The following is a 72,089-nucleotide window of genomic DNA, read 5'->3' on the forward strand; positions in this document are numbered from 1 at the left end:
AATAGCTTATAATTAAAGGACCCCATTCCAGGACATAATTTATTTTTACTATAAATGTTTCTTTGTTTATATATAGTTAATTCTTTTGTATGTCACTTTTTTGCAAACAGAGAGTTATACAACTGTGTTATTAACTCTTTTGTTAAGTGTGAAGAAAGTGTTCCATTCTCAACTAAACTGGAGCTAGAAAAAATTGTTTCATTTTTGAAGACTTCACAGCCTGTGTGTCACTATCCACTACACAACCCAAGAGATGCTAAGGTATACAATGGTAGCAGCAACCTTCCTTCCTTTTTAGTGTTCTACTGTGGAATGCTTATTAATATTGGACGCTGAATTTATACTTAAGCAGACTGTATTGACTTCTATTTCTAATTCATTTTTATAGTAGCTTCCTAACCAAGTTTTAAATGCAATTGAATTTTCTTCTTTTTATTTAAATTATAAACTTTATGTTCATAAAAATTCAAACCAGGGGCTTCCCTGGTGGCGCAGTGGTTGAGAGTCCACCTGCCGATGCAGGGGACACAGGTTCGTGCCCCGGTCGGGAAGGATCCCACATGCCGTGGAGCGGCTGGGCCCTTGAGCCATGGCCGCTGAGCCTGCACGTCCGGAGCCTGTGCTCCGCAACGGGAGAGGCCACAACAGTGAGAGGCCCGCGTACCGCAAAAAAAAAAAAAAATTCAAACCATATATAGGTATGGTGTATAAAAAGCAAACATCTTCACCCTCTCCCAAATCACACTGTCCTATCCCAGAAGTAACCATTGTTAACAGTTTAGGGAGTCCCATTTTGTCATTTTTACATGAAATAATTGAATTCTTACCTCAGATGGAGGAAAATGTCAAATATCTTCAAAATTGGGTTGGAGGGAAAAAAAGTCTTTTTAAAAAATCTTCAAATAATATATTTCCCCCTGATAATTCCATGGCTTACATTATGAGTAGCATCAGATTTGGTTTTAAGAGAAACTCCTGACTTTTCATTAACATAAATAATTAGTTACCAAGGAAGTGGGTTCAAGAATAATACAGTTTCTGTAAACTTTTCCCCAAATTGTGCTAGATAAATTACATCTTTAACTTTGATCTTTCTTTAAATCTTTCACTAATTTAGGTCAAACTATCAGAATGAGAATAAATCAAACCACACCTTTACTCACCAAACTGAGACAAGACCTCAACGCCCTCTAGTGGAGTGACCTCTCCATGCTCCATCATATGGGACCAACCCTCTGATTCCAGTGGGTAAGATGAATTGATACAAGCTTTTCATATTAGAATTGTACTTCCTTCTTTCATTCATTTAATTAATATTTAAACTTGTATTTAAAATTTTCTGGTTAAAATGAACCATCACCAAGAACACAAGGGAAAATATTGGGGGGGGGTCATGCCCATATATAAAATATCAATTAATAACTTTTATCACTATAATTATCTCAGATCTTCCAAGTTATCTGCTTGTCTCGACTGCCTACTCTTGGCCATATCATGACTCTCTACCATTAAATCTACAAAGACTTGAATCTATTCCTTTGTTTAAAAAAAATATCTTTTTCTTTAAGTTCATTTCTCCAGATGTATCACTTCCCTTAAGTATTTCTTCATTAATTTTTCCAAACAACTGCAAAATAACCACTGAATTCATTTTTCTGCTTTTCTCCCTCTGAGAATACAGATTATCAGCCTCTCCCATTTATAATACCTGTTCCAAGGAATGATGAGAGCAGCAGAGCATAGTAGTTAAGAGCAGAAGGTGGAGCTAGAGGCCCTGACTCAAAGTCCAGAGGAGCCATTTACTGTCCATGTGATGCTGGGCTAGTCATTTAAACCCTCAGTGTCTCAGTTTCCTCATCTGTAAAATTCAGAATGATGATAATAGTATCCAAAAAGCATAGGACTTAATAAGAAAATCCATGTAAAAGAGATAGAACAGTGCCTAACACATAATAAGCACTCAATGACTATTACTTAATATTGCTATCTCATCAGAGTCTTATGAATAAATAATAAGGTAGCCTAAATGAAAGATTTGAATCCAGTCCTAAATGCAGCTATTCACTAGTCAGGCTCTCACCATCCCTTGTTTACATGATTGCAGTAGCCTCCTAACAGACCTTTAGGCCAGCAGTCTCTCCCAATTATAGTCCACCGTCATTGGTCTGGTTACGGAACTGACCTAGCGTCTGCTTGCCTACTGCACAGCAGAGCCAAATTATTGACACTGGGTTGTGGTGAAAGAAAGTACAGTGTTTATTTGCAGGGATCCAAGGCAGCTCATACTCAAAAGATCCAAACTCCCCGGTGGCTTTCAGGGAAAGGTTTTTAAAGGCAACATTTCAGGTGAGGACTGCAGGGTGCATGGCTTTCTTCTGATTGGTTGGTGGTGAGGTAACATGGTGATGTTTCAGGAATCTTAATCATCAACCTTCTGGTTCCAACCAGTCTGGAGTCTAGTGCTTGTGCCCAGCAAGAAGCCACCATCCTCCATCTGGTGGGGGTGGGGTCCTTAGCTCCTGCAGAACAGCTCAAAGATATGTATAAGATTGTTATGGGGCTTCCCTGGTGGCGCAGTGGTTGAGAGTCCGCCTGCCGATGCAGGGGACGCGGGTTCGTGCCCCGGTCCGGGAGGGTCCCACATGCCGCGGAGTGGCTGGGCCCGTGAGCCATGGCCGCTGAGCCTGTGCGTCCGGAGCCTGTGCTCCGCAACAGGAGAGGCCACAGCAGTGAGAGGCCCCCGTACCGCAAAAAAAAAAAAAAAAAAAAAAAAGATTGTTATGTATATCCCTAATTAGTAACTGTTTAGGTCCGCTCTTTGGAACTCAGCAGTGGCCCAGGAGACTAAAGCCTTTTTCTACAAACAAGAAATGGGCAGAAGGGCTTTTGTACCTGGGAGGGCCCCTTAGGGTCCTGCTCGGTTTCAATCCCCCCTTTCCTCTGATACTCCTCAATCCTGAGGGGAACAGGTATGGGACAAGAAGGGAATAAAGTTTTGGATAGAAAGGTTAATTGTCAACTCAGCAGGGGAACTCGGTTTTAGGGCGACTCAGTTTCAGATTTATTTTCCTAAAAATAATGTTGACATTTCTGGTTCAGGATATGATGAACTAATCTTCCTGCTGAAAACAACTGTAAAAGCTAATATGTGAAACAACTGCGTGAAGGAACTGAAAAGCACCCAGTTCGGGTAGGATTGGAAAGGAAAGACTACAATCCTTGAGAGAAGAGAAGTACTGGAGTGCAAGTCCGCACTCACCATGACTTTCCCCTGAGGGCATTTTCTAATTCACAAAATAGGGGAAATAGGCCCCAAGCAGAAAGGTAGGAATCTTAATTGGGCTCAGGGGAAGTAGGTTGGAATCTGGGGCTGCCTAAGTGTCTAGGACTTGAGAGGAAAAATTATAGATAACAGGGATTCAATCAAGGTGGAGTGAAATGAGAAAATTGTCCAAATCCCCCAAGTTTACCCCCTCATTGGCTAACTCCTTAGTTACACATGCCCAGGGTGAGACCCCAAAAACCTCAGCAGAAAATAGCATCTGAGAGAACAAAAGAGCTGAGCAAAAGTTTAATTAAATAGCTGTGCAATGTTGCAAAGATTGAAATTTGAGTTCAAGCCCAGGCAAGATGAAGGAAGGCAGGGGGTGTCGATAAATACCCAGGGCTTTCAGTCAAAACATGGAAGTACTGTATCCTGTGAGTAAGGACAAACCTAAAATATAAAAACCTTGATAATAACTAAAACCATCTCTCACAAGAATTAAAATAATCCTTCTGTATTTTACATACCTACTGGAAGAAAAAATCTTCTGTGGAGGAATATGATAGCATTTATAGCCTCTCCAATTTTTCATCCATAATACCTGGCTAAAAAAAAAACCAAATAACTAAAAGCCATAATTTAAAATAATAATAAAAATAGAGCTAGGGATAATTAAGATATTGAAGCAATCAGACAGGGACTTTAAAATAAAAATAATAAATGGGTTCAATAAAACAGAGGAAAATACGGAGAATTTCTAGAGACCTGGAATCTATTAGATACGGTAGAACAGAGACCTTCTGGTAAACTGGAAAACAAGTAAGTAAACTATACTTAGTTTGAAGCAGAAAGAGAAAAAGGGATAGAAAATACAAAAAAGAATGTAAGAGATATATGAAGAATAGTGATACAGTCCAACATGCATGTAATTAGAGTCCTAGAAATGGAGAGGAAATGATAGTTCAGAAAAAACATTTGAAGAAATACTGGCTAAAAATGTTTCAAAGTTGATAAAAGACATTAAACCACAGAATCCAGACACTCTGTGAACCTCATGTAGAATAAAAGTATAAAGAAAACCACACCTGGCTACATCAGAGTTAAGCTGCTAATAACCAAGAAAAACAGAAAAATCTTGAAGCACTCAGAGGGGAAAAAAACCACACATTACCTTCAAAGAAGCAACAATAAAGCTGTAAGCTTACTTTTCAACAAAAATGATGGAAATCAGAACATGATGGAATGGCATTAAAATGCTAAAAGAACAAAAAAACCTTTCTACCTTCTCACCTAGAATTCTGTACACAGTAAAAATATTATTAAAAAAAAGAAGGCAAAAATTAAAGCCTTTTCAGTCAAGCCAAAGCTGAGCTTATCACCAGTAGATCTTTACCCCAACAAATACTAAAGAGTTATAAAGGCTGAAGAAAATGATCCTAGATGGAACCACTGGCTTGCATAAAGGAATGAAGAGCACCAGAAACATTATGTGGGTAATCTAAATGAATACAGACTGGTTTATAAAAGACAAATAATTATAATATCTTGTAGGGATTTGAATATATAGAGAAGTAAAATATATGACAATAGCCCATAAAAGAGAGAGATAAATGGAGTTAAACTTCTTTTGATTATCATTATAATGTAAAATTCTATTTGGGGGATTTGGTAAAAGTACTAATTAAAGGAAAACTGTAATAAGTCTAGGATGCAAGTTGTATTCTATCATTACTTAATAAACCACCCCAAAATTTACTGGTTCAGCAAAATCACAGCATTTATTTTGCTTACAAATCTGCAGTTTAGGCAGAGTTCAGTGGGGACATCTTGTCTTTACTCGGAATCAGCTAGGATGGCTCAAAGTCTGGATGCTGGAAGCATCTGAAGGCTCCCTAACTTGCCTGCCTGGTTAGTTGATGCTAGCTATTGGCTGGAACCTCCATGGGGCTATGCCCAGAACACCTACATGTGGTTGTGCCATGTGGCTGCCTAACATAGCATGGTGGCTGGGTTGGATGCTTAGAAAGAGAGCGAGGCAGAAGCTATATCACCTTTTCTAATCTATCTTCAGAAGTCTTGTGTCACTTCCATTACATTCTATTGGTTAGAAGCAAGTAACTAGGTACAACCCATATTCAGAGGAAGGGAAGTGAAGAATCTTCCTGTTGATGGGAGAAATGTCAAAGAATTTGTAGACATATTTTTTGTTCTTTTTGTTGCTTTTTGTTTTGTTATACTGGAAGAATCACAATTCTCATTCGTTTTTTTAAATTGAATTATAGTTGATTAACAATGTTGTGTTTATTTCTGCTGTACAGCCAAGTGATTCAGTTATACATATATATATATACATTTTTAAATATTCTTTTCTATTACAGTTCATCATAGGATACTGAATATAGTTCTCTATGCTATACAGTAGGACCTTGTTGTATAGCCATTCCATATATAAAAGCTTACATCTGCTAACCCCAACCTCCCAACCCCCTCCCCCTTGGCAACCACAAGTCTGTTCTCTACGTCTGTGAATCTGTTTCTGTTTCATAGATAGGTTCATTTGTGTCATTTTTTTTTTTTCTTTTTTGCGGTACGTGGGCCTCTCACCGCTGTGGTCTCTCCCACCACAGAGCACAGGCTCTGGACGCGCAGACCCAGCAGCCAAGGCTCACAGGCGCAGCCGCTCCACGGCACGTGGGATCCTCCCAGACCGGGGCACGAACCGGTGCCCCCTGCATCGACAGGTGGACTCTCAACCACTGCGCCACCAGGGAAGCCCCATTTGTGTCATATTTTAGATTCCACATATAAGTGATTTCATATGGTATTTGTCTTTCTTTTTCTAACTTACTTCACTTAGTATGATAATCTCTAGTTGCATGTATGTTGCTGCAAATGGCATTATTTCATTCTTTTTTATGTCCAAGTAGTATTCCATTGTGTATATGTACCATATCTTCTTTTTTTTTTTTTTTTTTTTTTTTTTATATCTCCTTTATCTACTCATCTGTCAGTGGATGTTTAGGTTGTTTCCATGTCTTGACTGTTGTGAATAGTGCTGCTATGAACATAGGGGTGCATGTATTTTTTTGGATTAGAGTTTTGTCTCGATATATGCCCAGAAGTGGGATTGCCTGATCATATAGTAATTCTATTTTTCACCTTCTGAGGAACCTCCATAATGTTTTCAATGGTGGCTGTACCAACTTACATCCCCACCAACAGTGTAGGAGGGTTCCCTTTTCTCCACACCCTCTCCAGCATTTGTTACTTGTAGAGTTTTTAATGGTGGCCATTTTGACTGGTGTGAGGTGGCACAATAAAACTAAAATCAATGAAATAGAAAACAAAGACACAATAGGATAAACAAATTCAAAAGTTTGTTCTTTGAAAATTCTAATAAAACCGAGAAACCTCTAGCAAGATCGATTAAGGAGAAAAAATAAGATATAAATAAACAATATTAGTATTGAAAAAAAGGGACATAACTAATATGCAACAGAGATATATTTAGTTGAAAAGATTTTCATATTCATTACAAACATAGTTTCTTTCCAGTATTGGCTCCAACGATTAATAGGAGTACACAAGAGATGAAGGTTCACTAGATCCTCCTGTAACTGAATGCTTGGCATCCCTCTCTAGTCTATCAGTGTGTTGGCTGATAACTTCCCTCACCCCAGGACTCTCTCCACATTACTGATGTAAATGACACAAATTATGATGCCTAACAATATGACATGAATTTTTTTTCAACTTTTTTTTGTTGAAGTACAACACTCACACAAATGTACAAGCCAAATAAACAGCTCAACGGATTAAGACAATGTAAACACTTAAGTAATTACTACACAAGCCAAGATATATAAAGTTACCAACACTTCAGAAATCCCCTGCAAGCCCCCTCCTAACTACTACTTCCTCCCTCTTCCCCAAGGTAATCATTATTTTGTCTTTTAGATATGCCTGGGTTTTGAACTTTATAGAAATGTCATTTATGCAGAACATATACTTTTGTTCCTGGCTTCTTTCCGTCGATGCTATGCTTGCAATTCATCTGTGTTGCTGCATGTGAGTGAATTTGGTTTTTCATTAGCATATGCATTCCACTATATAAATATATAACTATTTATTTATATATTCTACTCTTGATGGACATTTAGAGTATCTTCAGTTTGGGGCTATTATGTATACTGCTGCCATGAACGAGTTTTATGTCTCATGGCCCATATGTGCACACATTTCTGTTGGATATGTTCCTAGGAATACCTGCTGATCATAACATATACATATGCTACTTTTTATCGAATAATGCCAACAGTTTTCAAAGCAGTTGAAGTGATTTACACTCCTAGAAGCAGTAGTTGAGAATTCTCATTGTTTCACATTCTTACCAACACTTTGAATTATTGGTTATTTTAGTTTTAGCCATTCTGGTGGATTTATAATTCTCTCATGGCGACATTAATTTGCATTGCCCTTGTGTTTGTTTCATGTGGCTATTGAAACAAATTATCAGAGACTTGGTAGCTTAAAATGACAGAAATTTATTCTCTCATAGCTCTGGAGTCCAAAATTCGAAATCAGTTTCACTGGGCCAAGATTAAGGAGCCAGCAGGGATACACTGCCAATAGGTGAGAATCCATTCCTTAAGTCTTCCAGCTTCTGGTGGCTGCCAGCATTCCTTAGCCATATCACTCCAATCTCTGCCTCTATGCTTACATTGCCTTTTCTTCTTCTATGTGTCAAATGTCCTTCCGCCTCTCTTTCATATGGACACTGTGATTACATTTAGGGCCCACCAGATAATCCAGGAAATCTATCTCATAATCCTTAATCATATCTGCAAAGTCCTTTTTTTGTCATATAAGATAACATTCACATTTTCTAGGGCCTAGGACAAGGATATCTCCTGGGAGGCCATTACTCAGCCTACTACGTTCCTTATTTTGATTAATTTTCACGTTTTTGATTACTTGAATATCTTCTTCTATGACATGTCTGCTTAAGTCTTTTGCTCATTGTTTTAAACTGGGCTTTTTCTTATGGATTTTTAAACAGTTATTTATATATTCTACATACAAGTATTTAGTCTACATACAAGTATTTATTTTTTTATACAGCAGGTTCTTATTAGTTATCCATTTTATACATATTAGTGTATGTATGTCAATCCCAATCTCCCAGTTCACCCCACCACCACCACCACCACCCCCCACCACCACTTTCCTCCCTTGGTGTCCATACATTTGTTCTCTGCATCTGTGTCTCAATTTCTGCCCTGCAAACCAGTTCATCTGTACCATTTTTCTAAGTTCCATATATATGCATTAATATACGATATTTGTTTTTCTCTTTCTGGTCAGGTATATTTATTGAAAATATCTTTTTCCACTTAGTAACTTATGTCTTCATACTCTCTGTTTATGAAGAGAGGTTCTTATTTATAATATAGTCCAATTTATAAGTGTTTTCCTTTAAAGTTAGTGCTTTTTGTATCCTAATTAGGAATCGGATTCCAAGATCATGATGATATTTTCCTAGGTTATCTCCTGGAAGCTTTATATTCTTATTCTTCAGGTATGGATCAACAATCATTTAGAATTAATTTTAATGTATGGTGTGAGTTTGGGGTCATGTTTTCCTTTATTCCTTATGGATATCCTATTGACTCAGAACCATTTGTTATAATGAAAACGTCCCACTGATCTGCATAGTTACTTTTGGTTTAATGCAAGGGCCATATATGTATGAGTCTGTTTCAGGACTTTCCGCTCTATTCCATAGGTCCATTAGTCTCTCCTAGTCAGCACCACACTATTTTAATTACTATGGTTCTATAATAAATCCTGATATTCAGGCAAGCTAGTCCTCTCACCTTGTTCTTCAAATGTGTACTGGCCCCTTGGATTTCTGTAAATTTTAGAATCAGCTTGTCAAGTTCCACACAGGCTAGGATTTTGGTTGCACTATATCTATGGCTCAATAAAGGGAGAACTGACATCTTTATAGTATTGAGTCTTCCAATCCATGATCATAATAATATTCCTCTATTTATTTAGGTCTTATTTAACTTCTCTCGATATTCTTTTATAGTTTTTGATGTAGAAGATTTGTATAGCTTCATCAGATTTAGTCATAGGATTTTTATATTTTTAATACTATTATAATTAGTCTCTTAATTTTTTTCATTTTCCAGTTATTTGTACCTGGTATGTAAAAATACAATTGTATTTATATTTGCATTTGCATAACAGCCTTGCATCAGCAATATATGAGTTCTTTTCACTATTCTGTGTATGCGGCATGCCATCTGCAAATAAAAAGAATTTTATTTCTTCCTCTACTGGCTAGCTCATCAGGACAGTATTGAATAGAAGTTAGTGATAAAGGACATTCTGTTGTTATTCCTCATTTCAGAGAGAAAGATTTGAATGTTTTGCAATTAAGATGATGTTTGTAGGTTTTGAAGATACCTTCACACAGTTAACAGAAATTCTCTCCTATTCCTGGTTTGCCACAAATTTTTATAATGAATGGAGATTACGTTTGATCAAGTGTGAGATTTTTTTACCTACTGAAATGATTACATCATTTTTGGTTTTTATTCTAAAATGTGATATATTAATTACATTGATCAAATTTCAAATGCTAAACAAATCTTGTTTTTCTGAAACAAAACTAACTTGGTTAAAATGCATTATGCTTGTAGCTTCTGGTAACAAAGTTTTGCCGACCTCACAAACCAAGTTTGGAAGAGTTACCTCTTTTTCTATTTTCTGGAAGAATTAAATATCCTCTTCATTAACTGGCAGAAATCACCAACGAGCTATTTGGACCTAGAGTTTTCTTTGAAGTAACATTTTAATTTTCAGGGTCAATTTCTTTAATAATTAAAGAATTGTTTAGATTTTGCTACATATTCTTGTATCCTTGGCTTGCTGCTGATTCCTAGGCCAGATGGTGATCCATCCAATATGTATTTTCATCCATTTAAAGGTGTTTGTCGGTCTGCTTTTGTAGTTGCCAAGATTCTATCAGCACCAACCTTGAAATCACCCAGCTTTTAGTGCTGCCTGAAGCCCAGTCGTTAGTTACTTTCACTGCCAACACCTGCTTGTTAGCAACTAAAACATCAGTCAGAACTCTAGGACATCTATACCAGCCAATGGCTCTAAGGAAAGGGTCCTTTGAGTGACAGCTTCAGGTTGCAGGAACTGCAAAATGGAACTTTATAATAAAGTTCTTAGGGGTCCTCTCATTGGTGGGCTGAATTCCTCATGATATCCAAGTGCTATGATCTGAATGTGTATGCTTCCCCCACCCCCAAATTCATACGTTGAAATCCTAACCCCCAAAGGTGTTGGTACTAGTAGGTGGAGCCTTTGGGAAGTGATCAGGTCATGAGGGTACAGCCCTCATGAATGGCATTAGTGTTCTTATAAAAGAGAGCCCACAGAGCTCCCTAGCCCCTTCCAATGAGAATACAACAAAAAGCCTGCAATCCAGAAGAAAGCCCTTACTTGACCATGCTGTCACCCTGATCTCAGACTTCCAGACTTCAGAGCCGTGAGACGTAAATTTCTATTGTTTATTCTGTGGTATTTTGTTATAGCTGCCCAAACAGACTAAGACACCAATCTACAAATATTAGGTAGAAAACTTGCTGAATTTCAGGTATGTGGCTGAAAGTGAGTAGTCAGAGAACAGTAGCACCCTAATGAATGGTATTGCTGTTTAACTATATTCTCATGTGATAAGTCTAATCAGTCTCCTCTATATTTAGTATGGATAATTGTAATTGTTACTTGGTTACTTGTATATCTAGCAACCCAATTGGTAAGAAGTCAACACAAAAGTTTCAAGATGGGGGACTGTATTAGTTATCCCTTGTGTAACTAATTACTCCCAAGACTTAGTAGCTTAAAATAATCTTTATTATCTTAGTTTCTGAAGTTCAGGAATCAAGATGTGGCTTAACTGAGTCCTCCTGTGCTTCAGGGTCTCTCACTGGTTGTAATCAAGGTGCCAGCAGGGGCTGCAGCCCACCTCAAAGATGAACTAGAAAAGGATCCATTTTCAAGCTCCTTCAAATGGTTGCTGGCAGGATTTGGTTCCTTGTTGACAGACTGAAAGCTTTGGTCCCTCACTTGCTGTTGGCCAGAGGCTGCTCTCAGCTCCTTGCCATGTGGTTCTCTTCATAGGGCAGATCAAAACACAGCAGCTTGCTTCACCAGAGCAAGCAAACAAAAAGGCAAGAGAGTACCAGTAGAGGGAAGTAAACATCTTTTAAGACCCAATATTGTAAGAGACCTCCCATGATTTTTGCCATATTCTATTAATTAGTAGCCAATCATTGGATCTACTCCACACTCAACAAAGGGATTACACAAGGGCAAGGATACCAGGAAACTGGGATCACTGAGAGCCACTTCAGAAGATGCCTACCACATGAACTACCAGCCAACTTAGAGACAATAAGATCCACATCTCATTCATTGTATCCTTCACAGCCCCCCTACCTAGCAGACAATCTAAAAACTTTGATGTTGATTAGTGATTGAAATGATTTTTCTTTTAGTAAGCATTATTTTAATTTCGACCACCTTTATGCCTTTATGAAAGCTTCTTAAGTTGTCCACGTACTGGTGGATTTGATCTTGCTCCTGGGAGAGGAAGGAAAATGTAGAAAACTAGGTAAGTTTGAATTTGTTCTGGGATAAAAGTAAGTGAATTCTAAGATCTTTGGCTAAAATGATTCAAGCCTTTTAAGTCTTATCATCTTACGTTATCTGCCTTTATTTGACTATGAAACCATAAAATAGTCATAATTTTCAATTTTTTCTTTTTTTTACAAAATTTATAAATCTCAAAAAGTATTTTTTAAATAAATTTATTTTATTTATTTATTTTTGGCTGCACTGGGTCTTTGTTGCTGTGCACGGGCTTTCTCTAGTTGCGGTGAGCGGGGACTACTCTTCGTTGCGGTGTGCGGGCTTCTCATTGCGGTGGCTTCTCTTGTTGCAGAGCGCAGGCTCTAGCTGTGCAGGCTTCAGTAGTTGTGGCACACAACCTCAGTAGTTGTGGCGCACGGGCTTAGTTGCTCCGCGGCATGTGGGATCTTCCCAGACCAGGGCTCGAACCCATGTCCCCTGCATTGGCAGGCAGATTCTTAACCACTGTGCCACCAGGGAAGCCCTTAAAAAGTATTTTTTTTTTTTTTTTTTTTTTGCGGTATGCGGGCCTCTCACTGTTGGGGCCTCTCGCGTTGCGGGGCACAGGCTCCGGACGCGCAGGTTCAGCGGCCATAGCTCGTGGGCCTAGCTGCTCCGCGGCATGTGGGATCTTCCCGGACCGGGGCACGAACCCATGTCCCCTGCATCGGCAGGCGGGCTCTCAACCACTGCGCCACCAGGGAAGCCCCTAAAAAGTATTTTTAATAGGGAAACATTTTGAGATGTAAATACCCCAACAAATTTCACCTCATCTTAAGGAGTTAATTTCTGCCACAGCAGTCACAGAAGCCTGAATATGTTCCAAAATAGCTCAAGAGTTCTGGCCTGGTCCTGGATTTTCCTCTTCTAGCAATATTCCCAGGGCCATTTTTAGAGTTTGAGGCATTTTAGTTGGGTTCAGTCAAACATAAAGCAAACTCAAACAGATCTAATGCTTATAAAACTCTCCCTTACTCCAGCATTGGATTAAATCCAGATCATCTCATCTAAAAAGTAAAGATAATTATTTTTCAAATGGAAAATTCAATGTCATGATAAATAACCACCTTGTCCCCCTCTTTTTGTACAATTTTTTTTTTTTTTGCGGTACGTGGGCGCCTCACTGTCGTGGCCTCTCCCGTTGCAGAGCACAGGCTCTGGACACGCAGGCTCAGCGGCCATGGTTCACGGGCCCAGCCGCTCCACGGCATGTGGGATCCTCCCAGACCGGGGCACGAACCTGTGTCCCCTGCATCGGCAGGCAGACTCCCAACCACTTCGCCACCAGGGAAGCCGGTCTCCCACTTTTTAACTCTCAGAATTAGACTACAATCTCATAGGACAAATACAGTTATTGTGAGAATAAATACTGATAAAAGACACATCATTGCCATCTTACTGTTACAATAGTTTGAACGTCTATAGAAATAATCTCATGAAGTAAACTTTTTAAAATTTAAAAACTTCTCCATAATTAAAATCAAAAGACAAACAACAAACAGGAAAATACATGTAACACATATGACAAGATTAATTTCCTTTGTATAGAAAGAGCTCCTAGAAATCAATAAATTTTTAAAAATCCACCAGAAAAATAGGCAAAGGACACAGACAATACACAGAAAGGAAAAAAATAGATCCTAAATATGAAAAGATACTCAATGTCTCTCATAATAGAATTTAACATTTAAACCTACAATGAGATATGACTTGCAACTTGTTACATTGGCAGAAATCAAAAAGTTTGGTAATACTTTATCAAAAAATGGGCATTTTCATATACTATTAAGAATGTAACTTGGCAAACATATTTTTAGAAGACAATATCTATCAAAATAAAAAATGTTTAAATTAAAATACATATAGCTTTTGACCCAACTATCTCACTTGTAAGAATTAATTCTACAGATATACTCACATCTATACAGAGACGTATGTATAAGGATATTAAGGAAAAGATTAGAAATAAAGAAAATGTCCACCAATAGAAGACTCTTAAATAAAATATAATCTTTACAATGGGATATTATATAGCCATTAGAATGAGTCATTTTATTTGCATTGCTCTGGAACTCTCTCTAAAATATATTAAGTGAAAAAATTAATATATACAATGTATGTAGTATGCTATCATTTGTGGGAAAAAAATCTATTCTTTATTCATGTGCATAGGTATATGCACCCTCTGCAATGATCCATAAGAAACTGGTAAAAATAATTATCTCTGAGGAGACCTGGGGCTGAATGGTAAGAAGACTTATTTAGAACTCTTTGAACTTGTTCATGTGTATTTTTAAGTGTATTACCCACTTAAAAATATAAATCTTTTAACAACTTAAAGGCCATAATTTTCACATATGAAGCATGTTTAGTAGGTATATTGTTCTTTAGTCTAGAGGAAATGCTACATAATTAGGAATTTAAAATACTGTGAAGCACTTAAGAACATTCATTAGCATATGCCAACCTAGCTTAAATCAAATAAAAACCTCTCTTGTGTTGACAAAACAAAAAACTTTAGTCTTCATTTCAGCTGAGCTGAAAATAAATTAGGTGGGGCAATTAAAGGAACATTTTCTACCAGCCTTTCTTGCTCCAAAGACCATTACCATGTACTTGATTTTACAGATGCAAGTGGCATCTGTTACCTATTATCAGGAGCAGGAGCCTGAAGCACTTCTGCCCACTGCATCTTGGTATCAGAGTTGCTAAGGAAAACACAGTGCAGTTAAGTACTGGCTGGAACAGTGCTTTAATAGAACAGAGAAAAGACAGAAAGATCAGCTTCAGTAGTGAGTGTCAGTTTCCTATAGCCAGCAGGTCCCTCCCAGAAGCCGACACTGGGCAATTGGCCAACACACACCCTTCTTGTACAACAGAAGAACCCCATCCTCTCCCCAAAGGGGACAGATAGGCACTGGGGTTGGCCAGGTGCCATATGACACATGTACTTAAGCAGAACAAAGTAGTACACATTGAGTCTGAAATAGGGAAAGATAATTACAGACAAGGTGACAAGTCCAGTGTAAGCTGTAAGGATTCCATCTCTTGGTAAGGAAGTGTTCCAGGCCCAAGGCCCATTCTTGTGCAGGGTCAAAAGACTCCCCATAGTTTGGCTCTTTCATAAAAAACAAATAAAATTAAATTACAAGACGGTCATAGAATTATATGTTAGAAAATACACACAATTATCCTGAGAGTTTTTATCCACAGGGAAGCAACATAATGAAGAGTGAGGTTATAAGATTTAGAATCCATATTTTATCATCTATGGGCAAATTAGCAAACTTAAAATTTAAATTCTCTGAACTTTAGTTTTCTCATATGTAGTAAGATGGAGCTAATACTACTGCTTCTAAATAGTAACTGAGATAATATATGTAAAACCCCTAGCACCTGTCCTAGGACACAGGTATTAAATAAATGCTAACTTATAGGGTCAAACGTATGGGGAAATCTGGATGATATTAAGTGCTGCTTTGAATTTCTTTATAAGAAGAAAATTAGCAAATAATGAAGTTGCCAGATAGTTTTATTTAAGGCTTTATGTATCTGAATAATTGGTTAAAAAGCAAATGTTCATCATTTTTAGAGTTGCACAAAAGGAAAGTAACAGGGAAAGTAATGGCTTGCTTGTCAAATTCATTTGATGTGGGGCTGATTTCCTTAAATTAAAAAAAAAAAAATCTAAGTCTTTGGACCCTGGGGCTCTAAAAATAGCACTTGGAATTAATACTGTTCTCAGATTCATGGTTCAAGGAAGTCACTACATTTCCTTTGTTTCTTGATGCTACAGATTTAACAACATATTGGTAGAAACATGTAACTTCTCACATGGACTAGATATCAAAAGACCAGTTTGTGTACATAAACTAAACACTGAAAATGAATACATACAGATATTATGGAACTTAAATACAAACTTGTTAACAACTTGCCAGAAGGAACAAAAAACAGTATTAATAAAGAGTGGTCTTTTGCATCATTCTCAAAAATTCTTCCTCATTTATTTCTCCATCCCCATCATGATCAGCTTCATCAAGCACTTCCTGTAAAATGAAATGTAAATAGGATATGTGAAATCTATTAAAAAGGAATAATGATGTAAATGAACATTCAAATACATACTCAAAGCCAAATTTTATTTTAAATGTATTTACTAATACAACTAAAGAATATAACTATGAATTATAATAAATTATAATTGTATATGTTATATGTGAAATTATAATTATACAAATAAGTAAAATTTACCTGAAGTTCATCATCTGTCAAATTTTCCCCTAGTTCCTTAGCAACCCCCTTGATATTGTTTAGTGATATACTTCCTGTATTATCATCATCAAATAATTTGAAAGCCTTCAATATTTCTTCTTTTTCATCTTTTTCACTCTTAAAAACAGAAACAACTAAATGTCATTAGCCTTTCATTTATTTATTTGATTAGTCTGGATGTATAGGTCTTTGAGGTCTAGAACAGCAACACAGCAGGTAGCTGAGCTCTATTTACTGCTCTGACTTTTAACAATTATTCCAATGCATTCACATCTGCCCTCAAGGTATTGAAACTCAGGGTTTATTTAAGTGGAAGAGCCACAGGGTGATAAAGAAAATCTATCTTGTATTAACCTCACTAACTGAGATCCATTTCAAAAATATAAGCTCCAAGAGAACAGGGAGGTTGTCTCATTCAATGCTACCTAGGATACTGCCTGACAAAAACAGGCACTCAATAAATTGTTTGCTGATTCCAAGGCTTAAAAATGCTGGCCCTGTTCTCTCTATCCAGCCATATATCCTTATTATTTCCTAACAAAAAACCTCTTCTCCACACTGGACAGTCTTCATTACTACCCTGAAAACATCTTTAATCTTGTTATTCCTATCTATCTAAATCCTACCCATCTTTAAAGACCTAGTTCCAATTCTTCCTCTGATTCCTTCAGCCAAAAATTGTAGAAGGCTACTGCTTGTATTTCATTGAAAAACAAAATCACTACTATACCATTTTTACACTCATTATGGCCAAAAAATCTTCAAAACTAATGGTGCCGATTCCTTCTTTGTCAATTTCAGCTATCATTTTTTAAAATTTCTTCTTTCTTTGGTTCAAATCCTAAGGCCCACATTGCAATCTGAAATAGAAAGCAAATAAATTATAATAGGCCACAATCTCATTCCTAGCTCTTAAACTACCTATTAATTACTAGGTTCTCTCTTTTTCACTATGGACTAGGCTTAAACCTAGAAAGTCAGGTCAGCAGCCTTAGGTTCCAATCCTACCATGCCATAGGATGTCACTGTCACACGATGGGCTTTGGCCTACTGATTCATAAAACAATAATAAAATGCCTAACAAGATACTGTTTTGTTGATGCAGGCCAGGCATGCACATACACTGCAGGGGTAGGTGTCTGCACTGAAGAGATTTTATATCAAGCTTTCAGAAGGCTACTGTTAAAGAAAGATTTAAAGATTGCAACAAAGCAATGATAGTTTTTCAAGATGTTTTGGAATTATAAGTAATTTCAGAACGTTCAATTCTTTCACATCTCTGGTTCCAGACCCAACAACATCGAATAAATCAAAGTCCTCTTTAATTTCTTGCTTTTTAGTTTCATTCAATTTCTGCTGCTCTTTTCTTCCGTTGGCCTGAACTTGTGCAGCAGTTGGATGCCTGTAATAAATACACACGTGGGTAAAAGATAAACTGTGTAACTGGAAAAAGTACCAGAAGCAGAAGAGTTAATGATGAACTAATTAAATATAATAAACATATTCAAGTATCCTATTCCCTATCATATAATGAACTTCAAGAATTTCCCCCTTTCCCTTTGCTAACATTTGTGATTTTAGTTATTCATATCTTGCTGGAAAGCCTGGTTCTTTTTTACATCTTTGGTTTTTCCATCAAATTAGTGACTTTTGATACAGAGAAGAGGCAAAGAAGACATGCTAGAATAGTAGATGTTATGTCAGAAAACAATTGGCCTTACTTGGTATATCTTTTTTTTATTTTATTTTATTTTTGGTTGCATTGGATCTTTGTTGCTGTGCGCAAGCTTTCTCTAGTCGTAGTGAGCGGGGGCTACTCTTCATTGTGGTGCGCAGGCTTCTCATTGCAGTGGCTTCTCTTGCTGTGGAGCACGGGCTGTAGGCACGGGGGCTTCAGTAGTTGTGGCACGTGGGCTCAGTAGTTGTGGCTCACGGGCTCTAGAGCACAGGCTCAGTAGTTGTGGCACACGGGCTTAGTTGCTCCACGGCATGTGGGGTCTTCCCCGAGCAGGGCTCGAACACGTGTCCCCTGAATTGGCAGGCAGATTCTTAACCACTGTGCCACCAGGGAAGTCCCTTACTTGGTATATCTGAGCAGCAGTGTTTAAGGCATATTTACTCTCATCTCTGCCTGTATGTCTCATAATAAAATTTATTTTGTGAGACATGGTTGATTGGAACATCATTTCTTTTCCCACCTTCTCACATACTTTTCTATGTTGCAGAGACTGAGAAATGAAAAAATACATTTTCCAGGTTAAAAATTACTCCAGGGACCTGGAGAAGAATAAATTTTGGACCAGTTATCCGTATCTGGGGAAGATGGAGGTCATCTTCCTGCTACTTGCCATGTTCTGCTGGCAAGCAAGGTCCCAGAGTTACTCCTGGGATTCTTCTGCAGCCTCATTTCAGTATCTTGTCTCCAGCTCTGGGTTAAGAAGCAGTAGTGGCAGAGACTCCACGACCCGTGTATCTAGACGCCAGCTTCACATATCTTAAGACTGGTTGTGGCAGCATCAGATTCTTGATCCCTGGACTGCAGATACACTCATCTTCAACAGTTCCAGTGGCAGAGTTCGTAGCTCTCCCGGCCAGTTTTTTCAGAGTTCTGGATGTCTTTCCTAGAGGCCCAGGCCCTCCAACGGTTTTAAAGCATCTTATTCTCTGTATTCAACTCATTTCTGGCTAGAGAGCGGTTTCTGTCTCCAACACCGTTGGTGGTAGCAGTTACTGGGGTTGAGGAGGGGAAAAAATGAACTGGAGAACTGCTCTTCTGTCTCTAGAGTTATGGACAGTGCGCTTCCTTTCGGCGATGAAGGGAGGGGTTACTAATGACAGTCGAGGATCATGAAAGGAGGAGAATAATACATTTCATAAACTAAATTCCTTCCTTGTTCCGGGGAGAAACTTCAGCCCCAGCCCAGCCCCAGTAAGTGGTTGCAGCTTCGCACTCGCCATGTCCCCGACCGGCGCCCTCAACCGGGATCTCCTGGCTTCACCCGCCCGCCGCACAGCCCGACTGTAGTCTTCACAGCCTGCTAGCCGTTGCTAAGGCCGCTCTCGCCGACCTCTCTGCGGCCCCGCCCACACAGGCTTGTCCCCACTGATTGACAGTCATGCCACCCAATGGTCAGAAAAGAAGGTCCTTGAGGCCATCCCCCACTCTCTATTCTCTACCAATAGCGTAACGCTATGCCTTTCCCAGGCTACCATTAAGCAGAACTTTCCGTAGGGTTTCTTAGCTATCAGAACTCTCCGTTAGCCCAGCTGCGCCCGCGGCGCACTTGCGCAAAATGCGAACCGGAAGGGAAGATTCTTTCCCCGGGCGTTTTGGCGTCACAGTGCCAGGCAGAACTTCGGGGAACTGAAGCCTCCTGTAGGGATGGAGAAAAGAGCGAGGTTCGTAGCGAGGTGCTTCTACCAACTGCTAAGTCTTTGACGGAGATGTGGGGATATATTGTTTGCTTTTCTAAGCTCGTGGGGCCGGGGGAAGGGATGAGCCTGGTGGGACTGGTGAATTGGTCCAGCTTCGGTTTACCGGCCGGATTACCAGAGGCGGAGGGGACTGCCCTTACCTTGCGCCGCTAGGCATCCCTCAGCCTCCACAGTGCCTGGGGCTTGGCCTTTAACGACTTCCCTCCTCCTTGGTTCACAGCGATTCTGGCCTGGTAGGCAGAATTTCTTTTTTTTTTTTTTGCGGTACGCGGGCCTCTCACTGTTGTGGCCTCTCCCGTTGCGGAGCACAGGCTCCCGACGCGCAGGCTCAGCGGCCATGGCTCACGGGCCCAGCCGCTCCGCGGCATGTGGGATCTTCCCGGACCGGGGCACGAACCCGTGTCCCCTGCATCGGCAGGCGGATTCTCAACCACTGCGCCACCAGCGAAGCCCTAGGCAGCATTTCTTTACAGGAGGGGTGTGGTGTGGGCACGGGGGCAGTGCGGGTCTTAGGGTGCACATGAAGACTCCCTGCATAGGAAAGAGTTTTTACCAGTGTTGTAGAGTTTATTTGCGGGGTTGGACTTTGGACCCACCCATAATCACCATCAGACTTTCCCACGCCCCCGACATTCTCACCCACAGCCGTTCAGTTGGTTGAATCCCAAGATTTGGCCGGTTTTCCAAATATGTCCAGCATAGATCCGCACTGAGTCCGACGTAGGTAGCCTGAAAATCCACTTGACTGAGTAACTGTCGAGATTCAGATGCCATATAACTGCTGTAAATCAAAGCAATTTCTTGGCCAAAGGGCCAGACTTGCTGGTTCCGCCCAGTTCTGAATCTGGTCTGGGACCAGCTAAAGGGTGAAGGGGAAGGACTGAGGTGGTAGGAATGAAGAGGTGATAGTCTCTTAAATCTTCTAACGCTTAATCGCTTACACATCAGGGCTCTTTTTTATGCCTCCTGCAGTGCCTTTATTTTCTAAAAATCATACAGAATTCCCCAACAGTGGATTCAAGAAGAACATTAAGTTTTGCCTAGGTTTTTCCCTTTATCCCACTTAACTCCTTGAAGGTAAGGAAAGAAAAGTGTGCAAAGAACGTTCTTGAAGTAGTCTCCCAAGTCACTTTTCCTACTTCAGTTAGTTGAAACATGGCACATTTTCCAAAACCATCATCGTTTCTTGCTCACATTATATACCAGGCAGACACCCAAGCATTGTAATAATTGATCTAAAATAAGCCCAAAAAACAAAACCTCATTAGGATTCTGGAAAATAGGTAAAGTTATTCTAATATTAGAAGTAATTTTTCTGTGTAAAGTTACCCTAGTGGAAATTTAAATGATGCAAATTCAAGATGGTTCATGAATTAGGTAAAATATTCAGTCACTTAATTATAGTATATTGATTTTTCAGGCCATTAATCTCACTGAGAAAGTTGCTCTTGATTAGTTTCAAGGACATATACCTCTTCTTTACTACTAATATTAAAGGGATTTCTGAGACCAGAAATGAATAATGACCAAATATGTAGAAACAATTCTAATTTTTAGGCTCTCCTGGATCAAGTTTGATCTTTTTTTTTTTTTAAAGCTTTTTTTTTTTTTAATTAATTAATTTTATTTTTTGTCTGTGTTGGGTCTTCATTTCTGTGCAAGGGCAAGCAGGGGCCACTCTGCATCGCGGTGCGCGAGCCTCTCACTGTTGCAGCCTCTCTTGTTGCGGAGCACAGGCTCCAGACGCACAGGCTCAGTAGTTGTGGCTCACGGGCCTAGTTGCTCCGTGGCATGTGGGATCTTCCCAGACCAGGGCTCGAACCCGTGTCCCCTGCATCGGCAGGCAGATTCTCAGCCGCTGCGCCACCAGGGAAGCCCTCAAGTTTGATCTTATGGCAACTAAAAGGCTGCGTAGTATGTTCACCTGCTTTTACATCATTCTGTGATTTAGGCTTTTCTATTTGGGACATTAACTTCTAGTGAAAATGATTTTTCAATTACAGGCTCAGATTGCAGTTTCTAGGTCTTAGGTAGGAAGTACTCAGTCTTGAAAAATAGCTGTTACTAATCTAATTTTACTATAGAACATTAATAATATTAATCTGGAAAAATGTTAAACCTATTATCACTCTTAAATCTACTAAATTTATTTAATGCTTTCTACATATCATGTACTCTGCCATGTATTGGGTGAGTTTGAAAGGAGCTGAGTGTAGAGTATAAAGATGAATGAAAGCAAGGAACCCACAGAGTAGTGGGGGAGATAGGCACAGACATAAAAACAGTATTTTTAATTCAGGGTGCTAAGTGCTTTAGTAGATGTGTGTAGACAGGACTTTGGCAGCCCAGGAAGGAGGTGCTACTTCTCCTTGAGGCATTGGAGGAGGCTGTATCAAAACTGTGGCATTTGCCTTGGGTCATGAAAGATACGCCAAGGTGAAGAAAGTGTAGGATATTCAAATCAGAGTATAGTATGTGCGGAAATGAAAGTAAATGTATGTTGTAGTGTGACTAGATCATTGGGTTTATAAGGAAAGGTGGAAGATGAGCCTTATAAATTAGATTGAAGTCAGATTATGGGACACCTTTACCTAGGTAAAGACTTTATTTTCTAAGATGAATAGTTGTTTTAGGCAGTGGAGTGATCCGATTAGGTTTGTGCTTTTCAAAGATAATTCTGACCACCATGTGAAGGAGGAACCGTTTTGTGGGCAATTAAAGGGCCTCAACCAAGGCAGTGCCAAATAGCAATCATGTCGACTCCAGAGGTGGTAGAACCTTAAATTTATGGTGGAGGAATACTGACAATGGCATCTGTTTAGTCTTATTTCAGTTCTGTACTTGAATGTAAGATAATAAATGTGGTGAAAACCACATTGTCAAATATTTATTGAGTACTTGCATTGTGTCAGACAGTGTTATCAGTATATGGGATACGTCAGTGACTAAAACTGCCCTTCTGGGAATTATATTCCAACAGAGGGACGTAGTCAATAAATAGTAAATAAATAAGTAGAGTATGTACTATTTTATAAGGTGATAATGTTGTGGGAAAAGAGAAATTAGAGCGAATAAAGGGAATCCAGAATGTAAAGGGAAAAGAGGAGTTTGCAGTGTTAAATAGGATGCTCAGGATAGGCCTCGTTGAAAGGGGGAGATTTGCATAATTGTATAAAGCTGTTAGAGCTTCCCTGGTGGCGCAGTGGTTGAGAGTCCGCCTGCCGATGCAGGGGACATGGGTTCGTGCCCCGGTCCGGGAAGATCCCACATGCCGCGGAGCGGCTAGGCCCGTGAGCCATGGCCGCTGAGCCTGCGTGTCCGGAGCCTGTGCTCCGCAACGGGAGAGGCCACAACAGTGAGAGGCCCGCGTACCGCAAAAAAAAAAAAAAAATAGTAGCTCCCAATCTCCGCAACTAGAGAAAGCCCGCGCACAGCAACAAAGACCCAACACAGCCATAAATTAATTAATTAATTAATTAAAAATAACAAAAGTAGAAGCAATCCAAATGTCCATAAACAAAATGATAGCTACCTACATACATACATACATAAAAAGGAATAAAATACACATACTACAATGTGGATGAACCTCAAAAACATTATGCTAACTGAGGGGGTTGGAATGAATTGGGAGATTGGGATTGACATATATACACTATTGATACTATGTATAAAATAGACAACTAATGAGAACCTACTGTACAGCACAGGGAACTCTACTCAGTGCTCAGTAGTGACCTAAATGGGAAGGCAATCCAAAAAAGGGGATTTATGTACACATATAGCTGATTCACTTTGCTGTACAGCAGAAACTAACACAACATTGTAAAGCAGCTATACTCCAATAAAAAATTTTTTTAAAACATTATGCTAAGTGAAAGAAACCAGACACAAAGGGTCCCATATTACATGATTCTATGAAATATCCAGAATAGGTAAATCCACAGAGACAAGAAAGCAGCTTGGTGGTTTTCAGGGGCTGGGGGGGAGACATACAGGGAGGGACTGCTTAATGGCTACAGAGTTTTCTTTCGGGGTGATGGAAATATTTGGAACTAGATAAAGGTAGTGGTTGTACAACACTGTGAATGTTCGAAGTGCCACTGAATTGTATCCTCTAAAATGGTTATGTTATATGAACTTTACCTCAATTTTTAGACTAAAACCATAAAGCTTTTAGAAGAAATATGGAATGTCCTTTGTACTCAGGGGTAGATGAAACTTTTAAAAATAGAACCTAATAACCATTAAAAAAAAGACAAAAGGACTAACAAAATAGATTGCCAGGCAGTATTAAGGGCCACTTGCAGTGTGGAGTCATGAACTTAAAATGACACCAGTCAGTGTGGTTGTGTGTGTTTTTCTGTTTATTTTCAGCTGCCCCAGGGTAAACATGGAGTAGACAGAGTTGGATTTCATCAAGATTAGTGGCTTTGCAAGGTAAGATGAACCAAAAGAGAGACAAGGAATTTGAGAGTCTATGTACAAGAGAGTGATTATAATCCGCAAATGGGAACTTAAACTGGGTAAGCAGAGAATTGATAACATGGGATGGAGGACAGCAAAAATATGGTAAGATAAGAGAGCTGTAAGACAGGATGGGTCTCAGAATTGTTGGAGTCTAGAGTATAATTTGATGCTGTCCAGGGATATACCTGAGTATATCAAGAGTTTTATTTTTATTTTACAGAACTGAAAGTTTCACAAAAGAGGTTTTGAAGCTGAGTTCAAACAATTTGTTATATGTTTTCTTAGGCTGTACTGGGTTTTCTCCTTAGTCCTTGAAAGGCTCTAGGAAGCTACTCTTGAGCAACAGGTGCTGTGGCTTCCTGCTGATCCTAAGGTGTATCTGGAACTGTGGAGCTCTTCAGAATCAAAGATGACTCTAGGCATTATAGGAACAAATTTACCAGTGCTGTGGCCAGCATTAGAAGAAAAGCAAAAACTCCGAGAGTTGTTTGCTTTTTGATATTTTGGATTTAAAAGGTTGTGGTAAAAAGTATGCTTGCGGGACTTCCCTGGTATCCAGTGGCTAAGACTCCGCGCTTCCAATGCAGGGAGGGCCGGGTTCGATGCCTGGTCAGGGAACTAGATCCCGCCTGCTGCAACGAAGATCCCGCATGCCACAACTAAGACCTAACGCAGCCAAATAAATATATATATTTTTTAAAAATATTAAAATATGTATATATATGTACTTGGAGAATTATAAAGTCTTAGAGTTGGAAAAGAAGTGTATGTTATCTACAGTTTTAGCTGTAGTGCTTTAAGAGCCCATACCTCACAAGACAGGTTATTTTATTACAGACAGCTTTTCAATTAGAGGGTACTTCGTTAAAAAGTTCTTTCTATTGGGCTGAAGTTTTTGTCTTATAACTTCTTCCTATTAGTTTTAGATGTGAATTCTGAAATATTACCTGGAAAAAGTCTAATTGCTCTCAAACTTCCTTTTTTTTAATTTAAATTTATTTATTTACTTATTTATTTATTTTTGGCTGCGTTGCATCTTCATTGCTGCGTGCGGGCTTTCTCTAATTGCAGCGAGCGGGGGCTACTCTTCGTTGCAGTGCGTGGGCTTCGCATTGCGGTGGCATCTCTTGTTGTGGAGCACGGGCTGTAGGCGCGTGGGCTTCAGTATTTGTGGTGCACAGGCTTAGTTGCTCCGTGGCATGTGGGATCTTCCTGGACCAGGGCTCGAACCCGCGTCCCCTGCGTTGGCAGGCGGGTTCTTAACCACTGTGCCACCAGGAAAGCCCTCGAACTTCCTTTTAAACAGTACTTTTCCTCCCTTTATATTCTAATCAATAGCTAAATCCATCCTTTACCTCCATCCCTCTTCCACATTTCTCATCTAGATAACCATGGCCTCTCTGCCTTCTGTCTGGCACTCATCCAATCAGTTCTCTACACTGTTATCAGAGTGGTAATATATCCAAAACACTAATAATAAATAATAATTTTAATATTACTTAATTTTAATATTATTCAGTTTTATATTATAAATTTATTATTGTTATTGCAAGTACTCATAAAGCACTATGTGCCAGACACTGTTCTAAGCAGTGGACTCATTTACTCCTGGTAACAACCCTATGAAGTAGATTCTGTTATTCTCCTCATTTTTCAGACGTGAAAACAGGGTAAAGAAGTTAAGAAACTTGCTGAAGGCTACACAGTTAGTAAGCAGTGGAGACAAGTTCAGGCCCAGATTCAGAGTACATGCTTTCAGACACTACATCAAGCTGTTTCTTCTTCTCCCCCGCTTAAAGCACTTTCATGTTTCCCGTTATAAGTAGGGTCAGGTTTGACGTGGCGCATACTGCCCTTCACGATCCAGCCCCTTTCCTCTTCTAACGCTTCATGTCCTACTATTCCCCACTACTTGCTTTATATTCCCGTGAAACTAAATTACTTGTATTACCCAAGTACACTGCGTTTTTGTCACATATATGTGTATTTACTACTACCTCCTTCAACTTCCTAATTATTTTTTCAAATTTTAATGCTGTATCATTGCACTGACCATACTTAATGGAAACTACATATATCAGAAACTCCTCGAAGGCAGGGACTGTATCTTACTTTTCTTTTATAACCATGAATTGCACTGAATAAAGTTCCAAGTTTTAATTTTATTTGCAGATGATGATTCATGGTGATGGCTTGCAGGGTCATAAACAAAAGAAGGCACGTGGGACTTCAACAGCTTTCATCGTTTGCAGAAACAGGAAGAACTTTCCTAGGCCCAGTAAAATCATCCAAATTTATTATAGATGAAGAGTGTCATGAAAGTGTGTTAATCAGTTCAACAGTAAGGCTTCTTGAAAGTTTGGATTTAACCAGTGCAGTGGGACAACTTCTCAGAGAAGCAGTTCAAGCACAAAATAACACTTACAGAACTGGAACCAGTACTCTTTTGTTTCTTGTTGGTGCATGGAGCAGTGCTGCTGAAGAATGTCTTCATTTGGGTGTCCCCATTTCATTAATAGTGTCTGTAATGTCAGAAGGCTTGAATTCATGCATTGAAGAGGTAGTTTCCCTTCAAGTACCTATCCACAATGTATTTGACCGTATGGTTAACACAAAGACATTTTCTGGACCTGAAACATTTAGTGTCGGCATATACCCTTTTCTCCAAATCCCTTCGGGTACTGGTTTGATACAGAATGAGCATGATCTCAAAGATGTTGCCTCTCAGTCATTGGCCATTTACAGTCTTTCTGGGAGACCTGTTAAATCACCTCAACTCTTTAGGTCTCAGGATAAGGTTGAAGCAGATGAAAACACATCACAAACTCCTCAAACTCTGAAAAACAGTCTGCTTGCAGACACCCGCTGCAGAAAGTCAGTACTAACCCACAGTAGACATTTTAGTAGGACAGGTAATAATCAGTGGATAAGCAAACCAGATAGAGTTCTAGAACAACTTAGTGCAGCTACTCCCAGGACTTACAGATGTGATGATTTGGTGGAGTTGGAGGTGGGTTTGAGTCACGGAGGTCTCAGCAGTATGAAGTTAGTAGACGAAGCAGTACGGCTACAATATCAGAACGCAGGTGTGCAACAAGGCAGCTGTACGGTGCCATTTCTTTTTGACATTTCAAGAATCTTCACTTGCTGCTTACCGGGCTTCCCTGAAACTTTTTCTTGTGTCTGTCCAGGATATATCACTGTTGTATCAATATCTAGTACTGCTCTGATCAAGGAATTGCAGAATCAGCCTATTCGGGTTGTTCTTGTTGAAGGCGATCTCACAGAGAATTATCGCCACCTGGGATTTAATAAGTCTGCAAGTATTAAAACAGTATCAGAAAGCTTGAAGGTTCAACGAGACGGCTCAGAAGAACTGTGGACAGATCATGTGTTACAGGTATTAACCAAGTTCAATGTGAACCTTGTCCTGGCACAAGGAAATGTGTCTGAACGCTTAATTGAAAAATGCACAGACAGCAAGAGGTTGGTAATTGGATCAGTGAATGGCCATGTAATGCAGGCTTTTGCAGAGGCTTCAGGAGCAGTGCAGGTGACCTACATTACACAAGTGAACGAGAACTGCGTGGGCAGTGGGGTCCGTGTGACCATCTGGAGAAGCATTCCCTTTGATGCTGCAGATGAGATTAACAGAATGGCAATCATGTTAAAAACAGAAGGAATTAATTTGGTTACAGTAGTGCTGACTAGTCCAGTCACTGCCCAGGTGCAAACCAAAGAAGATACCTTCTGGACGTGTGCCTATCGTCTGTATCAGGCTCTAAAAGAGCAAAAGGTCTTCCTTGGGGGTGGCGCAGTTGAATTTTTGTGTCTTAGCCATCTTCAGATTCTTGCGGAGCAGTCTGTGAATAAAGGAAACCAAGGCTGTTCAGGATGGCTTCATAATACTTCCTCTTGGCTGGCCTCATCTGTGACACAGTACAGACCGACTGTGCTTAAACTCCTGGCAAATGGATGGCGCAGATACCTTTCAACTCTCCTGTATAACACCGCCAGTTACTCATCAGAATTTGAAGCCGGCACATTCATTCAACATCATCTACAAAATGCTACAGACTCTGGCTCTCCTTCATCTTACGTCTTGAATGAATATAGTAAACTAAATAGTGGGATTTTAAATTCAGACATTTCAGATAAACTGGAACAGATTCCAAGAGTTTATGACATTGTTACACCAAAGATTGAGGCATGGCGCCGAGCTTTGGATTTAGTACTGTTAGTTCTTCAGACAGACAGTGAAATTATCACTGGACTTGAACAAACGCAGGTAAATTCACAGGAATCAGAGGGCTTTTTATTTTTGTAGTGTTATTGGCTAAGTCTTTGGAAAATAATCTTTGGTAATATGTCACGCTAATAATAAATTTTCTAGTAGCCAAGTTACAGTTTCTAAAATGCCAGCTTTTACCAAGAGAAAATAATTGATGTGTGTCAATAACTGTACAGAGTCGGAGATTTCACCCTACTTACAATTTTGTTCTCTGTTTCTATATTTTTATTCTGTAGCTGGACATGTCTCTTTTTTTAACATTTTATTGGAGTATAATTGCTTTACATTGTTGTGTTAGTTTCTGCTGTATAAGAAAGTGAATCAGTTATACGTATACATATATCCCCATATCCCCTCCCACTTGCATCTCCCTCCCACCCTCTTTATCCCATCCCTTTAAGTGTTCACAAAGCACCGGGCTGATCTCCCTGTGCTATGCGGCTGTTTCCCACTAGCTAGCTATTTTACATTTGGTAGTGTATATGTCAATGCTCCTCTCTCACTTTGTCCCAGCTTACCCTTCCCCCTCCCCATGTCCTCAAGTCCGTTCTCTACCTTTGTGTCTTTATTCCTGTCCTGCCCCAGGTTCGTTACAACTTTTTTTTTTTCTAGATTCCATATATATGTGATAGCATACTGTATTTGTTTTTCTGACTTACTTCACTCTGTATGACAGACTCCAGGTCCATGCACCTCACTACAAATAACTCAATTTCGTTTCTTTTTATGGCTGAGTAATATTCCATTGTATGTATGTGCCACATCTTCTTTATCCATTCATCCGTCGATGGACACTTAGGTTGCTTCCATGTCCTGGCTACAGTAAATAGAGCTGCAGTGAACATTGTGGTTTATGACTCTTTTGGAATTATGGTTTTCTCAGGGTATATGCCCAGTAGTGGGATTGCCGTTCACCCTACTTATAATTTAACAGGTTAGCCTGTTGCTGTTTCATGGGATGCTACAGAATACACAAGATGCTTGGATCAGAGGCAAAGGGCTTTTATTATTCACAGGAAAAGCAGTAGCCAGAGCTTCAGGTTGCTTTGCATCAGTTCCCCAGTTCTCTACATCCCACGAAAGCAACACAGAGGGCCACTGATGGCAGCCCACACACGCAGTGTGTTGTGTTACGGAAGAGGAGCACTTGGGGTAGCCACTGCTTTTACAGTAAGCAGAAACAATCCCTTTCTTTGTCCAAGGGCAGTTGTTCCCTCATGCCTCAAGGCTGCTCAGTGTAAACACAAGCCTGAGACATGGGCTGGGTAAAGATAGGCCTGGCGTCCTGAGAAAGTCTGCAGTATCACTCAGAGCCATAGTGGGTAGCCTTCTCCAGAAATTCACTCTTCAACCTGATACGTTCTTGGCCAGACTTGAATTTTCATGTGAGTATGCCACTCTGTCGGCTACTCTGATTAATCTGGCAAACAGGTTGCTTAGTCAGTACCAAATCTATTCAGTTGGTCTCACCTACCAACTAAATCAAGGCTACTAAAACAGACCCCGAGCAGCAGGGTGAAGCCAGGCTGCAGTACTGACCTCACTCATGTTCCCAAGGGCCTTGAATGTAGTCAAATTTAAGTTCCAAGGGAGGGCCAGTAGGCCTTCTTATTAGCCAGAATGTAGCCTAAGACCAATTTGTTATCCATTATGAACCACGCAAGGGAACTTTGACTGTCTTACCTGTCTTTGGTGTCATTGCCAAAAATAACAGGAGGCAATAGATGGGCCAAAAGTCAACTCCCATCACTAGTGGAGATCTTTGTGGCCCATTTTCCCCACGTACAAGCACATAACCGCAATAGGCCCAGGTCACTGTATATCAGGATTTCTTGTTAAACCTGAACTGAATCACCAGTATATAAATTTGCTTAAGTCACAAAGGTAGTGTTACCCAGTAGTTTCAGCCTCAATTGCCATGTATGGCAAAATCCAAGGCCACTCAGGCATTAAGAGAAGTCAGATTGAAACAAGGTTGTCCTGGTTCCTGTGTTTGTAAGTGTTCTTAACTGAGAGCTGCCATTGATGGCATCGTGTCCTGCCTCCTGTACCAAATAAGAGGCTTAACAAGGAGTTGAGCCTCCTTTGTGGTGGTGGCTTGTGGTGGTCAAGGAGATAAAGCGTTTGCTTGTTTGACTCCCAGAGGGATGAGTGCTGTGAATCTCTCCAAATGGTATCAAGGAACTTTCCTTGGCAACCAGTGTTCTGAATTTTGTTCCGGTTTATCGGTCACTCCTACTGGTAGAGGTAGATAACACCACAGTCAGGGCCATTGAGACAGGCTTCTAACCTGTCAACCACAGAACGTCTGTATATCACCTGTATAGTGAACATCGGAGGCATCAGAGCACAGAGGCACACACTCAGTCCCACCCTGTGGATGGGTTAGGATGGGTCAGGGCATGGTGGTGGCTGGCCGGAAGCTTGTCTCATTTCTCTACTTGTAGCAATACCCCGCGTGAGAGAATCTCCTCTGGCACTTAATGAGCATTTAAGTTCAAGCACATAACACCTCGATGCCAGTTATGTATTTTCATGATAATAGTACATTGAATTGGGCCGTTGGGACCCACCCACAGGGTCACTTTTTTCCTTTACTGCAAGATTTGCTCCAATCCTGTCAGTTACCTTTAGTCACTTTTTCCCCCTATGGAAACATGGACCAAGAAGTTTAACACTTTCGCATTAGGGGCTTTAACAGTTGCCAAGAGTTGGTGTTATCTCCTTGACGGGTAGCTCAGGAAGGAGCAGAGGGTGAGGGCGGCAGGCAGGGAGGTTTTGTTTTTGGGGTTGTTTTTTTGACTCTGCATTTCAGTGTTGGTGCCAGCTTCTCCCCGTGCCCTTCCTAGTGTCTGGAGAGCACCCAGGCTCCAGGGATCTTTTTCTCTGTCCTCCGCTGACCACTGCATCTCCCCAGTGCCCTGCAGTCCTGGGTACCTTGGGCCACCCTGTGCCCAGTAGCCACGTCCCTCAGGGACTGGGCAGCATGGTCCCTTGGGCACCTGTATCTAACAGAGCTATAAAAGTTTGAGTCACTTTCTTCCCCAGAGTTCCCCCGTTACACTTGGCTTTTTCCGGACAACAAATGACTTCAGGGTGGAGGGTGCCGGAGGTATTAAGTGTAGAGGGAGAGAACGGCTCCATGCCAGGAAGCAACACTTTGTGTTTACTTTTGGTTTTGATCAGCTGCCCAACTTGTGCTCAACAAGCTTGTATTTTTGGTCTACTCAGAGTTGTATTTCCTCAGCCACCGGTGGTCCAGTGGTTAAGACTCCATGCTCCCAAGCGCAAGGGGTGCGGGTTTGACCCCTGGTCGAGGAACTAAGATCCCACATAAAAACGTTGTATTTCTTCCTTGCTGACAGCATTTCTTTCAGCTCTGGGGACCCCTTGACTTGGTGGCTGCAGCCGGTTTCTTCTCAGGTTGTGCCATGGGGCACGCTGCCTTGTTGTCGTGTTCACATTCTTCCTTCTCCCACCCAGCATGAGTGGGCAACAACCAAGACACCATTTGGTTGTATGACCTCTCTCTCATACTTAGTCTCCAAATGTTCATTAACAGGTAGACAGTAGGCAGCCCATAATCCCCTCCCCCTTACCCACTACTTGAGTGAAAGCATTCACTATGGAACCCATGGAATCATATCTCTTAACCCCACCCACTGGGGCTCATCTTTTCCAGAGAACCGTGGTTCTCTCAAGTTAAAACTGGCAAGAACTATGCAGGGTCTGGGATTTTGCTCTGTTTACAAGCTAACAAGTTGGCCTATTAAAATTTCATGCAACACTGGCAGAAGACTCGAGACTCCTGGGTCAGAGACAAAGGACTTTATAAAAGTAACCAGAGCTTCATGTTAATTTATGTTGGTCCCCTGCGCTCTCAAGTCCCTCAGGGGTGACATAAGGAGCCCATGATGAATGTCAGCACACATGGTAGTTTGTGTTACAGTAGAGGAACACTGAGCTCAGGCGATTCACAACTTTTTCTTTTTTTTAATTTATTTTTGCTGTGTTGTGTCTTCTTTTCTGTGCGTGGGCTTTCTCTAGTTGTGGCAAGCGGGGGCCACTCTTCATCGCGGTGCACGTGCCTTTCACTATCCCGGCCTCTCGTTGCGGTGCACAGGCTCCAGACGCGCAGGCTCAGTAGTTGTGGCTCACGGGGCTAGTTGCTCCGCGGCATGTGGGATCCTGCCAGACCAGGACTCGAACCCGTGTCCCCTGCATTGGCAGGCAGATTCTCAACCACTGCGCCACCAGGGAAGCCCCCCGATTCACTACTTTTATAGTAAGCACAAGTAAGCCTATTCTTAGTCTGGAGAAAGATATTACATCATCATTCAAGGTTGCTCACTGCAAACACAGACTTGAGAAGTGGCCTGGAAAAAGAGGACTCAATACCCAGCAAGGACATGCAGGGATGCTTCGAGCCCATGGCAGACTGCCTGTCCCAACGAAGTCTCTTTTGCTACTTAGCCATAAATTGAACATTATAAGGCCTGAATTTATGTGTGTAGTTTTTGGAAATGAATATTAGAAGAGCTCTGAGAAAATAATCGTATTAATTAAGTTACTCATTACCTATCATGTTCCAGGCACCATTCTAAATTCTTTATGTATTGCATTAGTTTGCTAGGGTCACCTCAACAAAGTACCACATACTAGGTGGCTTAAACAACAGAAATTTATTTTTTCACAATTCTGGAGGCTAGAAGTCTGAGATCAAGGTGTGGGCAGGGCTGGTTTCTTCTGTGGCCTCTCTCCTTGACTTGTAGATGGCTGTCTTTTCCCCGTGTCTTCATAATATCTTCCCTCTGTACCTATCTTTGTCCAAATTTCCTCATCTTGTAAGGACACCAGTCATATTGGGTTAAGGCCTACCCTAGTGACCACATTTTAACTTAAGTACCTCTTTCAGGACCCTATCTCCAAATACAGTCACATTTTGAGGTACTGGGGTTTAGGACCTCAGGGTATGAATTGGCGGAGGAACACAATTCAGCCCATAACTCATATGTAGTCTCAATCTTTGCAACATCTATTTTCTGCATTTTATGGTTGAGGAAATTAGCTTAATGAGGTTAAGAAACTTGCCTAAGTAATAGGTAGTAGAGCTGGAATTTGAACTAAGGTTTTATCTGGCTCCAAAGTCTATATTTCTGGGCTTCCCTGGTGGCGCAGTGGTTGAGAGTCCATCTGCCGATGCAGGGGACACGGGTTCGTGCCTCGGTCCAGGAAGATCCCACATGCCGCGGAGCGGCTGGGCCCATGAGCCATGGCTGCTGAGCCTGCACGTCCAGAGCCTGTGCTCCGCAATGGGAGAGGCCACAACAGTGAGAGGCCCGTGTACCGCTAAAAAAAAAAAAAAAGTATATATTTTTAAGCATTAATTGTGATATGAAGCTTTTTTTTTTTCTGTAAGGTAACAACAAAAGAAAAGAGAATGCCTGGTTTATTTACAGAGCTACTTTAAATGTATCAGAGAATGTAATTTGATTATGTTCATGCTTGGGTAAAAGAATATCATTTTTGGTTTGGTGCTTGTCTTATAATGTGAGAACTTTGCACAGATAATCATTCCAATTATACATACCGTCTTTGTTCACAGTTAGAATAATAACAATGTTGAGTATTGAACTGTTTTTAAAAATAAAGGATATTATTTTACTTGAGTAGATAGCGATACTTTTATTCTCCCTCTGTATACTATTAACACGTAGTTTTTGTTAAAATAGTACGAAGATTATGAGTGCCACTAATATTCACATTGATGTTCAGCTCATTGAATATAGTTTTTTTTAATGAAGTTCGTATTTGCATGTATTCATACTATTAAGTACTGAGTAGATCTTGTAATAAATACTTTCCTTTGAAACTAGAAGTCTCACTCTAATATAGATTTTGTAAGTTTGTTTTGTTCCCAGATTTTAAAAAAGCTTTGTACTCTCATGTGGTTTATCAGCTGTTTTTCTAATTCTTATAAGAAATACCTTTAAATTTTAATTACTCGAGGGATTTTTCTGTCCTTGCAAACTGAGGACAGTCCCTTGAAAAAACTTGATTCATCTAAGTAAGTGGGGTTTTCAAGAAACCCTATCTATAAGCAGGTATAGACATTTCTTAAAAGACCAGTGCAGTGTTGATATCTTTGTGAGACCAACCTGCCTCTTGAATATTACAGACTACAAAGAGGTTTGCAGTTAACTTACCTCTACATTATAGCCCATTTTCCCAAAGGTAAATAACGCCTCCTGGACCAGGGGTTAATTAGTTCTTCAAAAAACAATCTTTAAAAAGATTCCAGCAATGGAATTGTAGGAAACGTATTCCAGATTATAGGCAAGTGTGCCTGCCCACCCAGAGGCTGGAGAGTTGCAAGATCAGCAGAAGGGAATTGGGAAGCAGCAAGAGTGAAGGGGTTACTGACAGGTCACTGTGAGCTACAGTCCCCAAAATTGCTAACAAGTACTTCCAAAAGGAAAGGAAATATGAATGGAAAAAAAAGTGTAAGCAGGTTTGAGAACTAACCCACGGGCATCACATTCTGGGTGAGTGCAAAACAACAACAAACAAAATAACCCCAACTCTATGTGTCTATGTTGTTGCCTGAAATTAACAGACTACCAGATATTTCTCCTGCAAAGATGGGTTTATTCAGGATCAGCAGAGAACTGCAATTCAGGGTCTGCAACCGTGGAGAGCCACATGCAAGTTCCCCACGTGGCCAGGGCAGGAGAACACTTTCATAGGGAGGAAAAGGAAGTTGGAAGGGTTTCAGCAAAACAGAGTCCATGGCTTTTCATTGGCTGTGTCCTTGCCAGCAAAGAAGATGAGTTTGTCTTCTTCCTGTTGGGCTCTGCTATTGTCCCAGGGCATGAGAGCTCCCGTTCTGGTCTCCCAGCTCTATTTAATTGAGGTTTCTGTATTACTATTATTATTTTTTTACATAGCAGATGTAGGAGAATTGACTAGTGCTGTGGTGATCTAAGCTCTGAAGAATATCAGAAATATCCAGCGCATGCTGTAACCAAGCAAAGGGCTCGTGTGCACTCAGTACAGAAAGCCAGACTCTGGCAGCCAGAATTTTCAGTGAAGTAAGGATGTATTGCAGGGCACCAAGCAAGGCAGTGGGAGGCAAGCCCCAGATCCACTCCAACTTAGTCTTTGAGTTAGGAGTTTTAAGAGGGGAAGAACACAGAGATTGGGATTAATTATCATCTTGTGACATTTCTTAATTATAGTTTTGGGAGTCAGGATGTCTCTGGTTTACAATTCTCTGGCCAAGTGGTCCATGGCTTGGGGGGTCTGTTAACTCGTCTTACCCTGTAGAAACAACCTGAGTTTGTACATTAATGATGGCATCTGTAATAGCGATTTTGGTACATTAATGATGTTAACAACAGCAATTTTAGTACATTAATGATGTTATCAACAGCAGCAGTCTTAGTCATCTGACTCTGGTTGATTAGTTCAGTTAGCACAGGATTGAGATCAGAGGGGACAAGGATGGGAATAAAGTTTTGGATAGAGAGACTAATCATAAACTCAGTAAGGGAACTCGGTTTTAGGGGAACTCGGTTTCAATACTTCCTTCCAGGAGAACTGAGTCACACTCTGAGGGGAAAAAAAGGTTGGAAGCAAGTAAAATAAAGCAGGGCAGGAACACTTGGAATAAGGGAGAGAGAAGAGCTACATTGGGAATGGTGAAACAATGTCATTTTGTATTAGGATGGGTGGCCAGCAAACTTGGAGGAATAAGAGCTCTGAAGATAAATGTAACCTTGAAGGCAAGGTCCATAGACCTCTTGGAAACACAGAGCTGGAGGTAGAAAATCTTTCCAACCAGACTTAGCTTTGACACTCAGAGAAGGACTACAGAGAAAGGCTATATTTTCAGTCCTTCACTTGTAACAGAAGAGAGACGATGAGCCATGAAACTGGGTAACTGGCCCCAGCCCATCCCCATCTCCTCCACAAGAATCTCCTCCTGAGATGGGATTCACAAAAATCCATGTCATTTGAACATGAGGGAAAAAAGAAATGCCATTTAACCTCAAATGACCTCAGTACAAGGCAAAAGATTAAAATGGATTAAATAACATTTGAACAGACAATGAGAGCTCACCAGAAAAAAAAAAATGTAGCTACAAAGCAGATGAAAAGTAATATTTCTGAGTTCAAAGAAATCATTTAGTTTGAAGTTTTTGAAAAAACAGCACTAAGTAGGAATGACGATCTCAGAAATTAGATGGCTAACAACAGGTTATGAAATGACAACTGACACAGCTCAGAAAGGAATTGGACTAAATTACAGTTGACTCTGGAGCTACATGGGTGTTAGGGGCACTGATCCCCAACCGTCACAGTCAGAAATCCGACTATAAGTCTGCAATCAGCCCTCTGTATCCAAGGTTCCACATCTGAGGATTCAGCCAACCTCAGGTCATGTACTAGTGTAGTATATATTTATCGAAAAAAAAAATTTGTGTGTAAGTGGACTTGCACAGTTCAAACCCATGTTGTTCAAGGGCCAACTGTACAAGTAATACAGGAGCCAATAGACTCCACAGAAAGCACAGTACAGGATATAAATTTCATTCCCAGGAACCCAGTAGAGCAATCTCCTCTTTCACAAATTCTTCTAAATTTCCATATCAGAGATCTGCATTGTACCATTTTTCTTTTAAGATGATGATTTAAATGGCCAAACTTTACAAAGGATGACTTTTCTATGTAAAGCAGGGACCAATCTAACATTAGAGCCACCCTCTGGAAACTTTCAAAGCCTTTAATCACTCATTTAAGTTTAGGGGCAGTTCTTAGCTCCCTAGTTCATACCATTGGTCTACTCTGAAAGTCTCTATTTAGTGAGGGGAGAGCAATGGTGGATCAAAGGAGTCCAGGGCCTCTCAGGGTGGCCGTGCCTTGCAGTCACCCAACGGCAGGGTTTCCATGATCATAGGTTCACAGACCCACAAACTGTCAGGCTAACAGGAGGTATTCATCATCAGTGTAACCAACTTACTAACCAAACTCACAGACAATTGTGGAAACTGAGATGCTAATTTCATATTTATATTTATAACGTTACTACTAGAAAAAACAGAATACTCATATGAACTGAGCCAAGAATTTTTTTCTCCTGTGTGTGAAAATCTCTGGGAAGCTAGGAAGATCGCTTGTTGAGGCTAGAATCCAAGGCAAGAGTCTCCTCTGATACAGCACTAGCCAGATACCCTCTCTTCAGGAACAATGGTGGGAACCCACCACTAACCAGGAAGGTGAGCTCTTTGCTCACTTCTGTCGTCAAACCCTTTATTCAAATGTTAAGATAAAATAATTAGACACTGCACTTTTTTACTCAATTATATTTTGGACTTGCCCTCTGGAAGCATCACTCTGTGGCCCCTTTAGGGTTTTCTTGGTTTTTTTTTTTTTTTTAATTATTTTTTATTGAAGTATAGGTGATTTAAAACGTGTTAGTTTCAGGTGTATGGAAAAGTGATTCAGAGTCTTTTATAGGTTATTACAAAATATTGAGTATAGTTCCCCGTGCTATATAGTAGGTCCTTGTTCATCTATTTTATATATAGTAGTGTGTATATGTTACAAATTCATAATTTATCCCCCCCCTTCCCCCTTTGGTAACCACAAGTTTGTTTTCTATGTCTGTGAGTCTGTTTCTGTTTTGTAAATAAGTTCATTTGTATCATTTGTTTAGATTCCACATATAAGTGATATCATATGATATTTGTCTTTACTGTCTGACTTACTTCACTTAGTATGATAATCTCTACATCCATCCATGTTGCTGCAAATGGCATTATTTCATTCTTTTTTATGGCTGAGTAGTATTCCATTGTGTGTGTGTGTGTGTGTGTGTGTGTGTGTGTGTATAAAACATCTTCTTTATCCATTCTTCTGTTGATGGACATTAGGTTGCTTCCATGTCTTGTCTATTGTAAATAGTGCTGCAGTGAACATTGGGGTGCATGTATCTTTTCAAATTATGCTTTTCTCCAGATATATGACAAGGAGTGGGATTGCAGGATCATATGGTAGCTCTATTTTTAATTTTTTAAGGAGCCACCATACTGTTCTCCCTAGTGGCTGTATCAATTTACATTCCCACCAACAGTGCAAGAGGGTTCCCTTTTCTCCACACCCTCTCCAGCGTTTATTATTTGTATACTTTTTGGTGATGGCCATTCTGACTGGTGTGAGGTGATACCTCATTGTAGTTTTGATTTGCATTGCTCTAATAATTAGTGATGTTGAGCATTTTTTTCATGTGCCTTTTGGCCTTCTGTATGTCTTCTTTGGAGAAATGTCTGTTTAGATCTTTTTTGATTGGGTTGTTTTATTGTTTGTTTGTTTGTTGATATTGAGCTGTATGAACTGTTTGCATACTTTGGAGATTAATCCCTTGTCAGTTGCATCGTTTCTAAATATTTTCTCCCATTCTGTAGGCTGTCTTTTCATCTTGTTCATGGTTCCCTTTGTCGTGCAAAACCTTTTAAGTTTAATTAGATTCCATTTGTTTATCTTTGTTTTTATTTCCATTACTCTAGGAGTTGGATCCAAAAAGATATTGCTGCATTTTATGTTAAAGAGTGTCCTGCCTATGTTTTCCTGTAGGAGTTTTATAGTATCTGGTTTTATATTTAGGTCTTTAATCCATTTTGAGTTTATTTTTGTGTATGGTGTTAGAGAATGTTCTAATTTCATTCTTTTACATGTAGCTGTCTAGTTTTCACAACACCACTTATTGAAGAGACTGTCTTTTCTCTATTTTATACTCTTGCCTCCATTGTCATAGATTAATTGACCATAGGTGCATGGGTTTATTTCTGGGCTTTTTATCCTGTTCCATTGATCTATATTTCTGTTTTTGTGCCAGTACCATACTGTTTTGATTACTGTAGCTTTGTAGTATAGTCTGAGGTCAGGGAGCCTGATTCCTTCAGCTCCATTTTTCTTTCTCAAGATTGCTTTGGCTATTCAGGACCTTTTGTGCTTCCATACAAATTTTAAAAAAATGTGTTCTAGTTCTGTAAAAAATGCCATTGGTAATTTGATAGGGATTGCACCAAATCTGTAGATTGCTTTGGGTAGTATAGTCATTTTGACAATATTGATTCTTCCAATCAAGAACATGGTATATCTTTCCATGTGTTTGTGTCATCTTTGATTTCTTTCATCAGTGTCTTATAGTTTGCAGAGTCCAGGTCTTTTGTCTCCTTAGGCAGGTTTATTGCTAGGTATTTTATTCTTTTTGATATGATCGTAAAGCACTGTTTCCTTAATTTTCCTTTCTGATCTTTCATTTTTAGTGTATAGGAATGCAACAGATTTCTCTGTATAAATTTTGTATCCTGCAACTTTACCAAATTCACCAATGAGCTCTAGTAGTTTTCTGGTAACATCTTTAGTATTCTCTGTGTATAGTATCATGTCATCTGCAAACAGTGACGATTATACTTCTTCTCCAATTTGAATCCCTTTTAAATCCTTTTCTTCTCTGATTGCCATGGCTAGGACTTCCAAAACTATGTTGAATAAAAGTGGTGAGAGTGGACATCCTTGTCTTGTTATTGATCTTAGAGGAAATGCCTTCAGCTTTTAACCACTGGGTATGATGTTAGCTGTGGGTTTGTCATATATGGCCTTTATTAAGTTGAGGTAGTTTCCCTCTGTGTCCACTTTCTGGAGAGTTTTTATCATAAATGAATGTTGAATTCTATCAAGAGTTTTTTCTGCATCAACTGAAATGATCCTCTGGTTTTTCTTCTTCAATTTGTTAATATGATGTACCACACTGATTGATTTGCATGTATTGAAGAATCCTTGCATCCCTGGGATAAATCCCACTTGATCATGGTGTATGATCCTTTTAATGTGTTGTTGGATTCTGTTTGCTAGTATTTTGTTGAGGATTTTTGCATCTATGTTCACCAGTGTTACTGGCCTGTAATTTTCTTTTTTTGTGGTATCTTTGTCTGGTTTTGGTATCAGGGTCATTGTGGCTTCATAGAATGAGTTTGGGAGTGTTCCTTCCTCTGCAATTTTTTGGAATAGTTTAACAAGGATAGGTTTTAACTAAATGGTTGGAAGAATTTGCCTGTGAAGCCATCTGATCCTGGGCTTTTGTTTGTTGGGAGTTTTTTAATCTCAGTTTCAATTTCAGTACTTGTAATTGGTCTGTTCATATTTTCTCTTTCTTCTGGGTTCAGTCTTGGGAGATTGTATCTTTCTAAGAATTTTTCCATTTCTTCTAGGTTGTCCATTTTATTGGCATATAGTTGCCTGTAGTAGTCTCTTATGGTCCTTTGTATTTCTGTGGTGTCAGTTGTAACTTCTCCTTTTTCTTTTCTTTTTATTTATTTATTTTTTTGTGGTATGCGGGCCTCTCACTGTTGTGGCCTCTCCCGTTGTAGAGCACAGGCTCCAGACGCGCAGGCTCAGTGGCCATGGCTCACGGGCCCAGCCGCTCCGCGGCATGTGGGATCTTCCCGGACCAGGGCATGAACCCGTGTCCCCTGCATCAGCAGGCGGACTCTCAACCACTGTGCCACCAGGGAAGCCCGTAACTTCTCCTTTTTCATTTCTGATTGATTGATTTGAACCCTCTCCTATTTTTCTTGATGAGTCTGGCTAAAGGTTTATCAATTTTGTTTATCTTTTCAAAGAACCAGCTTTTAGTTTCATTGATCTTTTCTATTGTTTTCTTCATGTCTATTTCATTTATTTCTCCTCTGATCTTTATGATTTCTTTCCTTCTACTACCTTTGGCTTTTGTTTGTTCTTCTTTTTCTAGTTGCTTTAGGTGTAATGTTAGGTTGTTTATTTGAGATGTTTCTTGTTTCCTGAGGTAAGCTTGTATCACTGTAAACTTCCCTCTTAGAACTGCTCTTGCTGCATGTCAAGCTTTTGCATCATTGTGTTTTCATTTCATTGTCTGTTTTTTGGTTTCCTCTTTGATTTCCTAAGTGATCCATTGGTTGTTTAGCAGCATATTGTTTAGCCTCCACATGTTTGTGTTTTTTGCACTTTTTTTCTTGTAGTTGATTTCTAATCTCATAACGTTTTGGTCGGAAGATATGCTTGATATGATTTTAGTTTTTTTTAATTTACCAAGGTTTCCTTTGTGTCCCAGCATGTGTTCTATCCTGGAGAATGTTCCATGTGTACTTGAAGAGAACGTGTATTCTGCTGCTTTCAATATAAATAAATATAAATATCAATTAAGCCCATCTGGTCTTATGTGTCATTTAAGGCCTGTTTTTCCTTATTGATTTTCTCTGGATGATCTGTCCATTGATGTAAGTGGGGTGTTAAAGTCCCCCACTATTATTGTGTTACTGTCAATTTCTCCTTTTATATCTGTTAACATTTGCCTTATATATTGAGGTGCTCCTTTGTTGGGTGCATATATATTTACAATTGTTATATCTTCTTCTTGGATTAATCCCTTGATCATTATGTAGTGTCCTTCTTTGTTGCTTGTAACAGTCCTTATTTTAAAGTCTATTTTGTCTGATTTGAATATTGCTACTCCAGCTTTCTTTTAATTTCCATTTGCGTGGAATAACTTTTTCCATCCCCTCACTTTCAGTCTGTATGTCTTTAGATCTGAAGTGGGTCTCTTGTAAACAGCCTATATACGAGTCTTTTTTTTGTATCCATTCAGCCAGTCTGTGTCTTTTGGTTGGAGCATTTAATCCATTTACATTTAAGGTAATTGTTGATATGTATGTTCCTATTGCCATTTTGTTAATTGTTTTGGATTTGCTTTTGTATGTCTTTTTTCTTCCTATTCTCTTTTGTTCTCTTCTCTTGTGATTTGATACACTATTTTTAGTGTTATGTTGAGATTTTTTTTTCTTTTTTGTGTGTATATCTATTATAGATTTTTGGTTTGTGGTTACCATTAGGTTTTGATATAGCAGTTTATATAAATACATGATTGTTTTAAGTTTCTGATCTCTTAATTTCAAATGCATTTCAAGTATCCTGCATTTGTACTCTCTTCCTCTCATGATCACTGTCTTTGATATCATATTTGTGTGTGGATGATTTCCTACCTTTACTGTATGTTTGCCTTGACCAGTGAGCTTTCTCATTTCATAATTTTCTATTTCTAGTTTTGTCCTTTTCTGCCTAGAGAAGTTCTTTTAGCATTTGCCGTAAAGCTGCTTTGGTGTGCAGAATTCTTTTGGCTTTTGCTTGCCTGTAAAGCTTTTGATTTCTGTTTCAAATCTGAATGAGAGCCTTGCTGGGTAGAGTATTATTGATTGTAGGTTTTTTCCTTTCATCACTTTAAATATATCATGCCACTACCTTCTGGCCTGCAGAGTTTCTGCTGAAAAATCAACTGATAACCTTATGGGGATTTCCTTGTATATTATCTGTTGCTTTTACCTTGTCGCTTTTAATATTTTATCTTTGTCTTTAATTTTTGTTGATTTGATTACTATGTGTCTCAGTGTATTCCTCCTTGGATTAATCCTGCCTGGGACTCTCTGTGCTTCCAGCATTTGGGTAACTGTTTCCTTTCCCTTGTTAGGGAGGTTTTCAGCTATTATCTCTTCAAATATATTCTCAGGCCTTGGCTCTCTCTCTTCTTCTGGGACCCCTATAATGCAAATGTTGGTGCACTTAATGTTGTCCCAGAGGTCTCTTAGACTGTCTTCATTTCTTTTCATTCTTTTTTCTTTATTCTGTTCCTTGGCAGTGATTGTCACCACTCTGTCTTCCAGCTCACTTATCCGTTCTTCAGCCTCATTTATTCTGCTATTGATTCCTTCTGGTGTATTTTTCATTTCAGTTATTGTATTCTTCAACTCTGTTTGGTTGTTCTTTATATTTTCTAATTCTTTGTTAAAAATTTCATGTAACATCTTGCACTTTGCATCCATTCTTTTTCCGAGACCTTGGATCAACTCTATGATTATTACTCTGAAGTCTTTCTCTGGTAGATTGCCTATCTCCACTTCCCTTAGTTGTTCTTCTGGGGTTTTATCTCATTCCTTTGTCTAGAACATATTCCTATGCCATCTCACTTTGAGTCTGGGTTTGCAGACTCAGTTCCACAGGCTGCTGGATTATAGTTGTCTTGTTCTGGTGTCAGCCCCCTGGTGGGTGATGCTGGTCTAGAGGCTTGTACAGGCTTCCTAGTGGGAGGGTCTGGTGCCTGCCCCCTGGTGGGTGGAGCTGGGTCTTGTTCCTCTCGTGGACAGGGCCATGTCAAGCAGTGTGTCTAGAGGCGGCTGTGGGCTCAGGAGGTCTTGAGGCAGCCTGTCTGCTGATGGGTGGGGCTGTGTTCCCACCCTGTTGGTTGTTTGGCCTGAGGCGTCCCAGGACTGGAGCCTGCAGGCTGTTGGGTGGAGCCAGGTCTTGGTGCCGATGACCGAAGCAAGATGTCTGCCTCCTCAAGAGTTCATATCGATGAACACTCCCGGGAATCTCCACTACCAGTGTTCATGTCCCCAGGGAGAGCCATGGCCACACCCTGCCTCCACAGGACACCCTCCAAGACTAGCAGGTAGGTCTGGCCTAGGCTTCTATGAAGTCACTGCCTTTGCTCTAGGTCCCAGTACATACAAGACATTGTGTGCATCCTCCAAAAATGGAGTTTCTGCTTCCGCAAGTCCTGTGGAGCTCCTGCAGTCAAGCCCTGCTGGCCTTCAAAGCCAAATGCTTTGGGGACTCCTCCCCCTGATGCCAGACCCCCAGGCTGGGAAGCCTGACACGGGGCTCAGAACTCTCACTCCTGTGGGAGAACTTCTGCAGTATAATTATTCTCCAGTCTGTAGATTGCCCTGCCCACCCAGGGGTTATGGGCTTTGTTTATATTATGAGTGAGCCCCTCCTACTGTCTTGTTATGGTTTCTTCTTTATATCCTTGGAGGTAGAATATCTTTTTTGGCAGATTCCAGTCTTTTTTATTTGTGGTTGTTCAGCAGTTAGTTGTATTTTTAGTGTGCTCATGGGAGGAGGTGAGCCCGGGTTCCTCCTACTCTGCCATCTTTTCCACCTCTGACTCTACAGCCCCTTTAAATGACAACTTATTGCTTTGATTTGAGGAACATCTTCCCTAGAGTGACATCTTCTAATAACCACAGTCACCCACTTCAAGGTACTTGTTTAAACCCTAGAGTATCACCTTATCTCTAGGTTCTGGGAACAACAGAATATAGTCTCCCATAGACCAACTAAAGGTTCTCCCTTCCATGATAAAAGAATGATGACAGGAAGGTATCTGTCAGCTTCTAAATTGTGCTTCCCATGAGATCAAATATGCATTGGACAGAAAACTAGGAGACCTTTGTTCAAATTCTGACTTTCTCCCATGTGTGACCTTGGGCAAGTCATTTAACCTATTTTAATCTGTTTCCTTATCTGTAAAATGTATTCTTAAAGTGGCTTTGAGGCTTAAGTTAAATATGCATTATGATAACCTAACTCAATAAATATTAACTCTGTGTATATACCCAGGAAAGTAAGTCAGGCATTTGGAATGTTGTTATAAAACAATTTTATAAGATTTTTGTTCCTTTCCTAGGTTTACAATTTAGTGATTCTTCTCTGTGCCCCTCCCTTCCTTGCCCTCTTTCTGGTAATTAGAAATAATGCCCCATGAACGAAAAGGGTCAGTGTGCCTACTTTGGAGATAAGAGCAATAGGAAAGGAGTATACTAGGTAAGCTGCATTCTACTTCTCAAGGTGGCTGGAGGAGATAAGAACCCGGGCAGTTGAAGAACATAATAAATAATAATAATAGTAGGTTTGGTGTAGTGCTTTACCCTGTTAAAGAGTTACTAGACTCCTGTGGGCCACTGGTATCCCGGGTAGCAGGGCTACTCTCTCCCACATGGGTTTGCTGGCCTAAAGCAACAAAGCCAGGCCCAACCCAAGGAGACTCAAGAGTTAGCAACAGGTGATTGTGCACCACACCGCTCTTCAGTCAGCTCCCTTCAAGTATGTATGTGTCATCTCTTACAAACCATGCTGTCAAGTTCTCACTGTGGTTGCTGCCTTCTTTACTTTAGCATTCTGTTTACATAAAGCAGTAGTTCTCAGCCTTGGCTTCCTATAAGAATTGACTGGGGAGCTTTTAAGAACTACTAATGGCCTGACCACATCCACAGTGATATTTAACTAATCTGAGGTCAGGGTGCCAGGCATTGGTATTTTTTGTTTGTTTGTTTTGTTTTTTAGGAGGTGAGATTTATTTGAACTAGACAGGTAATTTGAGGTAAAATACAAATATGAATATAGACATAATCTGAACTAATTTTTAAAAGAAATACATTGTGGTGATCATTTTGTAATGTATAAAAATATCAAATCACTGTTATACACCTGAAAACAACATAATATTGTAAGTCAATAATACTTTAATTTTTTAAAAAAAGTACACGAATCCCTGCTATGCCAGCTACTAGAATGCCAATCTAGTAAAACCCTGTTTCTTGGGGTTCAAAGGGAAAAGTAGAAACTCAGACTTTCCTAGCATCTTTCTTGACTATATTCCTCCTCCCCAGTCCAGGTTAGGCACCCCTCCTATGTTTTCTCAGCAACCTGTTCCTAGAAATACCATGTACCACACCCTATTACAGTAACCTATGTATTTATCTCTCTCCCCCAGTAGGCTGACTATAGGCTCCTTGAGGGTGGGCACCTTGTTGGATCATTTTATGTCTCCAGGTTCAGGGGAATCAGGCACTGGTTTTTTAAGGGCTCCCCATGTGATTGGAATGTAGAGTCAGGATTGAGAACACTGACATAACGGGATGATTTCCCCCTTGTTCAGTGGTTTTCAATCTCTGGCTGCACTTTAGAATCACCTGGGGAGCTTTTAGACAAATTAAATCAGAAGCTCTAGAGTTGGGGCCTAGATATCTGGATTTTTAAGGCTTCCCATATGATTATTATGTGTAGCCAGGATTGATCAGCACTACTGTAACTCAAATAGAATGTGAAGAGATTAGACAGAATATGAAGAGGTATTTTTAATACAAAGCAATTGCTAATCTTCCCTGAGAAAACTGTGAACCCACACATTCCGGGGGAATACACGGTTGCAACTTTGCAAAAATATGAAAGTCATGCACTTAGGTCCAGGCTGGGGAGGATAATGTAGGAAAAAGGCACAGTGACAAAGAAGGATAGGGAAAGATGACAGATCTTCATGCATTATTTTATATGAAACAGCTGGAATTCTAAAATATCAGATATAATCAACTTTAACTCAGCAATCATCTAAAGGAAGATTGCTCCTGGCAAAGTGTCAATCATAGATCACAGCTACCAATAGAGAGCACTTCTTCATGCCAAGTGTGATGGCGGACACTTTACAAGCACTGGCTTACTTAATCTTCACAGCAGTTCTGTGAGACAGGCTCTACTATTATCTTCATTTCACAGACAAAGTGAGGCACAGAGGCCGTGTCTTGCCTTAAGTACACAGCTATTTAGAAGTGCAGTCTGGCAGTGGAACTAGAGAGACCCTAATGGCAGCCAGTGGTCTCTGAAGAGGGGCAGATGCAGAGATGAGAAGGTCCATTGGAGTGCAAGAGGAATATAGTAGAATTTCTACTTCCTTTTGCTTTTGTTTTCTGTAATTTTAATTTTTTTATGTTATGTAATTTACATATCATATTAGTTTAGTAGGATATATATTATTTATAAATAAGCAAATGTGCACATATTGGGTCAAATGATGAGAAAAGTTTGAAGACCATTTCTCTAGGAGCTAATGGGTATACAAATAGCATGTGGCAGAATATGAGTCTGTTTTGAAAGAGTAGAAAGTAACCTAGGAGCAAATTTCCGCTGAAGGGAAAATCAGATGAATTTTGGTTAGCTCTGTCTTCTTCTATAGGTAAAAACATTGAGACTTAAAAAAATATATATTTTAGTGACATACTCTCAAATACTTTGAAATACTTTTCAATGAGCCATTCTAAAAAATCTAGTTTCTTTGTTACTTTTAAATGAGTTTTCATCTGTGACCACTTAGCAATGTGTTTTTGTGGAGTTTTTTAGGCAGCATAGGTCTTTATTTAGACTAGAGAATTTATTATCTCTTTTAGGTTGACCCCTGGGGGAACAAAATCCACCTTGTGCAAAGCAGCAGGCATGCGAATTTGCCTGTGCTGCTTGTGGCCTCAGGTCCAAGCGCCTTGATCATGTCGTACAGGCTCTCCTACTTTGCATCTGACTTTATCCTTCGCCAATTTGTTTGCGTGTTCTGGCACCTCCATTCTTCCTGAATACTTTTATTTCTCTCCTCATAGCCAGACCCCATTCTTTTTATCGTTAACTATGGATTGTCTTTTTCTCTTCCCCTATTCACACTTCCATCCTGGGATTTATTTTAACACATTAATTATTCTTTCCATTATTCTTCAAGAACAGTTTTAGAGGAAACTCTTGATCTCTTTTCCCCCCACACACGAAGGTAACCATTATAAATATTTGGGGTTTGTTTTTCCCAGGCTCCTTCTGTATGTGTGGATGTAGATGTGTGTTTTTATAATCTCTAAGTGGGATCATATGGAACACACTGCCATATAATCTACTTCTGTCAAGTAATATGTTAAGAAATAGCCCAAATATCATTAGAGGTCAGTAAAATAGTTTCAGTGGCATCATATTGTTACAGCACAATAGCCTACTGTAATTTATTTACCCCATATCCAATCAGATATTTAGTTCAGTTACAGCTTGGCTGCTATAATAAGCAAGGGTATAAACACGTATTTATAGATGAATCTTTCCTCTTAATGATTATATCATGTGAATAATTCTTAGAGATGGATATTGGATCAACAGGTAGGTAGACATTTTAGCTTTTCTAATATATTTTTGCCAAATTGTTCTTCCAAAAGGCTCTGTAAATGGAAGAGTCATTTCCACAGCCATTGTCAACACTGGATATTATTACCAAAATTTTGTTTCACTAATTTGAGCGAAAATGCAGTCTCATTTTGATTAACCTTTCTATGATTATTAGTATGAAAGAAAGAACAGTGATTTTTCTTTATTTTCTTTATTTTTTATTTTTTATTTTTTTTGTGGTACGAGCCGCGCAGGCTCAGCGGCCATGGCTCACAGGCCTAGCCGCATGTGGGATCTTCCCAGACCGGGGCACAAACCCATGTCCCCTGCATCGGCAGGCGGACTCTCAACCACTGCGCCACCAGGGAAGCCCTTATATTTATTTAATGTTTGTAAAATGTCTGTGTTTTCTTTTGATTTTCTTCCTCTGGTGTTAGGTTTAGAAAGGTCTTTCCAACCCCAAGTTTACATTATAATCGCCTATATAGACTTCTAGTAATTTTAAGGTCTTATTCATCTTTTACGTTTAAATATTTAACCCATCTGGAATTTATTTTAGTAGATGATATGGCTCTAAAAGAAATTTTTCTAAATGGTTATCTAGTTGTCCCAGTATCATTATAGGGTTTTCATTGTCCATTCAGATATTTCTTAGCAGTGAGGTGGAGATACCAATAGAAAGAGAAATACCATGTTCTCAGTTGCTATGAAACATTTTCATTCCGGGCTAATTATGGATCCATGCTGTTCAGTGTTCCATCATTCTTTTCTGCTACCATATACTACTGAAAAAAGAATGTAGTAAAAACTTGTCACAACAACAGTGATGAGAATGAAGGCAGAACCCCCTTTATAAAAGTCTTCCTGTGCTATACTGAGAGCTGCTGTCTCAAAGAAGCATTCTAAAACACTTTTGCTTCATAAGGGGCGTCAGAGCTTTACTCTGAAAACCCTAAAACATTTCTTCTTTCTTTTGACCTGTAGGTGGCAAACTTTCATTCTTATGCTCTTTTAAATTTTTGACCTGCTTGTTTAAAGTCCACAGAAAGAAAGATGAGATTATTTTAGTGTGGGTTAGCATAAATACAATGGTAAAGGAGATTTAAAGTAAAAGGACCAGTAAAAGTAACAGGCAGTTCCTTTTTAATTATTATATGTTTTGAGATGGTCAGCACAGACCTGGGTCAGAGTCCCAGCTCTGCTGTTAACTAGCTGGGACTAGGGAAGGTGATTCAAGTTCTGTTAGCCTCTATCTCACCTTTAAATCACAGGGTTGAATGAGGTCATCCCTATTATACTTTCCAGCTCTAAATTTTATGATCCTTGTAACACATTTTAAATCCCTGACAGATTTTTAGTGACAGTGAAACTCGTTTGAAAGGGAGCAAAAATGTCCAAAATTCCTTCTTTAAATATTATAATGAGGGCTTCCCTGGTGGCGCAGTGGTTAGGAATCCACCTGCCAATGCAGGGGACACAGGTTCGAGCCCTGGTCCAGGAAGATCCCACATGCTGTGGAGCAACTAGGCCCGTGCGCCACAACTACTGAGCCTGTGCTCTAGAGCTTGCGAGCCACAACTACTGAGCCCGCATGCCACAACTACTGAAGCCTGTGCACCTAGAGCCCATGCTCCACAACAAGAGAAGCCATGACAATGAGAAGCCCGCACACCGCAGTAAAGAGTGGCCCCAGCTCACCACAACTGGAGAAAGCCTGAGCGCAGCAACGAAGCCCCAATGCAGCCAAAAATGAATAAACAAAATAAATAATTTTTTTAAAAAAGATTATAATGATAAGGACAGACTTTAAAATTGATTACAAAAATCTTTAGTACATGATGTGTATAACACTGGAGCTTCAAAAATTGGCCAACTCTAGTTTCAAACCATTATAATAACTTATTGCAAACAGGGAGTAATACAATAGAGTGAGATAACTTTTTTCAATGATATGAAAAAGAATTAACTTAGATCTGTTGTCACTGCAGCCAAATTAGTAGTAATGGGTTCACAAGTAGAATATAAAATATAAACCTGCAAGAAACCAGAATATAAGATATAAAACCCAAAGAAGCCAAAATAGTATATGTGTCACTTTTGTGGATGGGAGATAAGTTAGTGGATTTTAAAAAGCAGAAGAAGGTATTAACACAGCATACATTTTTCTGCACTACAAGAATAAAAACATTTTCAAATGCCAGGAAGAACTAAGTGTGACACACCATTAAAAGCTTACTATTTTAAATGTATGAATATGTATAATCTGGGCAGCAGTTGGGGTCTCCCTAACTTAAATCTAGTCACTCTGATATCAAAAGGCCTTCTGAGAATTTTATTGTGCTCCCCAGACACACCACACACACATGCACACGCACACACACATACAGTCCTTTTGCTTCTGTTTTTCCTTTCTTAACACCCTTTACTTCTCTAATCTTAGTGTCTGCAGCTAATCTACCCATTCATGTTAAGCACTTTATGGGCTTTTAAAAGTACTTTATTAAAGATCTGGGGCTTCCCTGGTGGCGCAGTGGCTGAGAGTCCGCCTGCCGATGCAGGGGACACGGGTTCGTGCCCCGGTCCGGGAGGATCCCACATGCCGCGGAGCGGCTGGGCCCGTGAGCCATGGCCGCTGAGCCTGCGCGTCTGGAGCCTGTGCTCCGCAACGGGAGAGGCCACAACAGTGAGAGGCCCGCGTACCGCAAAAAAAAAAAAAAAAAAAAAGATCTGAGTAAGTTACGGAGAGGGCAGGATTCGGAATGTGGAGTGCTGACCTTTCACTATTTCCTCATTACTCCCTCCTTTCTTGCTTTTCCTCTCTCACTCTCCCCTCTTCCTTAATCAATTAAATCATCCCTAGTTTCAGGAAGAGTTCTTCTTACATTCACCCTTGACTATAAACGCCCATTGTCCCAAAAGGACAGTTCTCCCTAAGAGGCATATTGGTAAATAAAATTTTTACCATCTAATTTCATCTATAGGGTTGGCATTTAAATTCCACTTTAAAAAGGAGAAACAATTTACACAAGGAGACATGGAAAATGCACAGCTTGCTCCTATAATGCAGTGTTTGCTTTAATGCAGCATTGCATACTAGAGTAGAAAATATATAAAAGGTAAAACTCAGTGTTGGTAAGCATGTGGGAAAGCATGCATTTATATACATTGCTGGAGAAAATGTAAATTGGTTCAACTTTATTTATTATTTTTTAAATTTAATTTAATTAATTTATTTATTTTTGGCTGCGTTGGGTCTTTGTTGCTGCACGCGGGCTTTCTCTAGTTGCGGTGAGCGGGGGCTACTCCTTGTTGCAGTGTGTGGGCTTCTCACTGCAATGGCTTCTCTTGTTGCAGAGCACGGGCTCTAGGAGCGCGGGCTCCAGTAGTTGTGGCTCGTGGGCTCTAGAGCACAGGCTCAGCAGCTGTGGCACACGGGCTTAGTTGCTCCGCAGCATGTGGGATCTTCCTGGACCAGGGCTCGAACCCGTGTTCCCTCCATTGGCAGGCGGATTCTTAACCACTGTGCCACCAGGGAAGCCCTGGTTCAACTTTAAATTGTTCTTGTACACAAGTGTTAATAGTAGTATTATAGAACGTGGAGACAAACCAAATATTCCACAATGGGGAATATTTAGATGAATATATTAATATGATGGAATGAGTACTGTACTGCTTTTTAAAATGTCAAGTATGCATTTTACTTCAACACATAAACAAATTTATAAATAATGACAAATTAAAAATCAGAACTCAAGATAATATTAACTTTATGGCTATGTGAAAACAGTAACAATGACTGGAACCCAGAAGAATGTAAATAATTTCAATTCTCATTAATTTGTAAAGTTACGTTCCAATTTTTAGAAATGACAATAATTCTAACTACTAGTCAGAATTTTATTCTATCTTGTACTGTATCTCTATATACACTAAGACCAATTATGCAAGTCTATTAGAGTTGATTCTAATAGTTTGAACCACCTCCCAAAGATTATTTTTCCTTTTAATATTGCTGTAAGTCAAATTTTTCTAGTGCATTAACTGAATATAGGAATAAATCAGGGGGCTTTCCTGGTGGCGTAGTGGTTGAGAGTCTGCCTGCCAATGCAGGGGACACGGGTTCGTGCCCCGGTCCGGGAAGATCCCACATGCCGTGGAGCGGCTGGGCCCGTGAGCCATGGCCGCTGAGCCTGCGCGTCTGGAGCCTGTGCTCCGCAACGGGAGAGGCCACAACAGTGAGAGGCCCGTGTATCGCAAAAAAAAAAAAAAAAAAAGGAATAAATCAGGGATGTTTAAAAGTTTGTTAGTGTGTGACATTCAAAAAACTGTCTGACCAGCACTGCTTAGGACAGTCAAGGTTATGACAAAGCAAGGAAAGTGTGAGAAATAGGCACAGAGGGGTGTAAGGAGACATGATAACTGAAAGTAATGTGCTGTCCTGGCTGGGATCCTGGGACAGAAAGCGGACATTAGGTAAAAATTCAGGAAATCAAAATAAAGTAAGGACTCTAATGAATAATTATGTATCAGTACTGACTCATTAATTGTTATAAATGTACCATACTAAAATAAGATCTTAATAATAAGGGAAACTAGATGCGGGGTATATGGGAATTCTCTGGGCTATTTTCACAATTTTTCTATACCTCTAAACTATACTAAAATTAAATTTTAAAGTGTATTAGTACATTCAGACAACTTTAACACCACCTCATGTATTGAACTAATGCATTAAATAACAGAACCTAGTTTACTGTTAGTGTCCAGCTGCTAAGATGAACAATTATGAGGTCATGTCTATAATCAGGCAGTAGAACAAGAGAACACCTCTTGTTATAATGGAAGATACCCTTCAGTAAAGAGAGTGATACATTATTAAGAGCTGAGGATCTGGAAAGTACTACATAAAGCCCTGCCCTTGCACCTGGTTATATAAGCTGTCTCCATCAGGAGCAGGTGATAAGAGCACATTACAAGGGCTATTACTAGGGCACGAAGCAAACTCTAGCTTCTAACAAAACGTTCTTACTTCTCCGTATGTGAAGTTGTTAGTATCCTACTACAATATGAAATGAAGTCTGTTTCAGACTATTGGGAGATTTCTTTTTCTTTTCTGAATTTTCTTTTTCCTTTTCCATTTTGTTTGCCATTTTTCTCGGCAATTGCATTTTTTAAATTTCCCAATGTGTTTATCTGGTGATGTGAAGAAGATTCTTTGTACACTTTCCACTACGAACAAAAAGCAGTTGGGAATTGCACAGTCTGTTGACAGCACTGAGACTGGTTTGACGTCTAAAAAAAGTAGACCTGTTTTCCTGTGTTAACCTCAGAGCAGGAGGTGGAAAAGGCTACTTCCCAATAGGTTTCCACTTTGGGCTACTATCAAAACAAAAGAAGTGAGGCAGATGTAATACATTTTTCTCCTCATCATTCTAAATTATACGTTAAAATAGTTCCTTTTTGGTGTATTAAAAATATTTTAAACTAGCATTTGTGTTTTCTTGCTTAAAGGCAGTAGAAACCTCTGTTGATGAAGTCATTTATTTTCTTAGTAATAATTATTGGTTTCCTGCAGCATTTCTGAAACTGTCTTATAAGGAGCACATGAATCTCTTGTCAAAATGCAGATTCCCAGACCCACCCGCTGAAGATTCTAATTCAGTATGCCCCAGGGCCCAAGAGAATCAGTCTTGTTAACTAGAGCCTCCTCCTGGTGAGGTTAAGTCTTCTGATTAGTTGTTTGTAGTAGTTCCTAACCCTGGCTACACAACAGAATCATCTAGAAAACTTTGCAAGCTGCTAATGCTCCTTCTACACCATCGAACTGTCATTTATTTATTTGGGATGGGGCCTACACATCAGTGATTTTTAACTCTCCCTGGTGGATACTAGTGTGCAACCAGGGTTGAAACCACTAGTCTTGTGTATGGAACCAAAATTAATTAGAAAAACCTGTGCTTTACTCCTTAGGCTCTATTCAAAAAAACATTGGCTGCTAAACACAGCATATGGATCTCACAAGCATAACAGTGAACAAAAGGTTGCTAGTAGGCACAGGGTGTTTGGCAGGGGGCCGGAGGGGAGGGGTGGTGGTAGAAGTGTTCTGGAACTAGATAGTGGTGACAGATACACAACATAGAGAATATAGTTAAAAAAAAAAAAAAAAACAGACTGATGGACACTTTAAAGTGGGGGGTTTTACGTTGTGTGAAGTATATCTCAATTTTAAATGCTACTAAGAAAGAACACATGGTTTAACCATTGTAAATTTCCAAAACAGGCATGTGTAAACCAGAGCATTAGAAGTCAGGTCAGTGGTTATCTTTGGGGAGGCAGGAGGGGTGGCGATCGGCAAGGAAAACAAGGAGGGGTCTTGGGTGCTGGCAGGGTTCTTATTTCATGACCTGGGTGGTGGTTACAGGGGAGAATTCACTTCGTGATCTTTCATTTTTGAGCTCTATATTTATGATTTGTGCTTTGGGAAAACTGAGTCATCAGGAGAAGGTTAAAAGATATTCAGGCTCCTCCACTTGAGAATACAGGAAAGATTGACTAAGATGCTATCTTAACCTATGAGAAAAAGCAAGTCTGATGAAACATAAAGACAGTGTTTGACAGTAGGGTTCATTTAATATTGGATTGTTTACCAAAGGCGCTATAGAATCTCTGTCCTCAGAACTCTCTGAAAAACAGCCTTGCTGTAAAATCTGTTCTATTTGGGGATGGTATCTTATGGTAATTGGCCAAATAATATTTTGAGATTTAATCCAGTTCTTTGAGACTACCTTTAGTTTATAGTTACTTTTTATTCTGGGAAATTTGAATTCCTATAACAGGATACTTACCAAAGAGAATTAGCTAATTCAAGTATTTTTAGTTACAGGAAACCTTATTGCAATCTGTTTTACCAATTATCAAACTGAATTTCCCTAAGCTCAATTAAATTTTTTCTTATATATTGTTGCCAGTAATTTTTTCTTAATTGCTACTGATATGCTGACAATCCTAGATTCTCCTTCCTTTCTTTTTTGCTTATTGCTTTTCCAGGCTCTATGAATTTGAACGTTTCCCACTTTCTTTCTTCATATGCTCCAGAGTTTCATACCTCTTTTTATATTTCTTTAGCACTATTCGTATTTCTAAGACCTTTGGTTTCTAGAAATGACTACAGTATTGTGAGGTTCTGGAAAATGTCCTCTTCCTTTTGCAATAATGTTTGTAGGCTAAAACAATATGGTTCAACACTGACTCCTCTGGTTCCAGGATTACATGTTTAGAATTGACTCAATTTAGCATTGCCACTGATTTCATAAGCTCTGTTTTGCAAGCAATCTACTTCCTTTGAAATCTTTTCATGAATTTCCAGAAGTCCTTCTTTCCATTAGCCACTTGTAGATTATGCCTTTATATTCTTACATCTAAGGTTTTACTTATTTTATAAAGAAAACAAACATCATTTTAAATTTGCTTTGTTCTTAATTGTTCTAATTTCTCTGAGGACATCACCATCCTGATCATAATATTAGCCAGATTCAGAGATAATGAGTATTTTTTTCTAATTCTTAGTTTTTCCAGTTGTTTCTTCACTGATTGACAAATCTTATGTCAACTCTTTATTAAGGATGTTTTTTTTTCCCGTAAGAAAAGTACAGTTACAGAAAGAAAAGTACATCTTGATTCTTAGCTACTAAGGAAATGTATGTAAAACACATATTTTAAAAAAATATGTATATTATATATATGCATATTCCCCTTTATTGAGGACCAAGTCCATGTGGTGATATTTTCCAGCTACAAGGGATTTTATAGATTCTCTCCTCTAACCTCCTCATTTTATAGATAAAGAAACTGAGGCCCAGAGAAAAATCCATATAGTTAGTTGTTAATAAAGCCATTTTTATCTTCCACAATTCTTTACTGTTTCATTTTACTTAATTTACATCTTCTTTTCAAAGCAATATTTTAACATGTGGGCACATCGAGCCGTTCTGGCTTCTTCTCTTGTTTAATGTCTTTAAAACTTCTTGGTAAATCATTTAGCTCTTTTTCAGTACCAGTTGTTCAAGCTAACTATTTCAGCACCATCTATTACATTATCATATATATTAGCACAACTTTAAGAACTTCCTCAGAGCAACATATTTTTCTTTGTTGTTGTTGGTTTTTCAAGTATTTTTCCCCTCCACCCTTACTAAATTTTCCAAATGTAACTGCTCCAAGGAAAGATCCATCCCTTCACACACTCATACTCTATTTTCTTTTTTAGATACCCATTGGATAATAATAACAGCTGACAGATATTGAACTCTGTTGTTCGTTGAACAATGTTGATTGTCCCATTTTACTGACGAGATAACTAAGGCACAGAGATGTTCTTCATGGCAGAGTAGGATGAGACTTAGGCTTCCTTATTCCAGATCTGGTATTTAACTTTTTATGTATTCCTTTAATAAATTCTACTTTTATGTATTTCATAATGTTCATTATGCACTTACATGTAGAACTTGTGTATAATTTATAAATTTATAAAGGTAAAGAATTATCCTCATCTAAAGAAAGACCTGGCCTTTTCCCTCAGCTCCCAGGAGATGATCTCTGAGCCCTTGGAATGTCCTGTCTGATAAGACTGTCTCTCTTTACCTGGCGACCTCAGGCTACACTGGATAGTTTAACTATCTGACTTACAGTAGGGACTTTCAGCCATACAGTAGCATTGGCTTGACCTTCAAGGGCTCTGGACGCTAAAGGCATGACCAAGCCCCAGTAACAACTCTGGACACCAAGACTCAGGTGAGCTTCCCTAGTTGGCAATACTCCATGTGTAATGTCATATATTGTTTCCAAAAGTTAGCACTATTTATGACCCTACAGGGAGAGGACAATTGGAAGCTCTATCCATGGACGCCTCCTGGATTCGACCCTGTATGCATCTTCCCTTTGCTGATTTTAATCTGTATCCTTTCACTGTAATAAATCATAACTGTGAGTATAACAGCTTTCATTGAGAGCCGTTAAGTCCTTCTAGGGAATTATCAAACCTGAGAGTGGTCTTGGCGACTGCCTGAACTTGCAGTTGTTGTCAGAAGTGAGTGTGGTCCTGGGGACCCCCCAAACGTGATCAGAAAAGTTTGGAGCCCATTAGTCTAGGCCATATTAGCAAATGATTATTTATTTTCTTCTCAAAGGTCTATGGAGATGTAAATTTCTTCAGTAATCTATATTATATTATGATGATGGTATACATGTAAAGTCACTTACAGCAATAACCAGTGAAGGTCAAATTTCACCTGTTCTAAAAATGTGAGTCTGTTTCCTTTTTTTTTTTTTCAATTTCCTTGGGTTATTTTGTTATCTTCCTGGTTCCTTTGACTGCATTAAAAATTGTTGATGGTTCCATCCCTCTTAAAAAAACTTTCTCCTGGACGATGCCATAGAGTCAAAGGCCCCAGTGGGCTGAGACCACAATTTATTTATATTTTTAGTCCCAGCACTTAACACAATGCCTGAGTTTCCTTTGTTAGGAGAAAAAACAAAATCATGTCTCTAGTGTACAGACAGTATTAGAGAAAAAGGCTGGTTTCTAGTCCCTGGTTTTTTATTTGCTTTGTCAGCAGTGGGCAAGTCACTTACCTTCTCTGAACTGTTTCATCCTCTGTTGAACAAAGAATGTGGTACTCTTTTCAAATAAAATCTCACACAGAAGCTGGGTTGAAGCCCAAACAGGTTGAGGAAGCTATGGGAAGGCACCTGGGGCTCTCCTGCTCAGAACCCTCCCTCACCCTCCCTGTTGTGGCTCCCAAAGCCTTGCAGGCTCTTTAGAACAGCACCAGAAACTCACTGGGATAGACAGTGTCCACGGTTCTATTTGTGTGATTCAGAGTTTTGCTTTGTATTTTTAAAATGATGTTTACATTGTAAAACAGATTCAAACTGAACTCTTAAAGAGATGGAACAAAGAACAAAGTAAATTGGAAGCCAAATTTGTCGTTTTCCTTCTTTTCAAACTTAAGTCCAGTAACACTAAACAGATGGTGAGTAGTTAACAAGGCCACAAGTCTTCAATGACATGGGTGCTTCATCTTGTCAGGAGGCTGCCATTCTTGGTCTGCTGGGAGAAAAAGAAATCATTAAATGAGTGGCAGTTATGGAAAGCTGAGTACTGAACTCTCTAAATGCTTTGGAAAGTATCTTCCAGTTGGTTTGTCTTAAAGGTCATTAGCAAAACGTGAACTTGGATTGAGAGTGAACATTTTGTGTTGTAACTAATAAAAATTTACATAGCATCTAATTTCATTTAAATCTTAAAACTTTATGAGCTGAGTATTAATATATTATTGTCATTAATTTGTGCTAATAAGTTTAATATTTTTATTTTGATTAGTAATATAGTTGAACTTATGTTCACCACCTTTTCTGTTTATTTACCATGAATTTTCTTTACTTCTTATTTACTTCTTTTTTGTTCCTTTTTTAAATTGAATTATAGTTGATATACAGTATTATATAAGTTTTAGTTGTACAACACAGTGATTCACAATTTCTAAAGGTTGTATTTCATTTATACTTATAAAATATTGGCTATATTCCCTATGTTGTACTATATATCCTAGCTTATTGATTTGTAGCTTATTTATTTTATACATAGTAGTTTGTATCTCTTAATCCCCTACCCCGTGTTGTCCCTCCCCCCTTCCCTCTTCCCCCGATAACCACTTGTTTTTTATCTATATCTGTGAATCTCTTTTTTGTTATATTCACTAGTTTGTTTTATTTTTTAGATTCCACATATAAGTGATATCATACCATATTTGTCTTTCTCTGTCTAACTTATTTCACTAAGCATGATACCCTCCAAGTCCATCCACGTTGTTGCAAATGGCATAATTTCTTTTTTTATGGCTGAGTAGTATTCCATTGTATACATATGCCACATCATCTTTATCCATCATCTGTTGATGGATACTTAGGTTGTTGCTTCCATATCTTGACAATTGTAAATAATACTGCTATGAACATTGGGGTGTATTCTCTTTTCAAATTAGTGTTTTCAGGGTTTTTTGGATATATACCCAGGAGTAGAATCGCTGGGTTGTATGATAGTTCTATTTTTAATTTTTTGAGAAACCTCCATACTGTTTTGCATAATGGCTACACCAATTTATAGTCTCACAAGCAGTGTAAGTGTTCCCTTTTCTCCGCATCCTCACCAACATTTGTTATTTGTGTTCTTTTTGACGATGGCCATTCTAACAGGTGTGAGGTAATATCTCACTGTGGTTTTGATTTGCATTTCTCTGATGATTAATGATGTTGAGCATCTTTTCATGTGTCTGTTGGCCATCTGTATGTCTTATTTGGAAAAATGTCTATTCAGGTCTTCTACCCATTTTTTAATCAGGTTGTTTGGTTTTTTGATGTTGAGTTGTATGAGCTGTTTACGTATTTGGATATTAACTCCTTATTGGTCATATCATTTGCATATGTTTTCTCCAGTTCAGTAGGTTGTCTTTTCACTTTGTTGATGATTTTCTTTGCTGTGCAAAAGCTTTTAAGTTTAGTTAGGTCTCATTTGTTTATTTTTGCTTTTATTTCTTTTGCTTTAGGAGACAGATCTAAAAAATGTTGCTATGATTTATGTCAAAGAGCATTCTGCCTATGTTTTCTTCTAGGAGTTTTATGGTTTCCAGCTTTACATTTAGGTCTTTACTCCATTTTGAGTTTATTTTTTAATATAGTGTTAGAGAATGTTCTAATTTCATTCTTTTACATGTAGCTGTTCAGTTTTCCCACCACCACTTATTAAAGAGACTGTCTTTTCTCCATTGTTTAGTCTTGCCTCCTTTGTCATAGATTAATTGACCATAAGTTTGTAGATTTTTTTCCGGGCTCTCTGTTCTGTTCCATTGATCTGTGTGTCTGTTTTCATGCCAGTACCACGAAATTACTGTAGTTCTGTAGTATAGTCTGAAGTCAAGGAGAATGATCCCTCCAGTTCTGTTCTTCTTTCTCAAGACTTTTTGACTATTTAGGGGGTTTTGTGTTTCCATACAAATTTCAAAATTATTTCTTTTAGTTCTGTGAAAATTGTTCTTGGTATTTTGATAGGGATTGCATTGAATCCCCAGATTTCCTTGGGTAGTATGGTCATTTTAGTGACATTAATACTTGTTTTCTTCTTTACAGTCTGTTATTAATCTACTAGGTGAGAAGAAGGTTAACATATTATTTCTATTCTTTTGAGTGGTTACTCTTCAATTTTAATATGTATATTTAATTTAATAAAATTTAATCAATATATAACCCTTCTACCAAACAGAGATCCTTAGTATGCAACTGGCTTTCCTCCATGCCTATCCCTGATAGATGTTGGAGTTTTCTGGGCCCCATTTTATGGCCGAAAGACCATTTCTGAGCCTTTTGGGCCCCTAGGTTTATGAAGGAACCTCTGTCTAGCACCTAGCATGCATGGGGCCATACACACCTTAACCTGTTTTCTCCTATTATTAGAAATCCCCAGCCCGTTAGTTGTATATCTTGTTCTAATGCCCCTGTGAGTGTTTTTAGCTCTCTCTCACCCTCTACATCTTAGCTTCTTGTTTCCTCTTTATTTTATTATTTGGAGAGCTCTCCTTCTTACATTCAAGCCTGTTTGAAAACTTTGTGGAATGAGTAGATCTCCATTATTGGCCCAATCTACCATAATAACTGGAAGTCTCAGAGACACTTTATCATCTTCTTTCTAATGTGGAAACAAGCATAAAGAAGTTATGACTAGCCTATGCCAGTATTAAAAAAGAATAAGCAGACTTTCCTTCAGATCTTATGACTCCAAGTCCAATAATATTTCCATAATATTGGAGTTCTCTCTTTTCCTCTTCCGCCTTACTTATCCCTTGAAGTCATTCCTAGATTCCTATTGACTCATAGCACAGCAGTCTATTTTTACCCTTCCAGAGAAAGTCCTGTGCATTCATTATGGTCCCAGAAACTTTAGCCCAATCTCTGCCAGTATAATTTTTTTTTTTTTTTTGCTGTACGCGGGCCTCTCACCGCTGCGGCCTCCCCCGCTGCAGAGCACAGGCTCCGGATGCGCAGGCCCAGCGGCCATAGCCCACGGGCCCAGCCGCTCTGCGGCACGTGGGACCCTCCCGGACCGGGGCACAAGCCCACGCCCCCCGCATCGGCAGGCAGACCCCCAACCACTGCGCCACCAGGGAAGCCCCAGTATAATTTTTTAGAGCCACTTACACGCATTTTTTTCCAAGCTTGTATCAGGAAAAAACTAGAGCTTCAATGCCTTAGATGAATCATGAAAACTAAGGTTTACTTTAGTCCTCTGGCTTTTACCTCTTGTAGACTGATACAAAGCCATGTGAATCTTGTCCCCTTTATTTATAAGTCCACACCTTTTTTTACCCTCACAAATAAGAACGAGTTTCTGGACTCCTGTGAACCCTGCATGAGAGAGTTTGCATCCATAGCCATCAATGTAGTTGGCTTTTGAAAAATTACACCTGTATGCCATTTTTAAAGGCATATTCTTTCTCTGAAGAATTATTCTCATCTTCACTATTACAAATATTTCCACTACCTAAGCTCACACTATTCCAGCTTGCATCTTAATGTCCACTATTCATTCAAGAAACAGTTTTTGACTGTTATTCTGTGCTAAGCGCTAGAATCACAAAGATGAGGGAACAATTTTGCAGTGAAATCAGTGCTGATATAGTCATGGGCAGATTATGCTATGGATATGTAAAGAAGGAACATTTACTCCCTTGGAAATGGAAAGGGTAGGGAGAGAAAGACGCTACAGCATGTGCAAAGGCATCAAAGTCAGGGTACCTTTGGGAACCTGCAAGTCTGTCTGGGGCTGGAAATCTAAAAGAGGAAGGAGGACTCACAGGGAGGAGCCCAGAGAGGCTGGCTGGCAAGAGCTGGGCTGTCTGCCCCAGATATAGGTGTTTTTGTTTCATTTTGGAATCACTGGGCAGCCTTGGAATAATTTTAAGCAGAGAAGTGGATTAAAGTAGGGAAAGCTGGACCCAAGGTAACACATGGGATAATCACAGTACCTGGCTCATGGTTAGCACTCAGTGAATGTCAGTTAAATTGTTATGTTTTTATTCATGGATGAGTACCCCATCCTCCATATTGGCCTGCACAAATTTAAAAATCTTTAACTGTGGAAGAATGAATGATATCTGCATAAGGTAGAAACTAGTTTGGCTAGACCACTTTCACCGTTGACATTAATAAAAACGGGCTCATTTAGTTTGCTATTTACTTGGAGCTGAAGTAGCACTCTGTGTGCCCAGAGTGGGCAGAATCCTTGCTTAGGTTTTGAACACAGGATGTTTGTTTTCACAAACTTTTTGGTTACTCAGAGCTTCTGTTATTCTGTTTATAATTCAGGTCTTCTGCTTTTCTTCTTATTCCTTCTAATGTCCAGTGTTTTACCTTTTAGGGACTCTATTCACATTCAGATAGTGGGGAGAATGAAAGAAGAAAATAAGTTAATTTTTATAAACATTTTTGGAGCAGGAATTTTCACAATAAGTTTCCCTAAACTCTATGTGCTTCCTTAAAGACTTTATTTATTTTTTTTTTTTTTAAGACTTTAATATCATAGATGTATTTATTCAGTTCTGAGAATCAGGTTCTTTTATAGAGACAATATCTGTTTCACCCAAATTTTGTTTATGTGGAAAAATATTTACATGGTAGTGAATCTAAATTCCCAGTATTACTGATTTATTTTTCTGACTTTTTTCCTTTGTGAACACTTAACAATGACCAGGAAAAAAAGAGAACTCATGAATTTTATCTTAAATATTTCAACAACTTGGAACCATTTATGTCAAAGTATTTGCACCTTCACTGAAATATAAGCTAAAGTTTCAAATATTTACTGTACTTTTACATCTGAGTCAACCCAGGCTATCTTTCCAGAGCACAGGTTTTTTATTTATTGAGATGCATTTATTGGTGGTACAGATAAACTTGTAAAGGTTGGTTAGGGACGTGGCTGACAAATAATTGAAGTGTTGATTCCATATGTTCGTTACTGAAGATGAGATTATGGTGTGTATATATTTTTTAAGTTTATAAAGTTATAGTAATGAAAACAATCTGATACTGGCATTAGATTATCAAATGCATAAGGTATCAAACAGATTAATGGTGCAGAAAAATAGCTTAACAATAGATCCTATTATATTATAAAAATCTAACAGGATGATGCATTAAAACTCAACAGAAATTAGATATTCATATTACAAAAAATGAACCTTGACCTGTATCTCAAACCTCAAATAGAAATTAACTTAAAATCGATCATAGACCTAAAAGTAAGACATAAAACTATAAAACCTTTAGAAGAAAACAGAAATCTTTGTGTCCTTGGGTTATGCAAAGAATTCTTAGATACGATACCAAAAGTGATACCATTTTTAAAAAACTGATAAATTGGATTTTCAAACTTAAAAGATTTTGTTCTGAAAGCTTTGTTAAGAGAATGAAAAGGCAAGTCACAGACTTGGAAAGATACTTGTAAATCACATGCTTGCACCAAGAATACTCAAAATGCAACATAATTAATTAATTGTGATAATTACACAACTGTTTGACTATAGTAAAAAAAAACCCAGAGTTACACAGTTTAAGAGGTGAGTTGCATGGTATGTAAATTATATCTCATTAAGCCTTTTATTAAGAAGTGGAGGAAGAATTTGACCACCGAGGGGACAAACTTTTTTCTTAGGATGATGACGCTTGATCCTGGTGGTGATCACGTAATTCTATGCATTTGTCACATTGCACACTAGATGCATGAATTGTACTGCATGTAAATTTGATAATAATTTTTTAAAACTTAAAAAAATTCAATGGAGAAGTTAAGGTTTAAGAAATAAATGGTGCTGGGAAAATTCATTAGCTAGTTAGGAAAAAAATGTTAAGAGGCTAACCTTGCACTATCTACTGAAACAAATTCTGGAAGGATTGAAGAATTAATTCTTTTGTCACAGAAAATAAAAGGAGATATTTATCAAGACTTTGGAGTGGGGAGAACTTTTTTTTTTTTTTTGCGGTACGCGGGCCTCTGACTGTTGTGGCCTCTCCCGTTGTGGAGCACAGGCTCCGGACGCGCAGGCTCAGCGGCCATGGCTCACGGGCCCAGCCGCTCCGCGGCACGTGGGATCCTCCCGGACCGGGGCACGAACCCGTGTCCCCTGCTTCCGCAGGCGGACTCTCAACCACTGCGCCACCAGGGAAGCCCGGGAGAACTTTTTAAATTAGAAAAGATGAAGGAAGTGCTGAATGAAAAGATTTATGGATTTGGTTATATAAAAATGTAGAAATCTGCATATCAGAAAGCCCCCAAAGTAAACAAATTGGGAAAACATATATTCAACAAATATGACAGAATAGTGTCTTTACTATGTAAAGAACTCGTACAGATCAGTGAAGAAATCACTTAAACCTAAATTGGTAAAACATGTAATTCCCATTTAATTTTGCAGTTACTATTTTTTATTTTCTCTATTATAGTTGTCATATTATGTTCTGTACATTTTAAAGAAGATTGAAGGAGGAAGAATGTAATCCACTTAATCATATTTCAGAAAGTGTGTCAAATCTATCCCACCTCAACTACAGAAATACAGTTTGGGGTTTTTGGTTTTTTTTTTTTTAATTCTTTATGACTGGTTCTTTTGATTTCATTACTGACCTGTGTCAAGCACACGGCAGTGAAGGCCACGTCCAAGGCCTGCCATATTTGGCCAGTAAAGACAAAATGAGCCCTTTTTAGCTTTAGATGATTTATTACTTACATAGAAAACGAAAAGAAGAGTAGCCAAAGGTGCCAGTTTCCCACGGTTCTTGTTCTACAGACCAGAAAGGTGTCACTGAAACAAAAGAGTCAGATGACCGCAAAGCAGTTGCAGCATACTCTTGCCAAGCAGGGACTTCTAGATTACAACTCAACAGTTTTATAGCATGCACTTTGTCTAATGGGGGCAAGGCAGAAAGCCTCACACCTTCTCAGAACCCAGGAGGTGATGAGAACCCGTCTCCTGTCAGTCTCCCTGACAGATAGGGAAGCGAGTGAGAAGTGTCCTGGTATTGCAAGCCTTCATGCTCTCATGTTTCAGGAAGATCCTAAGGAGGATCTGCCAGACTTACGACAGGCTGCAGTGTAAACCTGGCCTATTTGGATATGTGCAAGGTCACCAGTGTGCCACGGCGGAGCCGTTCCTCTACAACTTGCTGCTTACTGCCCCAATCTGCAGTCACTCATCTCTTCCAATCTACAACGAGACTTGCTTCATTTTCCCCCTTTGCTCTCTATGAAGTAAAGCGTGTGATCCATCTTCATAGAGTTTACTGCCTGTTCTCCTTAGTTCACTACCTTTTCCCAAATTATCTAATATTTTCCACTATGCTACCAGGAATAAGAAGAAAAAGTATGTATATTTCTGTGTAATAAATCACTCCAAAACTTAGTGGCTTAAGCCAACAGCCATTTACTTTCTCATGATTCTGTGCATTGGCTTGTTGCTACCTTGCTGGCTTTGCCTGGGCAAACAGCTGGAGGTCAGCTGGGCTGGAAGGTCCAAGATGGCCTCTGGCACATATCTTGCAGTTGGTGCTGGCTCTCAGTAGGGGCACTTGGTTCTCCAGTAGCCTCTCATCCTCAGTAAGCTAGACTGGCTGCCTCTGTGTCAGTCTCAGGGCAGGATTCCCAGCAGACCAAGGCAGAAGCTTAAGGTCTAGTTTGGAAGTCACACAGCTACACTTCTACCACATTCTTTTGGTCAAAGCAGGAGATGAGACGAGCATAGATTCAAGGGGTGGGGAATAGAATCCTCTTCTTGATAGGATGAGCTGCAAAATGAGAGTGCCCAGGTTTTTCAATCTACAACAGTGCAAAACGTCTAGACCGAGTGCCTTCAAGTGAAGAGGTTCATTAAAACCTAAGCAAAATGTGACTTTACTTTTCATTCAGGTAAGTAAGAATGTCAGTTGACTAAACATCTTCACTTCTGGTCACTGTAATAAAATCACTGTAACACTAACAAGTCAAGAGGATAGAAAATTAAGGAAACTACTAAAAATTGTCATAGGCCCAGAAAATGTTTGCAAGAGGAAGTAGAGGTACTAAGTCTGATTTCTGTAGGCAAACTGACCTGACAAGTGTAGTTTCCAAACCTCAGAGAGTTATGCCAATTTGATTCCGAGCCTCTTTAGTTAATAATAGAATGGAGAACACCCAGCCAAAGGTTTTATTACTTAAAGGGAATTTACAAATTAACTCGTTTAAGTAACCGTTGGTTGGCCAACATTCGCTGGCAAGAGTTTGCATTTTTACCTTCTACCTTGCATAACTGATGAAAGTAAAATGAGATAATTAATGTAATGTGCCTAGTGTAATAACTTGCTTACCTTTGCCTCTAAAATAAAATTATTGCTACTATCATTTTATTCAAGGCTTTACCAAGAACTTGCATTGTTTAATGATAGATGACATTCTATTAGTGTTTCTTAATATATTTTTATGGTCAAATTGGATGCTTGATAAACTTGCCTTAAAAATTTTCCAAGCTAAAATTATCATTGCCATATTCTATGGGGTAAATATTTAGAACCTCTGTTTTCTATTTGTACATATGTTGGAAACTTACCTAACACTATTGCAACAGTCAGCTATTGCTGTGTAACCACAAAAAAATACCCGTGGCATTTAACAAAAGCATTTCTTTTGCTCATGGATCTGTGAACTAGCGGGGGCAGTTCTGCCTCTGCCTGCAGCCCCTGGCTCTGCCTCGTGCTACAAGTCTACCCATAGGCTGGAATAGTTCTTCTCAATGCATTTTTATTCTGAGGCCCAGACTAAAAGGGCAGCTGCTACTTAAAGTAAAGTTCATCTCATGGTGATAGTATACGTACAAGAGGACAAGCAAAAATATGCAGGATCTCTTAAGGTCTAGGTTCAGAATTGGCATCCTGTCACTTTTGCCCAAGCCAGTGGAATAGCTAACTTCGCCTTTAGTAGGAGGAGCTACTGAGTCACAGGGCAAGCTCCAAGTTACAATATGGGATGAAGAGTCGAAGCCAATAATAGAATCTACCACAGTAATGACTATAGAATCTTGGCATGTTGGCAGATACTCCCTAATCTTACTTCCATGAAGAGGCATGTATCCAGGTTAGGCTTCTCATACGTTCTCAATAGGGTAAAAATCCCGTCGTTGGCTGACTGTTGAAGCTTATGATTCTTTCCTCAAATAAGAACATGGGATGTCTGCCTGTTAGTTACCTAACAGAGTATACCTGTGAATTCTGTGCTGCCTCATAACTATAAAATCCCAGTTTGGAAAATCATATTTGCAGAGGATTTCTTAATGGATTATCCATCCCTCAAAATAGGCTAAATTTCATACCTTGAACAAGAGAGGTTACAAAAAAGCTTCTCTGTACAGCATAGCATGTTGGCCTCTTGTAAAATTGCTTTTACTTAACTAAGCTTGGATATTAATCTCTCTGCCTACATTGCAGAAAGTTATAAAGAAATAGCTTATAGACCTAATTATTAGTTAAGGTTGACATTGGTGTGATCTACACATTCCATTTCTCGAATAACCATAGAAGAATTTTCTCTTGGCTCACAGAAACAAGAATTTTCCATACGCCTCCTGACAAACTGGCTTATTTTTATCTTATAGTCACTGTGATGTAGCTGATCATCTTTCCATTTTTATATTGGCCAGTAGGAAGCTCTGATGCAGATTTACAAGCCATCTCTGCTGGAGCACAGAGCCTTATGCATAGTATAGCCATTGTGTGTCATGCTTTAATACATATTAAATCCTTAGAAGTGCTTGGCACATAGAAAGTGCTAAATGTGTCTGCCATTTTTAACATTATTTTATTATTATTATGGATAATAATGGGATAAGTTGGGTAGAATGGGATCCTAATATCTGATCTCCTATATCATTTTGGAATTAAAAGTGCTGAATTTGTCTGTTGCTTTTCAAGACTTTTGTAATCAAATTACCTAATAGGTAAGCAGGCCAAATATCAGATGGGGAAATTTTCTTCTCTCTCTGCTTAACTAATATTTTACTGATTAAGTTTAAGTTTGTACTGTTTGGACCAAAATAAATTTCCACTTCTTGCCAAGAACACTTATAATGAAATAAGCAAAAACTTCAGCAAAGACCAAAATAAATATTATTAAACAGTGGCCAAGAGACTGAACCTCTCTCTAATCATTTGTGGGATGAGGATTGGTGAGGGTAAGAAGTCCAATAAGGAACTCTCTTCTTCACAACAGCTAGTTTTTGACCTAAGCTGGGCCGCCAAAATTTTACTTTGCTCCCTTGTTCTGTGGACTGGGTGGAAGTAACGGGCCAAATCAGTTAGGATTGATAATCTCACTGGCAAAGACACTACTCCCCCAGGATCTCCTGCGGGGAGAACAGACCAGAGTACAGCTTTTGGTCAAAGAAAAGAAGCTGAATTTTTAAAAATTTAAAGAAAAGAATAGAATGTAATATGCAAAAAATATATGAAAAATCTATACTAGAAGAAGACGTCCAAGATAAAATTCTCAGGTAATAAACTGGAAAGATTTTACACCCTAAAATAAATTATAGAGTATATCTACAGTGAGGAATCTGCAAATATTTTATATCCCAATGAAGAGGGTATAGGGAAAAAGCAGTTAAATTAAATTAGGTATTAAAATGTAGGCTAATTTAGTTATCTATATTAAATTGTAGATAAATTAGTTTAAATGTAGATAGTTGGTTTTTTAAAGACAAAAATAATACCATGCAAGTTTTGTGGGAAGCAATTTGACAATATCTATAAAAATAACAAATGCCAGTAGGAGGACTTTATTCTGTGTGACATATGTGTGTGTAAAATATGTGTAGAATCATATGTGTATAAAATGATGTATATATGAGATTATTTATTGCAACATTGTTTGTGCTAGTAAACTATTGGCAATGACACGAATTCCCATTTGTTGGAGACCAGCCTAATAAATTATGACAATTCATACACTGCAATATGCAGCCATTAACCAAAATGAGGCAGATATTTGTATAATAATAATCCAAGCTCTCCAAGATGTTTTGTAAGGAAGGTATGGAAAAAGGGCTATAGAATTACTGTTCATGTAATAATACTTATTTACATTTACTTGTTTTCATATACACATCTCTGGAAGGATCCACAAGAAAATGACAAAAGTGCTAGCTCCTAGGCAGGACCTGGGTATCAAGTGCAAGGGAGTTTTTCACTGTATACCTCTGAGTTCCTTTTGAAGTTGATGTCATATGCATTTAAATTCATTAAAAATGATATTAAAGAAATAATGAATTCATCTGAAACAACAAGCAACAAAACTGATCAGGTGCAGTCAATCTGTGATATGGAGGACAAGCTTGAGAAAATCATGCAGAATGCTGAGAAAAATGTCAGAGAAACGGTCCAAAGAGGTATGGAACACACATCACAGAGGTTCAACCTATAAATAATCAGTATCATTAAAGTACGTGTATTATGACCCTAATTTTGTAAAGATAAAGCTATATATACAGATAAATTACCTTATATTTGTATGTGTAAATATCTACTTATATGTAATTGTATCATCATCAACAAAAAAACAGCACTTACCATGTACCAGGCACTGTTCCAAGTGCTCTATAAGTACTACTGTTAATCTTCCCAACAACTCTGGGAGGTAAGTAGTTACCCCACCATACAGATGGGATTCCAAGGCACTGAGAGTTCAGCTTCTTGCCCCACAGTCACACAGTAAGTGACAGAGCTAAGATCTGCACCCAAGCAGTTTGATTCCCAAACCTGCCTTCTCAACTGCCAGGTCATAGTGCCTCCCTGTTGTGTAAAGAAAAATGTTTCAGAGATTAAGCAACAGTCAATTAATATCTGGAGAATGAAACTGTTGGGAATTTTTTTTCTATATTAACATGTTTATATCATTTAAATTTTTATAATAAAGTACTACTTTTGTAATTTAGAAAAAAAGTAGCTATAAATTGAAGAGGGAGTATAAACCACTAAGCAACATGAGACTACTCTCCCTAACTCACTCTTATTATCAGAAGTTTTGTAAGAAACCATGTTTTTGGAAGAAATCTACAGAACTCATGACACACTTCCTACAAGTCCAGTTTTTAGGGTTCTCCCTGATGCTTATTGATCTGTTAGCCAGTAAAGTTCTCTGATTGCAGGTAAATAATATCTACTTTGCTCCATGTGGCACTCTCTTAAAACAGAGTATGCCAGGATTCCTTGTCCCTCCAACTTACGGTTGTCCACCTAAATCACTGAGTTCTGGCTCCTACATAGATGTATATAGTTGGACCTTGCTGCTGCTATTCTAATCACCGTGTCAGCTTCAAAACTCTAGCCTGCATAGTATGGTCCTCTCTGTAAGGATTACTGTTTTATGTCTTTCTCATTTCAGTTAAACAATACTGGAGAGAGGAACCAACATGGCAGAGTAGAAGGATTTGCTCTCACTCCCTCTTGCGAGAACACCAGAATCACAACTACCTGCTGGACAGTCATCGACAGGAAGATGCTGGAATTCACCAAAAAAGATACCCCACATCCAAAGACAAAGGAGAAGCCACAATGAGATCGTAGGAGGGGCGCAATCACAGCAAAATCAAATCCCATAACTGCTGGGTGGATGACTCACAAACTGGAGAACACATACCACAGAAGTCCAACCACTGGAGTGAAGGTTCTGAGCCCTATGTCAGGCTTCCCAACCTGGGGTTCCAGCAACGGGAGGAGGAATTCCTAGAGAATCAGACTTTGAAGGCTAGTGGGAATTGATTGCAAGACTTCGACAGGACTGGGGGAAACAGAGACTCCACTCTTGGAGGGCACACACAAAGTAGTGTGCACATCGGGAGCCAGGGGAAGGAGGAGTGACCCCAGGGGAGACTGAACCAGACCTACCTGCTACCGTTGGAGGGTCTCCTGCAGAAGCGGGGGGTGGCTGTGGCTCACCGTGGGGACAAGGACACTGGCAGCAGAAGTTCTGGGAAGTACTCCATGGTGTGAGCCCTCCCAGAGACTGTCATTAGCTCCACCAAAGAGCCCAGGTAGGCTCCAGTGTTTGGTTGCCTCAGACCAAACAACCAACAGCCCCACCCATCAATAGTCAAGTGGATTAAAGTTTTACTGAGCTCTGCCCACCAGAGCAACACTCAGCTCTACCCACCACCACTCCCTCCCATCAGGAAACTTACACAAGCCTCATAGATAGACTCATCCACCAGAGGGCAGACAGCAGAAGCAAGAAGAACTGCAGCCTGTGGAATAAAAACCACATTCACAGAAAGATAGACAAGATGAAAAGGCAGAGGGCTATGTACCAGATGAAGGAACAAGAGAAAACCCCACAAAAACAAATAAATGAAGTGGAGATAGGCAAGCTTCCAGAAAAAGAATTCAGAATAATGATAGTGAAGATGATGAAGGAACTCAGAAAAAGAATGGAGGCAAAGATAGAGAAGATGCAAGAAATGTTTAACAAAGACCTAGAAGAATTAAAGAACAAATAAACAGAGATGAACAATACAATAACTGAAATGAAAACTACACTAGAAGGAATCAATAGCAGAGTAACTGAGGCAGAAGGACGGATAAGTGACCTGGAAGACAGAATGGTGGCATTCACTGCTGCAGAACAGAATAAAGAAAAAAGAATGAAAAGAAATGAAGACAGCCTAAGAGACATCT

At 39.3% G+C, this 72,089-nt stretch overlaps 2 protein-coding genes across 2 annotated transcripts; one reads left to right on the top strand and one right to left on the bottom strand.

The window, feature by feature from the left end:
* Positions 1–15,936: 15,936 nt before the first annotated feature.
* Positions 15,937–19,844, bottom strand: LOC136123254 (centrin-4-like). Its single transcript, XM_065877279.1, is given in 7 exon segments — positions 15,937–16,026; positions 16,232–16,369; positions 16,983–17,063; positions 17,065–17,112; positions 17,513–17,654; positions 19,537–19,626; positions 19,828–19,844. Coding segments are annotated over 7 exon segments (606 nt in total).
* BBS12 (Bardet-Biedl syndrome 12) lies at positions 19,612–28,599 on the top strand. The gene is made up of 3 exons (XM_065878055.1): positions 19,612–19,651; positions 24,065–24,127; positions 26,330–28,599. Exon 3 carries the CDS (start codon positions 26,340–26,342, stop codon positions 28,482–28,484), a length of 2,145 nt encoding a protein of 714 aa, XP_065734127.1. The 5' UTR covers positions 19,612–19,651; positions 24,065–24,127; positions 26,330–26,339; the 3' UTR covers positions 28,485–28,599.
* The last annotated feature ends 43,490 nt before the right edge of the window (positions 28,600–72,089 follow it).

This window comes from Phocoena phocoena, chromosome 5 (assembly GCF_963924675.1).
Source record: "Phocoena phocoena chromosome 5, mPhoPho1.1, whole genome shotgun sequence".
NCBI lineage: Eukaryota > Metazoa > Chordata > Mammalia > Artiodactyla > Phocoenidae > Phocoena > Phocoena phocoena.

Coding starts and splice junctions, on each gene's coding strand:
- BBS12 (XM_065878055.1), top strand. CDS start 26,340: ATGGTGATGGCTTGCAGGGTCATAAACAAAAGAAGGCACGTGGGACTT.